The sequence below is a fragment of the Amblyomma mixtum genome, chromosome 2 (genome assembly GCF_055824585.1).
Source record: "Amblyomma mixtum isolate Tamu chromosome 2, ASM5582458v1, whole genome shotgun sequence".
Classification (NCBI taxonomy): Eukaryota; Metazoa; Arthropoda; class Arachnida; order Ixodida; family Ixodidae; genus Amblyomma; species Amblyomma mixtum.
Genome location: NC_143013.1, coordinates 201431404 through 201503492, shown reverse-complemented (window position 1 = coordinate 201503492; position 72089 = coordinate 201431404). Strand labels below are relative to the sequence as shown.

General features: G+C 46.2%; 1 protein-coding gene, 1 long non-coding RNA gene and 1 pseudogene across 2 annotated transcripts; 2 read left to right on the top strand and 1 right to left on the bottom strand.

Moving 5' to 3' along the window:
* The first annotated feature begins 6959 nt into the window (after nucleotides 1-6959).
* Nucleotides 6960-14633, top strand: LOC149362231 (uncharacterized). The gene is made up of 3 exons (XR_016288984.1): nucleotides 6960-7539; nucleotides 8800-8907; nucleotides 14507-14633. It is a non-coding gene; the product is annotated as an uncharacterized LOC149362231 (long non-coding RNA).
* Nucleotides 14634-28789: 14156 nt separating this feature from the next.
* On the bottom strand, nucleotides 28790-35541 carry LOC149362230 (uncharacterized). The gene is made up of 5 exons (XM_089569668.1): nucleotides 34584-35541; nucleotides 34309-34446; nucleotides 31738-31857; nucleotides 31090-31350; nucleotides 28790-29571 (listed from the first exon to the last, which is right to left on the bottom strand). Exons 1-5 carry the CDS (start codon nucleotides 35401-35403, stop codon nucleotides 28790-28792), a joined length of 2121 nt encoding a protein of 706 aa, XP_089425794.1. The 5' UTR covers nucleotides 35404-35541.
* Nucleotides 35542-39400: 3859 nt separating this feature from the next.
* Nucleotides 39401-56000, top strand: LOC149362229 (uncharacterized; annotated as a pseudogene).
* Nucleotides 56001-72089: the final 16089 nt, after the last annotated feature.

Here is a 72089-nt window from a genome sequence, read left to right as displayed (position 1 = left end):
TTAACAATGAACAACACTTGTGTTGCGTGTTCTTTCTTTCGGCTGTCCTGTCTTCCCGGACTGTTTAATAATAGAGAGTTTTAGTATAGCGTTAGCATGATAGCGGACCTAAGGGAAATTACGTTAGCGTGCCCCAAGCAACTTATCCCCACAAACAGTTTTAGTATAGTGTTTTGAAAATGTTAAACGCCATCTGCTTGACAGGGATGCGAACGGTCCTTCTAAAATGGTCGACACTGCCGCTAACTTGCCAAGGTATAATATTTCCAAGTTTTTTAAACGAATTATTACTGCAGCGCTTATTTTCGTCTACAAAATGAACCCGAAATTGAAATAAATTGAAATAAAAACGCACAATACCACGCACAATATCTGACTGGAACACTCTGCCTTCACATATCGCAACCACCACTGATCCTGATAAATATTTTAAACTTATATCTTCAATAACTACTGCTTAACTCTTCGCATACATTGTTATTCTATTTGTTCATGGCTTCCTTTTTTGCAGGGTTTGTTACTAAAAAGATTCATTGTATTAGTGTTCTGTTTGTATAATTTTAATAATGCAGTAATCTTCGTTCTTTGCCGCGCTGCCATTCTTTTGATTCTTTTGCTTACTTATATGTCATGCAAAGTGTCTTATTTGTGCTTTTGATTGATTCTTTTGCTTACTTATTTCATCCAGTGTGTCTTATTTGTGCTTTTGTTGTTTGTTTTATATTTGTGTTTTTTTTTATTCTGTTCAATTGCCTGTGCCCCCCCCCCCCCTACGTAATACCCTCTCGAGGGCCTTTAGGGGTATTCTGTATAAATAAATAAATAAACATTGTGTCGCCATCTAGTAAAGGCAGTGTTAACTACAAGCCGTTGGAGCAGGAATATTTGCCATCACATGACGTCTAATGTTCAAGAACTTGAGGAAAATTTAATATAAACACTCTTTACATAATTCAAGTCCATAAAACACCGCGAAAAACCTCCAAATCTATTTTTGTCTCGTTTTAGACGTTTTTGCTAGGTTTCTGCTGCGTTTCGGGCCGTTGCAGACGGTAGCAGTGCAGCTTGAGGTCCCATTAGGCTTGAGTGCTACTGAATCGAGAGCGTATCTCAAAAACTGCGCTGAATTGCAGCTTAAACTTTATCGTCGAAGCAAGGTAAGTCATAGCGAAAAGCAAGAACACCAGTAGTTGCCAGTAAACATGCCGACCGGAATCGCAAGAGCTGCTGAATCGGCTGAAGCGGGCGGCTGTCGCTTGAAAGGACGCGGCCATGTTTCCACGCTAAGGGCGCAAAAGCCTCAACTGCCGCAACGCTAAATTCTGAAAATTGCGTGGGTACGCTAACGCTATTTCCCCGTTAGCGTTCTGCGCATGCGCACTCTGGACCCGCTATTCCGCTATGTACGCAATTACGCAAAGCCCGCAATACTAAAACTCTCTATAATGAGCAACACCTGTGTACCGTGTTCTTGCAGCTTCCCTGTCCTTCCGGACTGTTTAATAATGAACAACACTTGTGTTGCGAGTTCTGTCTAGTGGCTGCTGTGTCTTCCCGGACTATTTAACAATGAACAACACTTGTGTTACGTGCTTTTTGTTTCAGCTGTCCTGTCTTCCCGAGTGTTTAACAATGAACAAAAGGACTTAGATGCCCTACCGCCAAAAACCCTGTATTATCAACAATGAACAACACCTGTGTTGGGTGTTCTTCCTTTCGGCTGTCCTGTCTTCCTGGGCTGTATAACAATGAACAGCACTTCTGTTGCGTGTTCTTTTTTTCGGCAGTCCTGCCAGAGGTCAAAATAAGGGTATTTTATTATGAGCAGTGATTGAACTCTGATAAAACTGCCCACTGCTGCCCAACCGCGAGGAAATCGAGTTGTTTAGATTTATTTCTAGTTGACCGTCTGTTCTTAACAATTTTAAATGGGATATCAATGACAACCCGTATGGCAGCCCTCACCTCTCTCTACTAATAAGGTTGACATCTGCACCAGAATTCATCCCGACAAAACCGCGACGTTGGAAACCTCATTTAGCACAGAGGAAGCATAGCGCCATGACTACAGAGGACGAGGAGAGGACAGGGCATTTAGCAGACTGGCAGCTTTTTTGAGCAAAAGCTGCTTTAGAAAAAATGGTTTTAGAAAATCTTAATGTAGAGATAAATGAGAAGTTCACGAATTCTGTCACAACAGACGCACTCTTTGCTATTCCTCATTCTCCTGGCGTGGTGCGCCAAAACCACAAAGTCTGGTGGACACACGAATGCAAGGAAGAAAAAAAGGACAAAATAAAGCTTGGGGCATATTTCGCAGGTACCGCACTAAGGAAAACCTCGTAAATTTTAAAACGGGAAGAGCTAAAGCTTGCAAAGTCCATCGTAGAGCCGAGAAAGCTTCATGACAGAGTTATGTCTCATCTATACGCAGCCAAATAGCGTGGAAAAAAAATGTGAGAGCTGGTTCTGGAATTAAATGACAGCTTTTTACCACTTACGATTCCTCTTTTGACGACACCGTGTACAGAGATAAGCATAGAGGAACCCTTCGATGCAGTTTCGAGTGGTTCTCACTACACAGTGTTTTCTTTTTAAATACGGAAATACAGCCGAGAAAGAAAGACTTCCAACAAGTGGAGGTGCCAATGATAAATAGAATAGTTTAATTACTCCCCACGAAATCAGTACTGTACTGTCCGCCGGCAAAAAAACTGCTCTAGGACACGACCAAATGCATCACGAAATGCTTCCCCATCTTTCACAGCCTTCCATCGGGGCACCTTTGAATTCCGTGAACAAAATTTTCGCAGAAGTAAAATGCCTAAGAAGTAGAAAATCGCCGTTATAGTAGCATTCCTGAAATCTTGAAAGCAGCCTACCTCCCTTAGTAGTTATAGGAAAATAGTCCGTACAAGCTGTCTCGCGAAATCTTTTGAAAGTGTCCAGAATATGATATTAACTTTTCTCCTTGCACCCCGCGAACTTGTGGACATCCGTCAATGTGGTTTTTAAAAGGCATGCTCAACAACCGACCATCTCGTTCGCCTAGAAGAAACAGTCCGAGAAGCTTTTATGCACAACACTGTCCTGCTGTCCTTTTTACCTGGAGAAGGCATACGACAGAACGTGGACGTTTGGGATTCTTGGGGAACTAGGAGAGGTTGGTATCCTCGGCAGGATGTTGAACTGCCTTAAGGATTTCCTCTCGAATCGTTCTTTTCATGCATGCCTAGGCGCAACCCTTTCGAGGAAATTCATTCAACACAGCGGGGCTAATTATGCAACAGAGCAGAAGACAAGGCACAAAACGAAGAAAAGGCGACATGAGCGCTGACTTTCAACTGAATTCTATTAACGCTTGTATACATTTAAAGCCCTCCTGCCGAAACAAATTTGAAAAGAACCTAGCTTAGCAGCACAGATTACTGCCTATGTTTCCGCTAGGACACCCTCCCAATTCACGGCTATCAAGTGACAATGATGGTTGGCTGATGCAATAGGAACCGCCGTTTGCATTATGATAAGCCTAAACCACCTCCCTTACTGTCTGGTCGCTATGTGCGAAAATGACTGACGTTTGATTGAAGAATCAAACAAATTAGGTTCTTGTTAATTTTGTCTCGGCAGGAGGGGCTTAAATGTGTACAAGCGTGTAATAAAATTCAGTTTGAAGTCAGCGCTCGTGTCATCTTTTTTTCGCTTTGTGCCTTGTCTTCTATGCTGCTCTGTAATGGATCGTAACCAACTTGTCCAGATTTCTGTTCTTCTAAGCATCATTTCTAGTTCCCTTCATGTATCCCCTATAATGATCCTGCCATCTAAGTGTTCCTCATTTCAATTCACAAATGCAATGCCAGGACCTTCTCTTGGCATGCTAGTCACCAATCGTGCTCTTCAGAAGTTCAACGCTTGTGTGGGTGGTCGCAGCCCTCGCCGGGACAGTCTAGAAGGATTTGCCGCATCGCCGCGTCTGAATGGTAGAGACAAGTGCGACTTTACATGGACAGGCTGCGGGTACATTGTGTAGGTGGACCGAATTGAACTGAGCGAAGACATCTCAGTTTGTTTGATCACTACCCTATTGAAAAAACTCTGCGTGAGTTTGCACGAGAACAGTGATTTTTGTACGATCACGTTCATTTTGCACACGAATGCGCAGAAATTGTGCGTTACCTGTACGCATTCTGTGCGTCCTGTGTGTACATGATCGCGTACTGTGAGCTGAAAGACGTACACGCACACTCTTTGTGTGTAAGAAATCGTGGACTCTCGTGGACAACTCTCTGTGCGTGGACATCTGCGTGCTGAGAGGGGGCTTGCCGAAGCTGTGCGTGCTTATGTGCAAACTGAGCAAGCTCAGTGAGGCTGCGTGTGGCCATGTGTGCGTTTGCTTGCTTAGTAGCAACTTGTCGAGACTGTAAAGGCCCATTTAGGGTGAAAGCAAACAAAGTTCGAGCATTCAGTTAATGATTACTTCTCAATAATGAGCAATAAGCTCACGTTTTGCTGTTTTATAATTTTCGTCTTGGCGTAAGTACCCATTAATCATTTTCAACTTCAGCAAACAAATAACCAAAAAATTATCTTTTAGTGCAAAATGGTTCCCTTCGATACTCCAGGGACCTGTACATGACAACATGCACACTGAGCAAGAACTTGTCAACATTGCAAGTTCATTGTAAAATAATGTAAAAAACAAGCTTCTAATGACTCTTACAGCATCCTTCAGTTCTTCCTTTAACCAATTCTGAAAGTTACAGATATCTTATAGATGCATGATGAAAGCCATCCAGAGCATTTATGTTGTCGCCCGTCATGCAGACAGCCATATTTCGAAATCAGAAGGAACACAACCATTTGTTGCTTGCACTCGAAAGGAGTCAATCAATGGAATAACTCTGAAAGGGCAACAGTATTTGTTAGGTGCAACAAACAAGCTTGGGGATAAAATCAGGTTCAATCAAACATGACGTGCAGAAAGCGAATTGTGAGCTGTAACAGGAATGTTACGAGGCAATTTCTAAAACCATTTCCAAAGCAATTTCCAGTCATTAGCATAAATTTACATACACGTAAAAAAGCCATGTAAGCCTACATGAAAAGACAGTTTTGAAGTCACAGTTGGTGTCAAAAGTTCAGAAATTAGTGCCCTCTCTCAATTTCAGTGACAAATCACAGATCGATTAATTAATTCCCAGTATGGCTCCAGAACAAATCCAATGAATCTCAAATGTGCGAAGTATAAATACCACACATGTTGCCTGATTAGCACCAGCATTGCATGATGCATGACGAAGTATCACACTCTTCATTCTTCTTCAATCTGTTTTGAAATTTGCACTACCACAAAGACCATCTGGATGGACTATGATTCCATCATATTGCTGAGAGTCACATTTGGAGACCAAGAGCAACACAACAGTGTGCTGCACATGAGTGGATATAATGCACTGGGACAACTGTGCACAGTAAGGAACGTTTGTAAGGCGTCAGGTATTTGCTTGGGGAATGTAATCAGGTTCAGTCATGTTTCATGTGTAGAAAGGAAGATAAAAGTTGTAGCAGAACTATGAAATCCAACATCCAATACTGAACTTCCCCAGGTGATCTACACACACATAAAAAGCACGAAAGGATAAGCTCAGCGGTACTGTTAAGTTTGATGCCCTTTGAGGTTTGACTTGCGCATCTGTATGCAACCATCAGATACCATCTTGAAGTTACCAGAATGCCCAAAACAACTTTGTTGAACTGTTCTACTCTAAACTGAAATACTTTTCCTTAAAACATTTTTTTTTGCAACATGCTGTGTAGCTAATTATAAAATAAAGAAAAGAAGCTGATAAAATTTTCTCATCTCAAGCGTACTGATAAGTACACAAATCTGAGTGCTTTCAAGAGAGGTGACGCACCCGGTATTCAGTGTCCAGAAGCATACATAATGCTGCAGAATCCTATAGCAGGAAAATTTCTTTTAGTTGACAGATGGCTATGTCTGGTCACAAAGTCAATACCAAGTAAGGCGCATATCCTAACCTGCAATTACATGAAGCTGCACGTGCTTCATAGGCTGTAACTCCGCCAATAACTGCTACATATTTCCCACCTCTAGCACGAGTGCGGAATCAATATACAGCATGGAAACAGCAGTTTTGTTGCTTTAGCTTCTTTACTATGCTGTTTAGGCAAGAGACGAGTTGAAATATTTGCATGGGCAGTTCTCGATTGAAGTAACGTAAAAAACATCCGCACTCCTTTCTGCTGAAGCGACTGGTGGACCACTTTTGCATGTCGCATCTCGTATGACTTGCTAAGGGTCCAGACTGACACACGCACTTCGTCAAACCTTCACAGAAAACACTCTTCGCTTTTGCTATAAGCTCCGGCCACAGGCAGTAAGTGTCCCGTCACCGTTCACATCGCAAAAGAAGGCAGCGCTCGCAGGCGGTCAGTTTGAGCTGACAGCGACAGGCGTTGCAGGCACACCGCCGACTAAGTTTCCAAGGAAGCCACACTGTAGAAGGGCGCCGTCTTGTAATCGAAACACACCACAGAAACAATGGCCACTGTCGCTGCTTATGAGCCAAGCATTTTTGCAACGAAGTTAGCAGAGCAATAGGCCGAAAGGTTCGACTCATCAAACGACGGCACCGCACTGCTGACCTCATTATCGTTGTCGACCAGACATCCATAACACATGTGCCTCGACGGATCGCTTCATTGGGAGCTGCTACTACTCTTGGATGAGAGGGCGCCCACCGGCAGCACACACCGGTAATCCTTCTTCTTTTGCGATTCCAGCACAGTAACAGCGGCGCACAAGACCGCCCAGCAGCAGCACGAGAAAACAAGCGAAGCTCACGGCGGTGATCTCAGAAACCATGCAGCATGTCGGATAGGCTTTGGATTTGACGCGCTAGACCATGCCCACTCACGCACGCACGCACGCACGCATGTACCGACACGCATATTAATGCGTCCACGCGTCACAAATTTCTCAAGTTTTTAATGCTAATATGTGCACAAGAACTTAATTATTTTTGTAACGAAAGTTTCATTTGGTTTTAATCCTTTGCTATCGCACTGCCCAAAAGCATAGAGCCCGAAAGAGACGACCTGGAGGAATGCCTGGAGGCGATGCCTTTCTAAACGGGCCGAAGGAAGCCGGAACTGGCCGAAGCGCTAGCCAACGAACGCAGCGTCTGGGAAGGGACAGCATGGCGGACAGCGTTGCTACGTTTGTCGTCGTCCTCCTTTGTGGTGCCGAGGGCGTGAACCATCGCTGGCATGCGCATTTGTCACTCTTCCGATATGTGATGTGCCGACAGCAGTGAAATTCGCTGGTGCGATGTACGAAAACGTGGTAAGGTGCTGAGTAAACCTGTGTTTATAGCGTGCGTCAGCGTGCTCGACGGATAGCGCGTCGTCCTTTGCGCGCCTTCACTGGAAACGCTATGCTGACGGCGGGGCTCATTTCCTCCATGGCGGAGCAGCTGGTGGGACACCACTACCCGGGTGACATCTCGCATCTTGGGGGTAAGTTAATTTTCTTCGAACCTGTTCATTATTTCAAAGCCTTTGCGCACAACTGGCCACGTCAACACAGCTAGTACAGAGACACGAAGACGCAGTGCCTATCGCGGCAGCACGCAGCGCTGAAAGGTTGTTTGCTGGCGGCACACGGGCATGAATGCGCGTGTAGTGTCAGTGGTCACACGGTCATGGTCAGTATGCCATGCAAATATGCACAGCTGATCCGATCGCGGGGTGCACGATATCGGCGCCGTACTGCCGCCGTACTGCCATTCATCTCTCGCCGAGAATGGAATATGTGCCCGCGAATAGATCTTCGGCCCGGGCTTTACATTCTCGCCGCATGTTACGCTGTAATTGAAGTAACAGCGCTCGAGCAGTATAACTACGTAGACTGCGATTCAGCTGTATGCGTTAGGATTGAGCTTCCTCCTCTTTCACTTGTATTTCACTTGTACTTTTATAAATTGTGTATTTAAGGTACGAAGCTCCGTATGATCCAGCTGCGTTCGCACTTATAGCCGAGCCAGTGTAGTCGAGCCTTGAATAGCAGAACGGTGAGATAAAAACAAATTGCTCTGAAGTTTTTCGCCTCTATTTTGGCATTCGCTTTTTCATACTTTGGCTCAGAGCTGAAATGGTACAAACAACTGCAAAATGCACACAGGTGCCCTAGCTTCATTTGGCCTAAATCCCGAAGTTGCAGTGAAATTTAAGGGTAATTGAGCCTTTAATATGTACGAAGAATAAACTTAATTGTTTCATGATTATAACCAATGGCGCAAATAAATCTGACTTTGACTTAAATATGCTGAGGTACCTCTCCAATACCTTATTTGATGTTAAAGGAAAAAGTGTGGTTTTTCTGCAATTGGCACTATTAATTCATCATACCTGTGAGAATGTGAAATCAGTGCTAATCATGCCAGATTTCAAATTGAGGGACGCATGCAGAATTTGAAGCAAACCAGCCTTCTACTGAAAATATCGTTCTGCTGTGGTCTGTTCTTTTGAATGGTGGCATGTATTGTAGAAACGATGCTGGATATCGATATGCAAGTGATGTCTCGTCTGAGGCTAGCTTGTGAATGACTGCCGTGGTTATGAATTTCTTGTTGCCTGGCCCACTTCGAAATGTGGTTAAACAGTCGTGTTCCATTCTGCGACCGGCTCCTTTTTGTGCTTTGCATTTTGCCTTACATGCTTGAGTCTAGTCCATTTTTTGCACTGTGCTGCTGTTAAATGTGTCTTTTTACCTTGCAGCAAGCTCCACATAGCTTTACCAGCAATGCCTCTTCCAAGCTCTCCAGTATAGCTGTGCCAGCCTTTCACTTGGTGCTAGGATGCCCAGCAAGCAAGCAGGCTTTTGAGGTAAGCACTGAAGACATCTTCCGACACAAGTAGCTTTTATTTTCCTAGTCCACTGCTACTAGTGTGACCCCTCGTTATGTTGATTTTTGCAAGTTAGGTTGCCTATTAAGGGCTCTCTCTTGTTTTTCACCTGCTGCTGTGGCCTACTGCATTGGTGTTCGGCTACTGAGCCCAAAGACGCGGGATTGAATTGTGGTGGCTTCGTTTCGACAAGGCGAAATGCATATTTGCTCGTGTGTTATGCAATGTCAGTGCATGTTAAAGAATCTTTGGTGGTCGAAATTTATGCACAGCCCTCCTCTATGAATGGAGCTATTGTTCAACTTTGAGGCATTAAAGGGACACTGATGGCAAGCTGAAGTTGACCTGTGATGATGAAGTTCCGCATCCTAACCACAAAGACGACACTTTTTCTGAAAGTGGAGCTTTATAAGCCAGAGAAAGCAAAACATACAATTGTCATCAGCACCGGCTGATATCGGAAGTAAATTGTGATGCGCTGACTCCGTTTTTTTTGGCACAGATTCCAGAGGCTAGGCTGAACTGCCATTCACCTCAGAACGGTTATCATGGAGTCCTTTGTGTAGACTTCATGAGTTCAAATCGAGTGTCGGGAAAATTTTTAAATGTAATTTTTGCGCCAATCATTGTGTTGATGGCCTTTGCGCTGCTGTTAAAACCCGGGATAGCAGTATGGTATCCCATAAAACTAGGTTCAGGACTTGCAGGAAGTGGTTTATCACATTCCGCTAGCTTGTGCAAGAAACTACTTCAGGGATATGTGCAGGTGTCTTTAATGTGTTCCTGAGTGAGCACTAACTCGTTAGGGGGAAGGCAGCTTCTAATCTGGCACTACAGTGCCAATGTCGTGAGTGTAAATCATAAGATGACCCATCAGTGTGTACGCCTGATTTCTGTGACACTTCAGTGGTGTATAGAAGTGGTAAACAAATCTGTAAGGTATTTGATGCATATCTCCAAGGCAACGGCTGTATGAGTAGCGAAGCCATTAGTCAATCTTCAACGGAAAGAATTTTCTCTTTTTGATGACGTGCTTGTATATCAGTGACAGTTATTTGTTGTCCTGCCTTTCGCTGGTGTGGGTCATGTGTGGCGCATCTTCATGCGAGCCTTCTTTTCCTTCACAAAAAATTCAATTGATAGTCCAACCTGTTTTCTTCTCTTTTCCTGTGTTGCATCTTTTGGCTGGTTTTAAATCTGTAACTGAGCTCAGACCGTGATAATTACAGCCGGAAAACAGGGCTACTGAATGTGAGCTTGGCATACATGCGTACTGTATGTGTGAAAGTGCAGTTTACAATATTCAGAAATGCTTGATAGCCTTACAAGAATCTAAAATTTTGTTGGAATTCCTATTTCTTCTCTGTTCAAGTGTCGAGAGTTTTTCCGCTTCATCGTGTGATTAGAGCCACTTTGGTACTTAAGCTGAAATCTTTTCTTTAGCCTGCATGTTTCTCACTTTTGGGACAGAAATGTGGAGGCTAATTAAAAGAGTTCAGCTTAAAAGAGTATAGACACCTAATCTTGGTGGCATGTTTTCTTCTCTATAATGCTGCGGAAGACACTACTATGCATGAATCACCATCTGGTATTCACGTGAGACCGCTAAATAATTTATAATCAACTTTTTCTGCCATCCTGTTTCGGTGAACAATTTGACTATGGCTATGACATCAAAGAGAGGTTATAGGTCACGTGAGGCGTGGAAAAACTGCACTTATAATCGCTGCTTCATCATTTTAATTCGCTACAGCGCTGACGCCAGTATTCCTTAAGAGCCAGAAGTACCAATTGTATTACAGTTTTCCATGCCTCACGTGACCAATAACCTCGCTTTGACGTCACAGCCATCATTCAGCTGTCGAAACCGAAACAAATACAGCAGGAGAAAGAAATTTGATTATAAATTATTTAGCGGTCATAGGAGGATGCCATGTGGTAATTCATGTATAATACTTTATGCCTTATTACAAAGAAAAAAACACGTGCCAAACGATAAGGACAGCAAAGTGAGCTATGGAAAGAAAAATGATAAGTCTAACATTAAGAGACCAAAAGGGGGCGGAGTGGGTGAGGGAACAAACGCGGGTTAATGACATGCTACTTGAAATTAAGAGGAAGAAATGGGCCTGGGCGGGGCTTGTAATGGGAAGACAACATAACCGCTGGTCCTTAAGGGTAATGGAGTGGATTCCAAAAGAATGCAAGCATAGCAGGGGGCGGCAGAAACTTAGATGGGCGGATGAGGTTAAGAAGTGTACGGGGATATGGTGGCCACACCTAGCAAAGGACAGGGTTAATGTGGAGACATGGGTGAGTCCTTTGCCCTGCAGTGGGCCTAGTCAGGCTGATGATGATGGTTTGTGTCGCACCTGCTGCTTCGTGCTATCAGCTGGCCCATGCTTGGCCGACCAGACTAGCCAAATTTGTGATGTGGGTTTTCTATTGCACCCGCATTTGTGTACACAGAGGACTTGAATGGTAGCAGGCGATGCTGTGCATGTGTTCACGCCACAGCACACATGACCCACACTGAAAGCTTCTCTGCCTTTAGTAAGACAGCTGCATCAGTCTGGGGCATAACGTATCCCAGTGCTAGAGTATGAGTAAATTGCTCTCGAATTTTAATCTGGTATCAGGTAGCATAGCGCAAAAGAAGGCTAGCGTGGTTGCCTAATATTCTCTTGGGCAGCTGTGTTGGATTTTCAGTGCCTGTTAGTGTAATCCGTGAAAGTTCACTGTAAACCATTCGTTTCGATGTAAATTAGGAAGTCCTTAGAGCCCTGTACTTTTTAATGATAATAACAAGGTAATGCAGTAATTCAATTGTACCTGTTCTCTTTCAACACAGTAAAGTGCTGCTGGGTCGAGTTCACAGTTTTACTTTGTAGGTGTGCTCAGGCTGTCATCATCATCAGCAGCAGCAGCAGCAGCAGCCTGACTACACGCACTGCAGGGCAAAACCTCTCCCATGTCTCTCCAATTAACCCTGTCCTCTGCCAATTGTGGCCACCGTATCCCCGCAAACTTCTTAATCTCATCCGCCCACCTAATTTTCTGCCGCCCCCTGCTACATTTACCTTCTCATGGAATCCACTCTGTTACCCTCAAGGACCAGCGGTTGTCTTGCCTTCGCCTTACATTCCCTGCCCGAGCCCATTTCTTCCTTTTGATTTCAAATAGGATTTCATTAACCCGCGTTTTTTCCCTCATCCACTCCGCCCGCTTCCGGTCTCTTAACGTTACACCTATCATTTTTCTTTCCATAGCTCGCTGCGTTGTCCTTGAATTAAGCTGAACCCTCATTGTTAGCCTCCAGATTTCTGTCCCATAGGTGAGTACCGGTAGGATACAGCTTTTGTATATTTTTCTCTTCAGGGATATTGGTAAGCTACCGTTCATGATCTGAGAGAACCTGCCATATGCGCTCCACCCCATTCTTATTCTTCTAGTTATTTCCCTCTCATGATCCGGATCAGCGGTCACTACCTGCACTAAGTATACATATCCTCTTACTACTTCTAGCACCTCGCTACCAATTGTGAACTGCTGTTCCCTTGCTAGACTGTTGAGCATTACTTTGGTTTTCTGCGTGTTCATTTCTAGCCCCACAATTCTGCTCTGCCTGTCTAACTCATTCATCATGCTTTGCAGTTCATATCCTGAGTGGCTTAGCCAGGCAATGCCATCAGGGAATCTCAAATTACTTCGGTATTCTCCAGTAACTCTTCTCCCCAACTGTTCCCATTTCAGGCCCCGGAATACCTCCTGTAAACAGGCAGTGAATAGCATTGGTGAAATCGTGTCTCCCTGCCTGACACCTTGCCTTATTGGAATTTTATTGCTGACCTTATGGAGAACTATGGTAGCTGTGCAGTCGTTATAAATATCTTCCAATATTTTCACATAACACTCTTTACACCCTGATTCCACAATGCCTGCATGACAGCTGTGGTTCCACCGAGTCAATTGCTGTCTGGTAGTCAATGAAGGCTATATATTGGGGTTGGTTGTATTCTGCCCATTTCTCTATCACCTGATTGATTGCATGAATGTGGTCTCTTGTTGAGTATCCTTTATGAAAGCCTGCCTGATCATTTGATTGATTGAATTCGAAGGTTGTCCTGAGTCTATTAGTGATTACCTTAGTAAATACCTTGTAGACAATGGATAGTAAGCTGATCGGTCTGTAAATCTTCAAGTCCTTGACATCTTCTTTCTTATGAATTAAAATAATGTTCGCATTCTTTCAAGCTCCTGATATGCTCGTGGTCACGAGGCAAGCGTATGCAGAGTGGCTAGTTTCTCTAGCATAATCTCTCCTCCATCCTTCAACAAATCTGCTGTTACCTGATCCTCACCAGCTGCTTTACCCCTTTGCATTGCTCCTGAGGCTTTCTTTACTTCCTCCCTCGTTACTGGCGGGTGTCCCATTGCTGTGCTCTACTGCCTCTCTCTGTAACGTTCTGATTACATTCACTACTGTAGAGATTTGTGTAGAACTCTTCGGCTACTTTAACTATCTTATCCATATTGCTTATGACATTGCCCTCTTTGTCTTTTAGCGCATACATCTGGTTTTTACCAGTGATTAGTTTTCTCTTCACTGATTTTAGGCTACCTCCATGCTTTAGAGCATGCTAGGTTTTCTCCATGTTAAACTTTCTTATGTTGGCTACCTTGCACTTATAATTAACTTCGATAGCTCTCCTAGTCCTATTCTATCTCTGAAGTTAGACGTCGTCATGCTTTGGCGTTTCTTCATCAGATCTTTCGTCTCCTGAGATAGCTTGCAGGTATCCTCTCGAATGATCTGACCACATACTTCTGCAGCATGCTGCAATGAATTTAAATATGTATTTAAAGATAACAGTTAAGGTGGGAGATTGAGCTTTGAGATTTGCACTTCAACTCGGGAGTTATGCCGCTGCTACACAGAATACTTGATCGCCGTAGAGATATTTCTCGCACCAAACTGCTGTGGAGCCACTGTCACAGTTGATAATTTTGCTGGGAAGCTGTTGTAGCACTCACGCAGTTTTGAAAAGGTGGTATTCATTGTTTTTGTGCTATTGGCAACAGTGATAATACGCTTGCTGCAGTGTTTTGTGGCCAGCCTTCTTTTTTTTCAGTGAAATAAGTTGTACATTTCATGTTGAGTATTCTTTCAGCGATTAAATTGCTTTGATTTTATTCCTTAGTGTAAGTTGCGAGTGCTCCATGTCTGAGTGCAAATTTCTACCACTGAAAAGCCTTCAAAATCTTGATAGATGTCCACACTGTTCTAGGGACTCTGTGGCTATTGGAAATGCCCATTTAGCTGCATTCAAGTGCCACTGAGTTGATGGCCATTTGAAAGCCTTCAAAATGCCTGTGTGACACGGTTATTAGATTTTGTGCAGGTTTGATGCTGAGCAGCCTGCGTGCTTGAGTCGGGTTTTCCAATGTCTATTTCAAACCTGATACTTTTCGAAATCATCATTAGTTCATTAATAGAAGAACTACTTGTGCCCTTTTCTGGAATTTCCAGAAAACAAATTAACTGAATTTTTTTGCATATACTGCTACCTTTTTGCAGGTGCTGCATAGTGAGAACCTGGATCAAGACGCCAACCTGCTGGACTTGGAGAAGCTGAAGAAATTGTTTAGCCACTGTGTGGCACCCGTCATGAGGGATGTGGCATTAATAAAGCCAGTTAAGGTGACCTTATCTATGTCCTTTTGCAAGCATGCTACACACATGAGAGCCATCCCACGAAGCACCATTGCTGCAAAGCTTGTTATCTCACAACATGCATGCTGAATGAGGCAGTGACAGACAGATGAGGAGGCCTTTAGGTAGGGCATTGGCGTAACGTGTTGAGCAGTGATGTAGGAGCCTTGCAGCCATGCAAGGTATTATCGGTATCATGATGGTAACTCCATTTGACACTGTCTAGTGCTCTGTGAGCCAGACAAGGCTCTTGAACATTCTGGGACTCACCCTTGGCTCTCGGACATTCTGGAAGCCCCACCCGGCTTGCGCATATCACGCGAGGATGTCTCCTGCTGTACGAGCCTTACGCGGCTTGTGCACTTTATGTGACAGATGTCTCGCATTTGCGAGCTTGCTCGGCTTGCGCAAATTGTGTGAAATATGTCTCGCGTTCTGCGACCTCGCTCAATCGTCACAATGTGCGTGGCAATAAACACGCAAAGATAGGCACGCAGAATCCACGTTCAGTATTTTCAATAGGGTAGTGCAGGACGGCTGACCTTCGCACTGAGTTCCTCTGGAACAAGATTCGCCGCACGTTGGTTGCTGATAAGGGGCACACGTCTGCACATGCTAAAGGACGGTTACTAATCCTGGACGACGCAGTTGTGGAGCCACGTCATCGCGAGATGTTAGAACTGAGCCCAAAATTCTACTTTGAACCACAGCTGTCGCCTATGGAAGGGCTGGCCTTATCAAGAACTCTGTCTCGCCAGGTTTCGGGGGGGGGGGGGGGGGGGGCAACGTCAACAATGAATCTCGGATTGCTTCGCCGCAGTTAGCGATGCTCTTGACACGCGAAGGCTACCTAAAAGGCACGGTTCTTTAGTAAGCTACCTAGTTGCAAATGGCTTGAGACCGGTCATAGCTGGCAAAGAAGGCTTCTTTGTCATAATGACCGTGAGCAAGTTCTCTGACAAGGCGATGTCTGCGATTTCCAAGAATTTCCGGCAAGTGCAAGAAAGTGGTGCTAAGGCTAAGATACGGGCTATAGCTCTCTCTTGATCGTCTGTCTGGTTAAGTGAAAAGAGCGGAACGCAATACCCTTGAACTGTTTTTTTACGCTTATGTCGCACAAGGCAGGTTTAGCGTTTCGCTCCACAGTTTCAGATCGGGGGACGTGGCAGCTCGTTATTTCTTCCTGTCTGTCGAAGTCGCCTGCTTCTTTGGCCATTGAAGACCCCTTCCGTGCACGAAATTTCGAAGTTGTTCAGGACTACCTTCGGTCACCGAACACTGGGAACTGCCATGTTTTCAGCGCCGATGTTGTGGATTTATATTACTCCAATCCTCATGAATGTTCGTTACTTTATGTTAGACACTGCATAACAGAAGATAATGACGAGTTGCGTTTCCGCAATATATGTGGTGTGTCGGTTGAAGCCTTCATGGACGTTTTGTGCATGTACCTTAAATCGACTGTTGTTGCCTGGGAGGATGGTGTATATGTGCAGAGGCCTGGAATATGCATAGGTTTCAATGTAGCACCTTTGCTCAGCGACTTGTTTCTCAGCTATGTGGATCGGTCAATAGCGGCTGAGGTACAAGTTGGTTTACTAAAAGTACACAGATATGTAGATGATTACCTAATTAATGCCGAGAACGAAGCCCGCACCCAGAGTATTGTAGACACGCTCGCCAGGTGTGGCCAAGCCCTCGCTTTTTCCATGCAGTCCACTAACAAAAGAACAGTTCCTAGAATTAGAATATTCTCTCCAACCCCGTCATGTATGCTGGAAGTATTGCCCTCGTTCGGTGAAGCCTCTGCTCAGCTATCATTCCGGTCATTCGAAGTTGATTACTTTAAGTAGTTCGTGTCTACAAGATTGTGAGAAAGACTGATTATCAAGAGTAGGTGTGAAAAAAAACCACGTGCTCAGGAACCTGATTCACAAAATTTGTAAAAATGTAGCCGTCATTCCATACGTACACTCGCCGTCAAAAGTAAATGGAACGTGACTTTGTCAAAAAAATTTAATTTCTTTAAATGTAAAGCATAATGGTCCATGCTTGTTGGTGCACAGGGCAATTCGCACAATCACAATTAGTCTGCACATATGTATTCAAGGATGCATGAATTGGGGGGCCAGTGATGAAATTTTTTCGTGAATATTGCCTTCCATTTACTTTTCACAGCACCTGTACATCCTTTGTCGCACAGAATGAGAAAAGTGGGTCGGATGTACAACGTTGAAGTGGTCTTTTTTCTTCACGCCGGAAACTGGCTAATATCTGCCCAGCGATCCGGCCAAGGCGGCAGCCGGATGCAAGGAGAGAGCAGAACACCTGTTTTGTCTGATGGTTGATTCTGCAATAGGCGTTGTCTACTAGATACCGCTTTCCTCTAATGGCTACAATGTGGGTCAGACATCCGCCTCATGGAACACAACAATTCGCTGAGCAGCGGCACGGGATCTAATCTTCCTATTTATTGTCGGCGAAAAATCGCACGTGCTACCCATTGTTGAATCAAACGTCAGTCATTTTCGCATATAGCGACCAGACAGTAAGGAAGGTGGTAGAGGCTTATCATATTGCCAAGTGTCGTTCCTCTTGCATCAGCCAACTGGCATTATTACTTCGCAGCCCTTAACTGGGGTTTTTAGAGGGTGCCTTTGGGGAAACATAGGTAGTAATCTTGTTGCTAAAGTTATGTTCTTTTTAACTTTGTTTTGGCAGGAGGGGTTTAAATGCACAGAAGCGTGTAATAAAATTCAGCTGCAAGTCAGCGCATGCGTCGCCATTTCTTCGTTTTGTGCCTTGTCTTCTGCGCTGTTGCAGAATCGATCGTAACAAACTTACCTAGCTTTCTGTCCTTTAAACAATGGTGTTTTTCAGGGAGAATTTTAGGAACAGTATGCTGTAAAGATGAAATACGTTAGCAAAATAATCCTGAAGTCCATTACTCATTCAGTCTATGTGGACGATCTTCAAATAGCCTGGACATCCTCCAACGAATAACATACGAGAGACACAGCTGAAAACAAACAAACTAGCGACGTGGTCAGATAAAAATGAATCCCAGTCGTCTACACAGAGTAGGTGGTATCATCATCATCCTCATCATCAGCTTGACTACGCCCACCGCAAGGCAAAGAACTCTCCCATGCCTCTCCGATTAACCCCCTTCTTTGCCAGCTGCGGCTACCCTATCTCCGCAAACTTCTTAATCTAATCGGCCTGTCTAACTTTCTGCCGCTCTCTTAATTCTCTCGAAATCCGCTCCGTTACTCTTAAGGACCGACGGTTATCTTACATTCGCATTGCATGCCCTGGTCAAGCCCATTTCTTCCTCCTCTTGATTTCGACTAGGATGTCATTAACCCCCCTATCGGAAAACCCAGCATGATTTATGCTGGCATTCGTAGCGGGCATGCTGTCAGCAATACCGGGCATGCTGTCAGTAATACCGGGTAAGGCGGGAATAATGACGGTCATTCTGGGACGTGCTGGCGGTGCCGGACATTTGCTGGGAGGCTTAGCGGGCATGCCGGACATATGATAGTGGGAACAAAAAATACTGGGAAGTTTGTTGGGCACAGAAGAAACGATACTGGGCATGCAGCAACCCATAGCGGGGATAATGGCAGCAGTGGGTGGAAGTAAACGGTGATGGGCAGGTGGTGGTGGTCAAAGCCGTCATGATGAATGCATAATACGTACATGATTACTTATTTCTGATTTAGTTTGGAACTGCAGCTGGGGCGTGTACAAATCACGCCTCGCTCGCATGAAATCGCTGCAACTAGGATTTGGGCCAACTGTACAAGGCGGCGACGGCTAATTATTCCGAACGTGTTGCGTAGCAACATCCATAGGCGACGCGTCCTTGCATCTGCAGTTGCAGCAAAGCTTTATAAACGGTGCGTTGGTTTGAATTCAGAAGAAGCGTCTATAAACAAACGCGTTCAGGTAGGCAGAATGCGACTGTGTGAGTCATTGGCATCAAATCGAAAGCTGCAGCTGCGCGCATGTACTGGGACCGAACAAGCAATGCAGGTCGGACTCCCGATACTACTTGGACATGTGCCGTGTCTCCATACGTCTCGACTTGCAACTGCATACCGACTAAATAATTTTGAAGCGACAGCTTGTTTTGATTACTATATATGCTTGCAGATGCGACTACGACGCTGTGGATTGCGTCAACTCTTTCGATATATACCACGCCAGTACGCGCATCGACCAGCGCGGCGATCGACGGATTCGAAGCGCGATTTGAGTGCTACAAGGCCGCCAAGGATTTTTGCTCTCTCTAGTTTAATCTAAGAACTGCACTTTCGTTTCTTGCATAGCTTGTATTTTTCCCGCGAGGCGGAAATTATTGAAACGCCATTGAAGATGATCGAGGATCCGGCGTAGTGCACTTAATTGCGGGACAGCGTCAGCTGCAGAGATGGCGCACGCTCGAAAAAATCTCGCTTCGCGCAGTTCTGCTGCATCTGCAACAGATTTTTTCGGTGCTTCAAGCAGCAGCTGACTCTGACAATGAAATTTTTGTCTTCGGAATTTGATTGTGACGAGGAAAATGCAGCAACGTATACAAAGTCACCGTATTGTTTTCCGCTTTTTTTCGCTCATGGAACCGGTTAATGCATCGCTCTGATGTCATGAATGATGTGTCTGGGTTTTGTAGTGTCTTGACACTGTATGGACGAGCTTTATTTCCATTTGCCCAAAAAAGAATCGACGTCAAGCCCAGCGCAAGGCAGATGCATGCGACTTCGGATTGACGCTTCGCAAAAGTTCTTCGCGAAGGCTGTAGATGTCTTCCGACTGGTCGTGAATCGTCCGAAACGTCTTCCGATATATTTTCTTGTAGCATGAAATCATTGCAGAGCATTTCAAGCAATTCGCAGTCAAACCTCGAGCGTTTATAACGTACACGGATATTACGAATTCTTTGCTTTGCCAAACTGTTCCTAAATATTTTGAACAGACATGTACATGCATTTCTTACTTTATTTATCGAACGCGGTTTCCCATAAAACGGATATTTCGAACTGCTAGTCAAAAGAGCTGTGCCCTCGGATTGCAGGCGGCAGGCTTTGCCTCACTACTTGACTAGTGGTGGTGCAGCAACAAGCGTTAGTGCCCCAGTTCACGCTTTATCTCGCTTTTGCCATCAGTACCACAGAAAATACAAGGGCGAGAACAACTGGTAGCGAGGTGGTTAGCACCTATTTGGGCCTCTCGAACCCGTACAATAGAGCCTTATGGTCGGTTGTAGCTGAATTTCCAGAAGCGGAGGTGATGACAACGGCTACAGCCATCATCCTGGCGTCCGACACTGCTGTACTGCGGGGAACCCACCCTAGCCGGCGTTTGATCTGCCGCTGCGGTTTCTTTTTGCGACTAAGGTTGTATGGTCCATTTACTGTGCGTGTAAACTGTAGCTGCCACTTAAGAAGAATGCATCGGTTTCCTTGCCTGTTACTTCACATCACTGAATAAAGTTGCAGACTGTTTTGAAACATTGGCACGTTACTTAAAAGCCTAGTACTCAAGAATTAAGCTATTCGAAGATCAACATTGCTGATTGAAAAGTCAGGCAATGATGAAAACAGATTTAGTTTAATGGGGTGAAAAATGCAGTAGAATGCTGGACAGATCGAAGTTCACCATTTGCAATTAGTCGAATGGCCAAAATCTACAATGATTTCGTCCTGAACAAGATCCTGAAAGGACCGTGTCACACTTGACATTGCTAAATCAGGCTAAATTGCCCGGATTAGCCTATAGGCTCCTTGAGTTCAGTGTTCACTGCAATCTGATAAAAAGATATGGCTGCTTTATGCATGCATAAGAAATGTATATATCTTACCCTTAGACATTATATACGTACATATGAACCATTGCAAATACTGCACAACTGGAAGTTCAGCACTTGTGCTCATCTGCTCTTGCATTCTTTATTATGCATTTTTGTGCTGCAGTCACCAACACAACTCTTGTCCAGTCTGGTAATATGACTGCTGGATTATCTAACATCTCAAAAGTGCTAAGTCAAAAGAAGGCTGAAGCAATCCTTAATTAGCATTCTTATAAACAAAATGTAATTTTTTTATTCATCATTTGTTTGACATACCACAAAACAAGCACACAAAAAACATGAAACCTCATGACACATGAACTATGAATGACTAATAACAAGAAAGGCTGCACACACAATAACTTATTCCCTAGCTAATGGCATGGTCCGGGTGTCTACCAAGATATGTAGGACAGTTAATGTGTCATTTACTTTCACCAAAACCAATTTTTTCAGTGCATTGAGTAAGTACTGCTTTCAGTTTTACATTATAATGCATGGAGTAGCTTCTGCTGATAAGTCAGCGAAACAGAAGGCACAATAAGCATGGTTCAAAAAATTCCATAAAAACTCAGATATGACACCACATTTTGCACAGGTGGAAAAGAATAAAGAGCATACATATTAAGCAAAAAGAACATTTGAGCTATGAGGCTTGACGACTACAGCAGTGCACAAAGAAATTTTGACTATGCTATCAAGAAAACTGAGCAAAAGGCAGTCCTCTGGAAAAGTCTTTCTTATAATAGATTATAGGCTATCATCACAGGCTTGATTTAAGTCTGCATGTTGATGCACTCACATCCTGAGGATGTGTGGTTAGAAAATTTACTCTGCAATTCACCTGATGTAAGCCATAGAGCTCCAGTTCACCTTGACAGAAATTTCAGGAAGGGAAAGCTACCAAAGCCCATCACAAGAATGAAAAAATTGCTAGAAGCTACAAGAACTCTTAATGAGTGCACTGACAGGATTCTGGCTGCGTCTATTTCAAGCTATTGATACAAAAATTGCTGCGAAACCAACATCTAGACCTTTTGATTCAATAATGCCATCACACGTGCTGTTTTCAATGTTATGCGGCTCAAGCAAAAACCACTGATCTGACTACCAGTAATAAACACCCTTGCAGTCTGAAGAAAAAGGTCATACAGTTTTTCTGGGATCCAAATTCTTTGAATGTACTGATGCCTTGTGAGTATGGAAACTCACTGTACGGAAAATGCACAGGATGAAAATGCACAGTGCCTATTGGGACCCCTGTATTTCTGTGTGTTGATAGTCTTCAGTACCCCAACCAAACAAACATTTTCTCTATGGTGTTTTGAATTCAATAGTGATGCCTGAGTGGTGATCCTTTTTTTTTGTGCTTTTATGTTTACAGGGTGCTCAGTGGGCGTGCCTTACTGTTTCCCTCAGGGCATAAATTGATGTGAAGAAAACTCGCTTTGCAGCGTGTGTTATGTTGTTAGCGTACTAGTGGTTAATGTGATGTGAACAGTCATAGCAAAAGATACATCATCAAGCCATGAGATGCCATCGTGCTGCTGATGCACCGCTAGGCACTTCAATTGCACTGCATTATTTAAAGATAATGGCAAGCAAAATAATGTAGTTGGAGCTCACAAGATCTCATCTCGTTTCCACTTCACTGGCCACCACTACACACAGAAGCAGACTAATTGAAATGTGGTTGTGAAATTTTTTGACGATTCATTATCACGGATGACTCACTTTATGAACAATTTCACCCCAGAACCAATGTGTCCATATCAACGAGGCACGGCTGTACATCATTTGTACACTTGCTTGTGCCATAGATCACACAACCGTGATGAACACAATTATCAACAGTAAAGCAAAACCAACATAATTCTGAAATTGAACAGACTTAATTACTCTACTGGCCAACTGTTTCCACTTTAAACTTGAGCTGTGCATTGCTTCCATTGACAGAGAAGATATTGCCCTGTACCCATATAGCTAAAAAAGTAACTAGACCGTTCCAGCACATGAAGCTGACAAGGATATCAATTGAAGTACAAAACAGCAACAAGGAGATCATGGCAATTTCTCACATGCACTGCATTGGCTTCCTCCATACAGGCACTTACAGAAAACATAGTTATAGAGCCAGCTTTGTGAATTCGCATGCATTTCATACGAGTTTACAACCAATAAGGCACACAGGCTTGCCGAAATAAGCAAAACTAGTTGAACCCTATCTCCAAAGAAAGCAAAAATGACCTTTCCTTTTGAATGCGCATTTTGTAGATTAAACAGCATAGCACACTCTAGCCATTTAGTCATGCACTGCAGCTATTGACTGTCCATAAAATGTAGGAGCAAACACTTGGCAGCTCATTGGCTGCAATGTTCGTTGCTACCTGTGACAACTATGTTGCATGGCATTTTGAACCAGCTGCCAAAGCCATTTAGCTAGACATGGATAAGCAGAGGTCAGCACCCAGCCTCATTGCTATGCTCAGCAGCAGTATACCGATGTGTAATGATGCAATCGTCGCCTCTAGCCACACTAAAGAAAAAAAATAAATGTGGTACAAAATAGCGAACACATTCTGCAAACCTAGGACTCCATGCCGTTTTTAAGACAAAATGAATGTTGCTAATGTTCCTTTCATTATATATAGTGTGAAACAAAACAACACTGCACGACAATTGAAGACAACATGCATCTACTCTAGCGGTATGCTTTCAAATGCCAGTTATAGCACACACTGCTTTGCATTTTCGTTAGCATGTACAGTTTATATTCGATTTCACTATGATGGATGCGACTTAGCTGGAGCTGCATTGATTTGTGCAATGTTTGCTGTACTTTCCTTCCTGTGCATGCAGTGTACATGTGATGCAAGAACAGCGAAGTAGCAGGCATAGGCCAGGTCAATAGACACCCAGCACTGCTTTTTCATTTTTCCCTTCCAAAGGCGAAGAGAGAGTGGTGAAGAGGGCTATAGTAGGATACAACTTCAAAAACAGCAGTTGCTAACAGTGGGCCGAGGTCCACGGCGTCTTGTATTACTTCGCTGGCCAGTCGCAGCAGTAAATGAAATCAGCTTTTTAATGTTTGACGATATTGTTGCGGGGAAATACTAAGGCCGGTGATAGAGGAGCAGTGTGGTAGGGCTTGAGGCGCATAACGTGAACAATGTCGGTGGGTGGTGTACATGAAGAGGATGCAGGTGTATGAGGAGCAACTTCATACGTGACATCGGTGACCTGACGCACAACACGATAAGGACCATGGTAGGGAGACAAAAGTTTTTCAGAGAGACCGACGCGACGGGAAGGGGACCACAGAAGAACGAGCGACCCCGGTTCGTAGGTGACATGGCGATGGCGATTATCGTACAATGACTTCTGCGCTTGTTGGGACGCTTGGAGCCGACTTCGGGCGATTTGGCGAGCGTCTTCAGCTTGAGCAATGGCGTCCCGGGCGAAGGCGGTGACGGGACGGTCAGCGGATGGCACGAGTGTGTCCAATGGCAGGACGGCGTGTCTGCCGTATAAGAGATAGAACGGAGAGTAACCAGTTCTGTCATGCCTGGAGGTGTTGTAAGCGAACGTCACATAGGGCAAGGCGAGATCCCAGTCTTTGTGGTCAGGGGAGACGTACATAGACAACATGTCTGTTAATGTTCGATTCAAACGCTCGGTTAGCCCGTTTGTCTGTGGGTGGTATGCTGTGGCAATCTTATGCTTGGTAGAACATGAACGCAGGATGTCGTCGACAACTCTGGACAGGAAATAGCGTCCGCGGTCTGTGAGTAATTGACGAGGGGCACCATGTTGTAGAATAAGACTGTGCAAAAGAAAGTCAGCGACATCGGTCGCGCAGCTCGTAGGCAGCACACGGGTGATCGCATACCGAGTGGCATAGTCTGTGGCGACTGTGATCCGCCTATTTCCGGAATCCGAGGTCGGGAATGGTCCGAGGAGATCGAGCCCTACACGGTGGAACGGCTCCACAGGCACGTCTATAGGATGCAGAAGACCAGGAGGTGGTGCCGAAGGCTTCTTTCTGCGCTGACAAAGGTCGCAATTGGTGACGTAATGTCGGACTGTACGGTATAATCCAGGCCAAAAGAAACGGCGCCGTATGCGGTCGTAAGTTCGTGCCACACCAAGGTGGCCAGCTGCAGGCAGGTCATGGAGTTCTGCAATTATAGAAGACCGCAGCTGCTGGGGAATGACTAGAAGGAGTGAGGGCCCGTCAGGACGGAAGTTGCGGCGATAGAGAATGTCATTTTTTGTAATGAAGAGCTGCAGGGAGCGCTTCAAGCTTCCAGAGCTGAGGCCCTCGATGATGGTTTGCAAATATCGGTCTTTGCGCTGCTCCTCGGCGATGTTGTGTAGATCAGAAATGCCAAACAGGGAAGGGATATCGTCAGTGTCACTGAGAGCAGGTGGCTCGACAGGGTACCGAGACAGGCAATCAGCGTCTTGATGGAGACGTCCAGACTTGTACACGACAGTGTACGAATATTCCTGAAGGCGTAGCGCCCAGCGGCCAAGACGCCCAGAAGGGTCTTTCAGCGAGGACAGCCAGCATAGGGCGTGGTGGTCCGTGATAACAGAAAAAACACGCCCGAACAAGTATGGCCGGAATTTAGCTACAGCCCAAACCAGAGCGAGGCACTCACGTTCCGTAATGGAGTAATTTCGCTCGGCAGGTGAAAGCAGGCGGCTAGCATACGCAACCACGTGGTGTGGGCCCCGGGAGCGTTGAGCCAGCACGGCTCCGATCCCGTAGCCACAGGCGTCCGTGCGGAGTTCAGTAGGGGCCGCGGGATCAAAATGGGCCAGAATCGGGGATGATGCCAGCAGGCGGACAAGCGTGGAAAACGCATTTTGTTGATCAGAGCCCCAGGTAAAGTCTGTGTCCGTCTTCAGGAGGTCAGTGAGTGGACGAGCGATAAGGGCAAAATCTTAAATAAAACGGCGAAAGTAGGAGCACAGCCCAAGAAAACTGCGCACGTCTTTCTGAGAATTTGGGCGAGGGAACTGTTGCACCGCTGCAATTTTAGCTGCATCAGGACGTACACCAGAGGCATCGACGAGATGTCCTAGAATGGTGAGTTGCCGGCGGCCGAATTGGCATTTGGACGAGTTGAGCTGGAGCCCAGCCGTACGAAAGAAAGTCAGGATACTCGTGAGACATTCAAGGTGTGAGGCAAATGTGGGCGAGAAGACAACAACATCGTCAAGGTAGCAGACACGTAGTCCACTTAAATCCGTGAAGGAGTGAGTCCATCATCCGTTCGAAAGTAGCTGGTGCATTACAAAGTCCGAACGGCATCACTTTGAACTGGTATAAACCGTCAGGTATGACGAAAGCTGTCTTTTCGCAGTCTTGCTCGTCAACGGCGATTTGCCAATAACCAGAACGAAGGTCAATGGAAGAAAAGTATTGAGATCCGTGGAGACAGTCGAGAGCGTCATCGATCCTAGGGAGTGGGTAGACGTCTCTTCTTGTGATGAGGTTCAGGTGGCGGTAGTCGACGCAGAAACGCCAACTGCCGTCTTTCTTTTTAACAAGGACAACTGGAGAGGCCCAAGGACTGGACGACGGTTCGATTATGTCCTTAGCGAGCATCTTTTCGACTTCCTGTTGTATCACTTGGCGTTCGGAGCTGGACACCCTATAAGGCCGGCGGTGCAGAGGAGTGGCGTCACCAGTGTTGATACGATGCTTCACAATAGTCGTACGAGCTAAAGGGCGGTCATTGAAGTCAAATATGTCCTGAAAAGATGCCAGAAGATGGGTAAGCGCCTCGGCTTGGTCGGCAGAGAGATCTGAAGCAATCATATTGGCAAAGTGGTCAGGTCTCGAAACAGCTGTGACATGATCGTCCGGAGAGGACGATACACAATTTGTGACTGCAGAGATCACATATTCATCGGTAGGGGACAGCGTGGCGAGGCACATGCCTTGAGGAAGCGTCTGGACGTGCATACTGAAGTTGAGAACAGGTAACCACGCGCTGTTTGCCGAGACTGCGACAACCGTATGGGCAAGGGCAACATTCTTTGTGACGGGCAAATCAAGGACAGGGGTGATGATATACTGGCCGTTAGGAAGAGGTGGAACAGATTTAAACAATACGTAAGTAGCGGCTTTAGGTGGTAAGCGGGTGAACTCGGCAGTACAGAGATGGTGCACAACTGGGGCAGGTGGTTCTGAGAGGTGCGGTAGGTCCAACTCAGCAACACTTGTAGCACAGTCAATAAGGGCTGCGTGCTCACTAAGGAAATCAAGGCCGAGTATGATGTCATGAGGGCACTGATTCAGAACGGTAAAGAGCACGATGGTTTGGCGGTCAGATATCGTCACACGAGCAGCACACAGGCCGAGGACTGGGGACGTTGTGCCATCGGCAACTCGAACAACGGCTGTAGGAGCAGGCGTCAGTACTTTGCGGAGGCGGCGTCGTAGGTCGGAACTCATCACAGAAATGTGGGCGCCCGTGTCAACCAGAGCAGAGACGGCAACGCCATCGACTTGTATGGTCAGTAAATTGCGCGGGGCACAAAGAACTAAACGAGGATTTTGGAGCCGGGTCGTATCTGCAGCATCACCTCTGGACGCTGCAGAAATTAGTTTTCCGCCTGTGATCGTCCATAGGGGCCGGGAGAGGAAGCGCGCGGTCGTTGCGGCGAACGGGACTGGCGGCGCTGTGGAGATGGTGAGCGGCTGAAGCGGGGCGGCAGGACGTCGGTGGTGGGTCTTGACGTGTCCAAGGGTTGCGAGAAAGAGCTTGAGTCTGCAGCATTGGGGCGATAAGGTGGGGTCGAGTAACGAGTCCGCTGGGAGGAGTACCATCGACTACGGCAATGACGGGCGATGTGGCCGACACGGGAACAGTTGAAACAGATAGGCCTGTCGTCGGGTGTACACCACTCGGAGGGGTTGCGCGGTCGAGGAGCGGCGTAAACAGGCCGGACAGGGTATAGAGGAGGGACTTCGGGTACTTGGGAGGGATGAAGAGCAGCGACAGACGTCAAACCCAAGTTAGCAATTTCCTGGCGCACGACGGCTTGAATAAGTAGAAGGTACAGGGGCTGTTTGGCTGCAGGTGTTGCTAAGGAGGCCAGAGCAATGGCTTCAAGCTCACGGCGTACGATACGGGTCACGTTCTCTGGTGAGGTAGGCTGGTTCCGTGGACAAAGATCTTGGCAGGACGAAGACGCAGCCGTGTTGGGCAGGCGTGCGATATGCTGGGTGATCCGTCGGCTTTTGGCGTCCTCGAAGTGGCAGCATTCTTTTACGATGTCTGCAATCTGGTCGCAGTTCTTGTAAACGAGCAGATTGAAGGCATCGTCTGCAATGCCCTTCAGCACATGTCTGACTTTGTCAGCCTCGCTCATCTCCTTATCGACCGTGTAGCACAAAGTCAACACATCCTGAATATAGGACACGTAGGACTCCGTGGATGACTGGGCGCGACTGGCAAGATCTCTTTTAGCGGCAAGCTGCCGGCCGAGTGGTTTGCCGAAAAGGTCAATAAGTTTTTGCTTACAGTCATCCCAACTGGTTAATGGCTCTTCGTTACTATCATACCACTTCAGCGCCGTGCCCTTAAGGTAAAAAACGACGTTTGCAAGCATGAAAGTTTGGTCCCACCGGTTGTTAGCGCTGCATCGTTCATACTTGCGAAGCCAGGTCTCAACGTCAGCGTCGTCGTCCCCAGAGGAGGGTCCAGGATCCCGAGGGTGAGTGAGGACCACCGAGGACACTGATGCTGCCGAATCTGGAGGAGCGGCTTCCGTCATTGTAAGCCGTGGAAGGTAGCGGCGGCGTGAAAGGGACGTCGGGGGTGGAAGGTAGCGTCCGCTGCGTAGTTCTGTCTTACCCAGCACCTCCACCAAGATGTTGCGGGGAAATACTATTTGCATTTATTTACAAGAGGTAGGTGAATAGTTCCTAGCGGCGAGCAGCAGGAAGCACCAACGCCAGCAGGAAGCACCAACAACCTCTTCTTCTTCGTGCGACCCTTTCACGCGGGAGGCCACTTCGACTTCCACTTCCTCTTCGTCGTAGCAATATCAAACAACCCGCATATCAAAATTCTAGAGCTCATAATTTTCTTCTTGTGATAAGCTTCTTGTTTAGGTAACAAGAAACGTTTAATCAGTGGACTACTTCTTCGTCGTGGAGGAACTCTGTGCTGGGAGGCTGCATGTGGGAGGAGCTTCACTGCAGACTTAAGTTGCATCCGACTGTAGTACTGACTGGCCCAATTCTGCATGTTAATGTCGCTTCAGAGTTTGTTTCAATCCCTTTCAATTTTGTTTGGAAGGTCACAAATGTATGTTTTTTCTTCATTGGCGAAATTTATGAAGACACAGGTGTCAGCCACCTCTCTTGGTAACACCACATCAAAAACTGTGTCATGTGACAGGAAGCACTCTCTAATATGTGGAGGAACAGCCAGGTTGTCAGAAATGATCACAGGCCTGCAGAGAAGAATGCAGCTGTTCACTTCCTTCAAGAACACTATTTTCTCAATGCGTTTGTAGTCCCCACTGTCCGTCCGCAGAAAAGTCGTGTCTGATTTTGATGGTCTCTCATATGCAGTGCTGTGGTATACCTGTTTGCCCTTTATGAACCGCTCATATTGCATGCCGCGTGTCACAGAAACTCCACAGGAAAGCTGAATTTTGTCCTGCTCAGCGGTGCTCAGGACTGTGTCTTTGCCTTTCCCTAAGAGACAAAGGTCATGCACACGCAAGGCACTTTTTACAGGTGTGTAGCCTATCAGGCCCTTGCAGACCTGCTTTTCTTCTTCTGTAAGAAGGTCGCCTTCAATAAGCCAGTGGAGCTTCTGCAGCATGATTACTCTTTCAGTAATTTGCTGTGGTAGACCATTTGCTGCAGACACGAGCCGCACAATGCTTCCATTGCCACCCTCAAATACGAACGCTGAATGAGCCCAAAGTGGCCCAAGTGAACGGGCGCAGTTTGCAAGGTGTTGCAAAACATGAACGTTGAACGTCATGAATGCCATCCCATACAGTGTCTGGCAGCGGCAAGCAAAGGTGTTCAGAAGAGTCTCTGAAATGAAAAGCGATAAATTACTTCAAGTGACCCTAAGAACTAATTTTAATAGAATAAATTTCAAACTGTTAAAGAGTGACCTTTTTTTTGCTATTACTCACATCTATCCAGTGTTAGACAATGCAAGTATTCTTACAAATTATGTCCCAACATGTGATAAGGCAGTTAGAACTTATGAACCAATGATAGTGTCATCACATCACATATGCAATCCACCACACTGCAATGCAAAGATTAATTTTTGTTACAACATGCAAATTTTGCTGCTAAGTTTGAGGAGTTGGAGTTCACGGTTTAAAATGACAAAAAAAAAGAATGATGAACATAGGCTGAACTCATTTTTGTGAAATTTGGTTTAATCAAAAAATAATATAGCATCCTTCAGATGTATGCTTTACCTTGCTGGCTGTTTATACGTGTTGCAATCAGTCACAACATAGAACTAATAAAATGTGGCAACCAGGAGAGCAGTACAACAGTGGGATAATTTGAGTAAGTAGAGCAGTTGTGTGTTTTCAGGTACTGATCATCTACCTAAGACAACTGAACACCGAGTGCACACCGAGAGGCTCCATTAACTTGTTGAGCTTCATCTTGTAGCATAGCACACTGCGACCACAGCCTGTCATCTCTTTAGCTATTACTTGGTTAAGGAGTTTTTGCACGCTACATATGCACGGTGACGTGTGCAACTGTAACAAGCCACTTTAAACTCAAAACAACGCACAAGTGTCACGAAATAGTGTCATGTTCCGGCTTCTACAAAGGTTCAGGGGAACTTCTATCGCTGTCGTCATAATGCGAACTTTGAGGTTGGAGACTTGTCTGGCTTCTGAACTTTGGCTGCAGTTACATATTCATTCTCAGTCCAAAACTTAGTCCTTATGAAGCGTTTTCTGCTTTCACAAATTGTTTCATGATTGAAGAAGGGAGCAGTGTGCCACCAGATAAAGCTATTCCGACATGGTTACTAGACAGAAAGGCCCAGTTCTATTTGCCTAAGTGGGGCTAGTATATGTGTGTGTTGCTCCTCTGATGTTTTCACTTATTTTTTCTCCCATTTATTTCGGTTCTTGCACAACCAAGTTTTTATAAATGGACTTCTATTTATGCCTTTCTCTTATGCCTTCATCACTTAACTTCCGTGCTGTTACTGGATTTTTATTGTAGTAGTATTTCAAATTGTAATCACTTCTACAAACACACCCATTTCTGCATTAATTACTTGCACATGCATAAACTGCCCTTGGTAACAAACAAGCCAAGATAAACTATATGTGACCGTTGAGTGCGCACAGGGATGCTGTATAAATCGTCAAAAACTGTTAATTTTTCCACCAGAAATAATATTTGCAAAAAATAAAAAAAAATGAAAATTATATTCTGAAACAACCTCTGAAAAAGTCTGCCAAATTCCGCATAAAATATAGATTAAAAAATTCCAGCCCTGGCTACAAGACTCTAGCACCTGCCATGCAGAGTTAACCAGTACTCTTGGTAAATGCAGAAAATTACCTGCTCTATCAATTTCAGTTGGGGACAGCTCCTCACGAAGGAGAATGTGGATGGCTTCTGAAAGCTTTGCCAGATGCTTCCAGTACTCCGGTCGAAGGATGCCTTCAAGGCATGGGAGGGCATAAAACAAAAGCCACTGCCTCCATTCAGAGGCTTTCCAATAGCCTCGTTCTCTGAGTGGTCGTGGTAGCCTTGTGATGCAATGGGGAGGCTTTATTGCAAGAAGCCGTGTGTCAATGCGTGCCACAGTGGAAGGTGCACCTGTGCAAAACATTCACAATGGTGATTAAGCCTCTTTCATGAGTTCAAACTAATGAATGAGACATACAATATTCATTATGCAAGATCAAAACAAATAAGCTGCAAGAAAAAGGTGCAGTTCAGTCAGCTTGAAATCTGTGTCAACTTAGGATAGAAAATGGCAACTTCATTTTAAGCAATTACTAAGGAAACTATAACACAAAAATCAACCTTATCAGCAACAATCACAGCAATAATTGTGAACTATCAGTAATATTATAGTCACAAAATTATGCACTCAATTCTTAGTCAAAATTCATGCAGTGTAATGATATATTTAAACTTACATGCTCTCACAGAAATAGCACCTAAATAAGCTATGTACATTAAGTGATAATGATACATTACCAATATAGAAGCGCTGGTCAGAGTTCGAAGATGACAGGATAGTTTCAGTCAGCTGCTTTGTGACCCCCTGGAGAACACAGTGCATGTACTCAACGCTCTGACCGTTGACGAGGTCCAGGCCTAAACAAAAAAGCATGGCATGCAAAGCATTAGTAAAGACAGTTTGTAACAGTAAAACACAACTATTGCATTGCCTCACAATAAAAACTGGGACCATAAACATCCAGGAGTATGCAGCTATTTTGTCACAGAGCTCAAACTGCCACCTCTGCTGTGCTACAGCTGACAATGCTATTCTCAGGGGCAAATGACAGCATATGGTAATGCATGAAGATCAACGCGTAGTAGTATGACTTCTCCCCTAAAAGAATGTTTTCAAGGCTACTGCCTGCCATGATGATATATGTGTGCTGTGGCCCCATTCATTTAGGTGCAATGCCTTACTGTAGGTCACTCATACTTTCCTAGCCTGGCAAAAGAATATACAGTTATGCACCGTTGGTATGACCACCATTTATATGCACAGTTTGAATAATAGACAGTTCATCTGTGGACCAAACATTTTTAATGCATTTATGACTCAATAATATGGAAACTCACTGTCAGACTGTCAGGGCAATCAACAAAGAGGCAATGCCGGGAGCACACTGGGGCCCATCTATTTTTGTTCAGTTAATACGCACAGTGATGAAAACAAACTTCCAAATGCCCCTAAAAGATGTTTTTCTGCTTGTATTTTGAGTGCAGGACACCTGCAAAAGCATTGCGCAGGTGTAAATGCCGTAGTGATGCCGTTTGTGTGTGTGTATGTGGTTTCATGCTTTACAGTGCCGAGGTGCCCAGTCGACAAGCCTTGCCATTTGTCACATTGCTTGAATTGTTGTGAAAAAAAATTATCTTCTTGTAGCCTGTGCTATGTTGAAAACAAAATTCAGCAGCTGTCAGTCAAATGAGTAGAGCTTTTGGGATGTGAACAGTCATTGTAGGAAAAACTTCATCTTACCATGAGGCGTCAATGTGTGCCTCATATGGGTCTCTAGGCTAATGATATGCGCTTCAACCTGCACTGTGTTATTTCAAAGGTAAAGACGACCAGAATAATACACTTGGAAGTTCCAAAATTGCCCAACTTCCACTATGCACAGAAGCAAACTGTAATTTTTCTTAATTCGTTATTACTGACGACACCCTTTACGGACTATTTTGGTGAGCAACCAGTGTTCAAATTAACGAGGAATATGACTGTGCACCTCTGAAGCAGAATGCACAGACATAAACACACCTTTCTGAAAGTGCTCTGCAGAACAAATAAATTAAGATTTCAGCACAGCTCCTTTGTTAAGGGCCCAGTACAAGTGCCCTTGTTTTTTGTGCACCTAAGCAGTGGTGCCTGGACGCAAGCACTGTTCGTGACAGTCAGTACTTCTCTAATTCCTCTCCTTGCACTGCAAAGTACTGCTCGAGTACTCCCTACTCAAATAAAAGGAAGAGTTAGAACCAACTAGATTTCCAAATGCACCAACTGAGTTTCAGCCAGTGGCAATTGGAATAGTGTTCCAAATGGACAGCATTACATCGCATATCGCACAGCACACGGGCACCTTTTGCAATTCACGTCCATCGAAACGCGGCCGCCGCGGTCGGGTTCGAACCTGGGTACTCTGGCTCGGTAGACGAGCGCCTTAACCTCTGAGCCACCGCGGCGGGTGTACGCATAGATCAATTTCATCCTCTCGCTCCTCTATCCTATAGGTCTCCCTGTCGGTTTTATTTCGGCCAGCCGCAGCTCGAGTGCTGAAGAAAATAGCAACTGCCGCGGCCGGCACCACCCTTTTCTTCCTTTTTGTATTGTTTTGTAATTATTAAACCACTATTTCATATGTGCGTTCCACGCACTGTCGTCGTAGGCTAGCGCGAATATCCGGGCGTGTACGGTGAGGCGGTGGCAGGAAAAAGAGCGGTGACCGGGTGGCGCATGTGGGATCAAAGATTACAAATCTCGTACGGTATGCCCCGTTGAGGTCCGTGCTAAATATTTGAGTGCGGCGCGAGGCATACGGTGTTACGAGGGGAGCGTATGTGCAGGTGTGGCTGGTGTGGCGGCGCTATGGAGGCGCTGAGCCAGCAGACGGAAGCAAATGAAACGGCTCAGCGGCGCGGATGCGGGGAAAAAAAAAGGGGTGGGGGGTAAGAGAACACCAGCTACGCGCCAATCAGCGTCTCAAACGATGGTAAGCTGGGTTACGTTGGCTGACTGATGCCCAGCCGCTGCTGCTGCAAGCTAACGGAAAGCACACACACACACACACACACACACACAAAAAAAACGAAACTGAAACTGCGAGCGACTCCGCAGCAGGTAACCAGTTTTCATCATTCGACCATCTCTTGCCAGGCAAGTCACGCCGCCTCCCCTGGGAGCCCGTTCAAATTAACCGATGCGCGAATTAGCGAGCATAAGTTAATTGGCCTGGACTTAGCCAGCATGAAGCAGGTGTCGAATTAACGAGTTTCTACTGTAACCAATTAACATTGTTCGACAAAGTGTTTAACCGAAACAAGCATTCATACCTTTCAGGCTGAGTAATGCAGACGGTCCTTTTGCACCGTTGACGTTATCCTTGAAGCGAACTGCCAGCTTCATATCTGAGGCAAGCGTTTGTGATGTCCGTGCTTCGACTGGTTCCGCAGTCACATACCGCATGCTCCCTGGAAGTGAGTGAGAGATCATGCGGTAAAGCAACATTTGCTCCCTGCCCTCTCTATTCTTTACATCACCTCTCTATACAAAACTAGTTCATTAGAAAGTTGTGAATTTTTTGGCAGGACTTAAAGATTTTGCTTACCTTCAACGTGCACACCTCGAATAAGGCACCACGGGCAGCCAAAGTAGCCATTGAATAGGGTCATGTTTAGTACTGACGCCCTTGCCGGTGCATCTACAGAGCAGCAAAGCACGTAGGGCTTGGATGAATGTTTCAACTTGCATGTCCAGTTCACTGGCTTTACACTGTTCACTTCGCAAGCAAACTTGCTAAGGAAAATTTGCATGTTTGGATGCGACTTTCCAAACCAAAGTCCAGCAAGGATTGAATGCTTGAACCGCAAGTCTGGAGGAAGCTCATTAACTATAAACTGAAGTGGCCACACAGATGTTTTGGATGACTTGAAGACTGGACTCCCGTCAGTGTTTATAGTTAATGTCAAGTCATCTCTTCCCAGATTTCTTGACTTTTGCAGTCTGCCATAACAACCAGCATTTGTGATGTCAGTGATGATTGCTGGTGCGATGTCATTTGATGGCGCAGGCTGTCGCAGTTTAGCCAGATTTGCTTCCAGTTCATCTTTTGTCTGCTCAATTAAAAAGCTGAGCTGCTTGTGCATATTCATAATGATAAAAAATGCACCACGTTCTCTCAAAGCCTTCAGGCTGTTTGTGCACTTACATACCGGGCATTTTGCTGAATTGTCATTTGGCGCCATTACTATGTTGCATGTTTGACAGACATAGTGGTACTGTAGCACTTGTTCTGTTTCTTTTGCCCACAGTTTCCGGAACAAGTACTCACTCTGTGGCAAGACATTAGAGCCGAAAAGAAAGTTAATCAATTTAGTGAGGTCGCCTAGGGCTGTCCATGTAAGGCCATGAGCAATGGCATATGCCATGACGGCTGCAACTGCGCCAGCTTTCGTGACCTGGGAGTGGGGCAATTTTTCATCACCGTAAGCGAAAGAAGGCACATAACTGTCTTCGTTCTCGAGGTATGCATCCTCCGGGCCGTCGCCGTTGCTGGAGCTGCCGTCCGATGAAGCACCATCAGTCCAGAAATCTGCACAACTGGATGCAGAATCAGAGCCGTTCCAGCTGTCTTCCCCATCCTCCGCAACAGATGGCTGTTGGACGCCACTGTCCTCGGTATCCGAATCGGATCCAGTTGTTTCACTTACAGTACTGTCGCAGTCATCCGAGTCGTCGTCTTCTGGAAATGACAATTGCGCGCCACTCTCTTCGGTTTCCGGGCGATCAGCTTTTTCACAGCGACTTGCTTCTGTGGTTGACGAGGTCGAACACATAGCAGCATAGGCGGCGTGTGCCTCCTGTCGCCTGGTAAAGCTTGTTGCTGGTACCTCGAAGTATTTGTCGCGATCCAAATACTGTTTGCGTCGCTTTGCGGGCCGAGTCTCCGACATTGTCTAACCACGGCATGCAGTGCACACGAAGATCAGACGATACAGCACGACCAACCGCACTGAAGAATTTATTTTCGGGAAAGCATGGACTGGTTTCTTGCAATCCAAAAAGCAGCTGCGGAGCCTCACGAGTGGCTCTCAAGACTAGAGCCGTTGTGTATGTTGCGGGAATTTTAAGCTGACGAAGCCAGTCTCGTGCTGGCTGACCACGACAGTGTCGTATGTATATAGCGTTATGTGTATTTTTGTTGTGCAATGTCATGAGCCAAAGCCAGGCAAGAGAAAAAAAAAAATGAAAGGCGAGAAAACGATAAAGCGGCGTAGGCAAAACTGAAACCGAAACAGAGTTGGTTCCGGATTCTCTTTGCATCACCGTTACAAGTAGGTTTTTGGGTGCCCCCGCATCGAAACAGAACTATAGTGCCTGGAATATATATCCTAGGCATATATTCTAGGCACTATAACAGAACAGGAAGCAGTGGAAATTTGGGCCGTGGTTTTAGGAACGGAACAAATGGCGCTGCACTGTAAATATTTGTGCTGCGGTTGTTTGATGGGAATATATTTTAACGAGAGTATATGCTAGCTTGCTATTAGCGTCTTTTCGACGCCTGCAGGCGAATCTTGGCTTCTGATCTCGAAAAAAGCCGTTGTCTGAGTGTCTGAGTGCGCGGCTCTCGCGCGCTGTGTATTGCACGTCGTCGACTTCATCAATTAACTTCTGTCCGGATGTATCCAGAGCATACCACTGTCGCAGCTGCAGCTAGTGCCCTTTTAAAGTGCGCGTTACGTGGTTCTAAAATTTTACAGTGCGTTACCACTGAGGCCCTAATTCACTGATTTCGCCGATAAAAGCATAGCCTCGACCTGACAGCGAAATGAAACGTGACTTGCTATCGCACATCGTTTAGCCAATTATTATTGGAACTTGGATCGACAGCAATTTTTTTTGCTTTCCCTCTCATCGGTGATGAAGGCTTGATCAAGCCCATGACGGGAAGTGTTCCGAGAAATATTGTTCAGTATTTCAGTCGGTGTTGCAGGTACGCGGCCGGGTGGTACAGATCTAGAAATAAGCATATATTTCTAGACACTACAGCACGTCTGTTGTCATTGATGTACATATTCCGCGAATTCGAACTTTATGCCTCAGCAGCATGTGGCATATATATTGAATTCAAAAGGAATTGGGAGCGCTGATTGTCGCGTGTGTGCGTGTGCGTGTGTGCGCGTGTGTGTGTGTGTGTAATATGCACACACTTATGAGAGCACTCAGGCAGGCCCGTATGCACGCCACACCTCGCTTATTGGCAATATGGTTTAAATTGCCAAATTGGTTTCTTGAGGAAGGGAATGGCGCAGTATATGTCTCACTTTATCTCGGTGGACACCTGAACCGCGCCGTAAGGGAAGGGAGGAAGTTGGGAGTGAAAGACGAAAGAGAGAAAGAGGTGCCGTAGTGGAGGTCTCTGGAATAATTTCGGCCACCTGGGGATCTTTAACGTCCACTGCCATAACGCATAGCACATGGGCGCCTTTTGCGCTAGCCTCCATCGAAACGCGGCCCGCCGCGGTCGGGTTCGAACTCGGGTACTCCTGATCGGTAGACGAGCGCTTTAACCACTCAGCCACCGCGGCGGCTTGATAAGATTCAAGTAGGAGATTTTGGGGCATGCCTCGAGCTCATAGCCAGGACCTGCATGGCGCCCAGTGATTTTTGCTCCTTTGTTCATCCGAATATATAACAGCCAAATAAATAACGAACAATCGACTGCACGTGCATATATCCGCCAAATATATATTTCTTTCTGATAAACGCGCGGATTCCAGAAAAATAAATCGGTGTTCGTGTGAATCCATCTTTTACAAGAGAGCACTTCTAATTGAACTGTCAGCATCAACTAAATTGTCTTCGAATGTGTTTGAATACGAAAAGGTGTCACATGTAGTGACGAAGCGTTCTTACATGGGCCTCTACTGCCAATAACACTGCGGTTTTTAAATGAGAAGGGAGACCCACTAGAAATACAAGACACTATGATAGACCATGTGAGAACTTATAAGTATCTAGGTGTATGGCTAAGTGAAGGAAAAAAATATCTGGAAGAGCACGAGAGGATTCTGAAAGATAAAGGAAAAAGGAATTCAGACATTATGAAGCATAGAGCACTATGGAACTATAATAGGTATGAGGTGGTTAGAGGCCTGGGGTATGGAAGGGAATCATAGTACCGGACCTCACATTTGGAAATGCAGTCCTGTGCATGAAATCAGAAGTACAGTCAGGACTAGAGGTCAGACAAAGAAGTGTAGGAAGGCTAGCCTTGGGAGCCCATGGGAACACGAACGAGGGAGTCCAGGGAGATATGGGTTGGGCGTCGTTCAAGGTTCGGGAGGCCATCAGCAAACTGAAATATGATCAGAGACTAACTCAAATGGAGGAAACAAGGTGGGCAAAAAAGGTGTACAAGTATCTGTACATGAAAAGTATTAACACAAAATGGACTAATAGAACCCGAAAGCTAAGAACGAAGTATTTATACGGGTGAGGGATGGGACGCAACAAAAGACTAACGTGAAAGCGGAGGTAAAGGAGACGGAAAGAAAGATGTGGAAAGAAAGAATGCAGGAAAAATGGGCGCTAGGCATATATATATAGGACACGAAAACAGGACATCAAAAAAGAGCGATTATTCGATAATTTGCGGGGCAGTTCACTGCTTTTTGAGGCTAGGACAGGGACTCTGAGAACAAAAACGTATAGGTCCAAATTTGAAGAAGTGGATATTTTGTGCTCTGCTTGTAAAACGGAAACGGAGACCATAGAACACTTGGTTCTGAGGTGCGCAGAACTCCGCCCAGCCCTCCCAGAAGGGGCAGCAACGGCCATAGAGATAGCGCTGGGATTTACTGGGGAGGACGGGCGAGTGGATGGGAAAAGCGTGACATTGACGAAGGGGAGGTTGGAGGATTGGTGGCGGAAATCAAGGGAGGCGTGAATTTCGAGGGGAAAAGGATAGACAGATTAGATATTGTAAGAGCGAAAGGGAAAAGAAAATTAAATTAACAATGGGGGAAGTATAGGCTAGGTAGCGAAAGCTAACGCCCGGTACAAAGGGTAAATCCATTATTATTTATCCATCTATCTATCCATCCATCCATCCATTCATCCATCCATACGAGCGTCGTTTGGTACCAAGGAGGATATTCGTATTCGTCTCGGACGATCACACCAAAACCGAAACAACATCAATTATTTAGCGGTCTCATACATTTTAATGTCTTATGCATTATTACAAAGAAAACAACATGCAAACAAATGCATATGTGTACCGTCCTTTTAATAAAACAACATCAGCACTAGCACGCAAGAAGAGAACTCCACGACAGCGACAAGCATGGCGCCATGCTACGCCGCACGGCAGCCGTCTCGCGACAAAGCTGTAGCCGAATCGCAATCCAGGCGGGAAAGTGGTCAAAGTGGTCATTGCGTTGGCGTCTGCGAACGTGTTGCTCGGTGCTACGATGCTAGCATACGTGAAGTATGAGGACAAATTTCGGGCCGTATTGCCCGTTAATTTGATTAAAGTTTTCGAACCGATTAATGTTGAGGATTTTGATCCCAGCAAAAAAGTGGAGGCTTTCTGGTGCTCAGAAGACCGGAGCGTTCAAGGGTATTACCCGGCCTTTGTTCACGCCCTGGCAGGTAAGTTGCGGTAAAAACATTTCTCTTTTGGCAGTTTTCATTCTGCCGGCAGTCGGGATAATTTCTGGGCTGAAGTTCTCCCGGCACTCGCCTCTGACTGGTTACGAGAGGCGCTGTGAGTACGTTTTATTCACTTTTCAAAGTTCCGATCCTCCCACCAGCACAGCACATTTTAGCTAACGCTGCCAGCAGAAATACGGACTGACACGGCTCTTGCCATTGATCTATTACAGCTTGACAGTAGTCCCTTTGTTATATCTTGCGTCTCTTCTTGGCTACTGAATACATTTGGGTGCTGTGGTACTGAAGTGAAAACGAGAATACCGCGGGCTCTGTCTCTGTCTGCTCGCGCGCCAACAGTGCTGAGCATAAAAGATCAGTGCTGCTCGAAACAACCGAAATCGGGCGTAATGAATAATGGTTAGCTCCAAGGGCGACAAAAAGTAGAGCTAAGCTTCATAGAGTTCCGCACCTCCAGCGCAGGTGCAGGTCTGACGCTCGCTAACTGAACCCTCTAAATTACGGTTTCGCGTAACCATGGTGAACGTTGCCCGTGTGCAAGGGTCAAATGGTACACATTATTGTCCTCCATCTTTTAGTCTTTTTGCTTTTATTATTATTATTTCCTTGAGTACGCACTCGGTAAACTGCGCTTCTTTCGACTTTCAGTGCGCTAGAATTCCTCTCCGCGAATGCTGGTTATTATCCGGCTCACATGGTCTGTCTCAAAAAGCAAAGATACGTGGCTGCCTGCAGGCGCTCGAGACCCAAGAAGCAATGAAGTCTCTTTCGCTGAAAATTAGCTGTTGTGACGCAAGACCTACCTGTCTAGAGCGCTTTCTTTCCTGAACGACGACCGCGAAAGTGTCAAGTATCTGTTTTCGTGGTGAAGGGTCTCCCGGTTCCCTGTACCCAATCAGAGGTGAGCGCGGGGACAATTTCAGAAGGTGAATTGTCCAGGCTGCTGGTAGAATAGATACTTCCTTTCCTTTAAGCTTACATACGTGGGACCTTAAGCAACTGAGGGGGCCTGGTACACTTTTTATTTAAAGCGCTCCTGCTGCATGCACCACAGTGTTAGCGCTAAACGTGAATGCTGCTTAGATACCATGCGACTGGAAGCAACGGACGTATCTGGGTGATAGTTTTGAGGTAACCCACATTTATGTGTGCCAGATATGATCTAGCGCACCGGGGCGATGACTTCGTGGCATTTGATTTTGGCCCATCAAAAATGAACTAAGCGCACTCCATTGCGAGGTTAGCAAGCGTAAGAAGACTAAAGGAGCAGAAGAAAAGCATTGTAGGCGGGTTCACCAGGAATCGAACTCAACACTTGACAGCAGGTCGGTGTGGTCAGCACATCACTATGGAGCTTATCATTTTCTGCCATCTTAACAGAGCTTGGCTTACCCTTTTTTGCTGCCCTTGGCCCAAACTATCATTCATTGCTTCCGCTTTTGGCTGTGTCCGGCAGCTTGGATTCAGATATTTTGCTTTGGACTCTGGTGTTGTTGCTAGCTGAGAGGGGGCCACATAAAATAACAAAGGGACTGCTATCAAGCTTACAGTGCTTAAGCTGTATCAAAAGTAAGTACTTGACTTTGATGGGGACAAAATGAACAGTACCAGGAGGATTGGTGCCAGGAAAAAATGGTAAAATTCATCTTGTGTCACCCTAAGTACCCATTCAGAGGTGAGTGACAGGGGAATTTCACCCTGGAACCGTGAAAATTCTGCCAGCTGCTGGTAGAATAAACGCTGCCATTCATTTATGGAGTTCAGAAAACTTGAGCATGGAGTCATGTTATGATGGCAGGTTTATTAATGTGCAGTGATATACATGGGTTGTTTTCTGCTATAGGACTTGCTATTTAATGCACTCATTGTGTTGCTGTTTTCTATCATGTTCATTTCTGCTAATGCAAAGTGCCGTGTTTTGTGGTTGTCCTCCAGATGATCTGCAACTCATGCATGTAAAGCTAAAGAACATGCGGGAGCCATTTCCGACACTAATTGATGTTGATTTAGAGCGCGGCAGCAAGTGTGTCGGCAAGAGAGGGGTGAGTTGTTTCACATATGGTTTAGCATTGTAGTTGATTATGGTTTTTAAAAGTACTTTGGCATGATAAGCGGCATAATAATGGCTTGGAAGATATTACATGTGAATTCATTCTTTTTTCCTTCGCAGAAAGTGCGTAATGACAAAGAGGCAAAACGATGCAAAGCTATGGCTGTGGATCTCATAAATGAGGAGATTATAGAGCACAGCGAATTGGAGGTATGAGTCTTTTGAATGAGTATCGCTGTGCTTTGAGGGGGTATTCGCATGGGGGAGCTCATTGGGGAGGGATTTGAAATACGTAGCTGGCCGTCCTCCTCCCCTTCGGTGTCAGAGCCAAGAGGGGACCAGATGACTGTGGCTTGGTGCACTCACGGAGACTGCTGCAGCTGAGTTGTATTAGCTTGTGCACCCAGTTTCTTGGTTTGCCTTTTCTGCCAGCCAAAACACACTAGGAAATACTGCTTAGATGAAGGCTGTCTGCCAAAGTAATGAGCATTTGTGCTGGCCGAGCAAAAGCTGTACACTCCTGGGGAGGTTGGTGTTGCCGTACTTCCACCCAAAGTCATCACGTTTTTGTGATACAGTGCGCTCCTGTGGCAGTGGCGTGGGGTTCTCCCCGCTCTCAATACCCTATTATTGCTGAGCTTATGCCTATCCTATAGTAAATGTGTCCTTTCGACTGAACTCATTGCCTATTATGTATTTTATGCTTAGGGTCACGGATATGGTGAACAGAGGATAGAGAAATTGCAAAGAAAACTTTCATTGGAAAACCAGACATAAAACACATGCGCACCTTTGCATGCATGAGCAGTTGAGGCAGACTGGGCTTTTTGAAAACAGTGCATAAAGCTGCCTTTGCAGGGCACAGTGGTTGTGCAGGGTACCTTTCTTGTGTAGAAGGTTTTCATGAGCTTGCAAGCCTTGCAGTGAAGAGCAAAATTTGCACTGCTACCTTCACGTTTTCAGTGTGCTTCCAGTCTATTGTTCATGTAACATCTTATCCGGCTTTTGTGCAATTCGCTGCATGTGTAGAGAATTCACAAACCAGTTTGTTTGTTTCTTCAGGCATCTAGGTGATATGTGAGGACACAGCTGTGCAAGCTTGCTCGGTGCTGAAAGAACTGCATATTATTCTGATTAGTCACCTTTTTGAAGTTACCCACTACGGTGGCTTTGGTGTTTTATCCCAAGATCGCTAGTTTGATGCTGCAGTGACTGTATTATTGATATTTTGATGGAGGTGAAATACAAAAATAACTATTTTGCTATGTCAGTGCACATTAAAGAACCCCAGATGGTCTAAATTAATCTGGAACCCTCCACTACAGTGTCCCTCATAGCCCATTTGTTGCTTTGGGACGTTAACCCCCGCGACTTAGTTTTGTTTTGCCTTTCTGATGCTTTGGGTAATGCTGTGAATATGCAGCTCTAGCCTGGCATTACCCTTTACAGTCCTTGCTGCTTTGTTGCTTGTGCCAATGTTTCCCTCCATGAGACGGATGCTCTTGTGTGTTGATAGGCGATTGATCTGGCTATCTGCAGCTAGTTTCTGTGAATTTGCCATGGCAGAAGCACATGTTAAGCCAAAGACAGATACGGGCAATAAAGCGGTAAAGGCTGTGAAAGAATCAAGTTAATTAGAATCAAGGTATATATTAGAATCAAGTTGATAATTAATTAGAATCAAGTTAAGGTCTGATCGAGGTTAAGCTGATCTGATGTGTTCGTTCCGAAGGTGTAAGCTGATAAAGACGACGGTGTACAATGCACGCAGCGCAATAGTGTGTTACATTTTAGTTTTTTCCTGTTTGGGTCTGCACGCAACCCTGGCCAATTTCCCACCGTGGTTATGTGCGATCGTTTTTGAGGCAACAATAACAAGAACACGAGGCGTGATCGGCGGCTGCGATAACACGGTGCTCTCGTGCAGTGGCCAGCGAAGCTGATCCGATTGCGCTGCCGGGGGTTTGAAATTTCCAGTCGCGGCAATATTTATTTTATTTCGGCACCTTTAAATTCAGGGACGCCACAAGATTCTTGGCTAGGTTTGACCCCGTGGAGTGGTGCGAAAGCACCAGCACCACTCCACGCTGTTTGAAACAGCCTGGGTACAGCTGTTTGAAACGCAACATCGTCACAGACTCGTGCCCAAGTACGCTGGTAGGCATTTGAATATCCGTAGGACAGCGCCTGGCCTGACTTTCAGCTTCTCGTGTTGCGGCGACACTGCTTCTCCGTTGATCACAAACTCGTGAGACCAGAGCCGTAGGGAAAAATGCCTCTCGCCGACACGGACATGCTTGGAGTCGAAGCTAAATCCACCGCTTTCCTGTCGGGGTATAGCCTGCTTCCATATTTTACGCTGCTTGACGTCGCTCGGCAGACAGAATAGCGAGGCCTTTTCCTGCGTACCTCCATAGCCAGAGCGGCAACCTGTCATGCAGCAAGTATTCGGCATCACAGGCTTGCGCGTTACGTGCACTGTACTTATTTTGCAAACGAAGGCAAAGTGAGAAGAGAAAATTGTTGCCGCACCGCCGGTGTCCCATTCCACCCGTAGACTTCCGGCTGTAGAGGTGCTCGTTTCCTCACGCCGTTGCCTCCACATGACTCTTAGCGCCGCCTCGTGGAAGGCGCGGTTAACATATGAAGCTCTCCCATAGCGTTACGGAGAAGTTTCATGACCCTAAAAGCATTGAAGGACTATGGTATACCGTACCAGTTCTCCCAGCCTGAAGCAAGCGTGCAGAGCTGTGCCCTCATGTCTTTTGAAGAAACAAAAGCTGAGATGCCTGAAGACACATGCTAAGTGGTTTTGTAATTGTGTTGTGCATGTCATGCATGAAATTTTATAAAACTGAAGCTATAATTGCAGAAGGCCAGATTGGACGCTATGTTGATGACCAACTGGGAAGCGCACGGAAGGCAGCAGTGCAAATTTTGCTGTGGTCATCCTGGGCATAAAAATGGACCAGGCAGGTATCAAGCTCATAGAGGCCTTTTACACTAAGGTGGTGGTCAACTGCATAAATGATAAATTGTGCTTTCTGGTGCAGAAATGCGGGTCTGTTTGCATCCGTTTCAATAGGTGCTATTTTTTTAGGCTTCTGGATGCCATGTAAAGCTGCGGAAATGCTAGTGTGCGTTCATGACCTTTCTTTCTGGCTTTCTAATAAACAGTTAAGAGAAGCATTTGTGTCACCTCCTTTTGATTGCCTGTATTGTTGTGCTATAACTATAGTCCTAAATGCATGGTGTTTCAGCAGAATGAGGCGGTACAACAAAATAAGGGGGGTGAACTTCAAGAGGCTTTAAGCCGCAAAGAAAAGGAAGTGAAAAGGCTGCGGAAGGAGCTCCGAGAAGCCAACGCATTAAACCAGCGCCTTACAAGAGCCCTTCTGGATAAGATCGGTGAGCATGCACTCGTTTATTTTTTTTTTATGTACAAGTAGCATAGTAATATTTGCTCGGCTCAGATTTTAGACATCAAGTGCAGATTACTGAGCCTGATACACTGGTTGTACCACGTAACTTTACTCAAAGATCAAAAATATCCAATGCAAATAATGCAACCTGGACTGCGGGAAAATGTTTTTGCCATTCTATGCCACTTTTGCCAAGCTACTGAGGCTATGAGGGACGCCGTAGTGAAGGGCTCTGGAAATTTTCTCTTGGTGGTCTAAACTTGTAGCTCTGAAGTGAATGGTGCATTGTACTGTTCACGAAGCGACCTGCAGTATCTTTCTGAGTGCAGTCCACGCCCCCACATAGGGAAAAAAATTAAGCTTCTTTGTTCCCGTGTTTTGAAAACTTCTGTGAGAACATACACATTTAGTGCAGGTTGCATTCTGTTTATTCTCCCGTCTGACACTACAGCACTGGCTCGATGAGTCAACCGAAATACAAAAGACAAAGACGAATTTGATTTGCCATGGCCATTGCTTTTTGCGAGGCAGTAGTTTGCAGCAGCGCAAACAGCTTGTAGCAAAAGAACTCGTATTTTTTCTGGGCAGGTGAAGCATCTGTGTTTTGATTAGCTGTGGTACTTGAGAATAAATTCCTAGCAGTGAAGTGTACTGCAGATTTGCACTGGTGGCGACAGAATGTATACTAAACTGCGCCTTCACCACCCACTCTTACTTCTACTGCGTATCTGTCGGTTCATAATTGGAGAATTTTCGGCTGTACACGGCTCGATTGGTATGCTGAGGCACCAACGCATTCTTCTCCATGTCTCTAGGGAGAAAAGAGAATGAGCACATGCAGCTGACCTAGCGAGAAGCACCCTTATGCTGCCGTCTGGTTGCCTGCAGTACCCTCTTTCTGGCACCTCGTGCTCTCACCGCCAGGTGGTGATACAATCTACAGACATTGCGAAAAGTTACAGCAGTGGCTTAGTAGTGTCGAAATCTTTTTCATGCCCAAGCATGTTTAATGTCTGTGCATTGGGGTGAAAGCACTTGGGATTTTACTATTGTGTGCACTAATGTCTTGACTTAAGTAATAATGGTGTTCATTTCTGACTTTCTTAAAGAGGTTGCACGAGATACAACTCAACAAGGAGGCACTATCGTTGCTGAAGTTGTTATGGCTTCTTCTTTGGATGCGGGTAAGGCTTTTATGCCTCTGCATTTGTTCATGTTGAAATACAGTGGTAATATAGCTTATTATGGCTTGCTTGCAGGTAGTGGCCTTCCACAGGAAATGGTGCCAGGTGTACCCAGTAACACAGGTATGTTCCTGAATGGAACTTTGAGACGGGGGCTTCTTGCACACCTGGAACCTGGTTGAGCTATATTAGCTGTCTTTCTTGGAACAGTGAATAGCAAGGTGTTTGTGATGGGCAGAAGATTAGTCACAGATTAAATTGCTCACATGTCTGCTGTCCTTGCAGGGAGTAACGCCACATCATGGCACAGTGGGTTGAGTACCATTGCCAGAGATGTGGAGGGGGCTCAACATAGCGGTAAGTGTGAAGCATGCTTTTGGGTGCTGTGAGGCTGCTTGCTGCTGAACATGACAGTACGTATGAAAGACGTTCTCGATTGTTCTGTATTACTTGAGGCTGCTGGCTGCTGAATATAACAGTGTGCATGGAGCATGCTTTTGGATGCTTTGAGGCTGCCTGCTGCTGAACATGACAGTACGTATGAAAGACGTTCTCGATTGTTCTGTATTGCTTGAGGCTGCTGGCTGCTGAATATAACAGTGTGCATGGAGCATGCTTTTGGATGCTTTGAGGCTGCCTGCTGCTGTAATTGCTTTTCTCCTACGTCATACTGAAAACTTTGTTGAGCTCTACTCTGACCTAGCGGTAGGGTTTCATACCACAGTCAGTGTCAAAGTGTAAAGTGCTTGAGGGCAGGCAGTAGAAAGTGAAATCGCACAACAGCTTATTGTTTTCAAGTAGGTATGTCTAGCTGTACTCCTTTCACGCACGAGGTACAAAAACACCTCTGCGACAGGATGAAGAAGGAAGGAGAAGTGCTACTAAGAACTGAAAGATTATTGGAAAAGGAATTTTACAACCAGCAGCGCATTCAAAGATATATCAGCTAGCCCAACTTTCGATTTGATACATGATGTAGAACGCTATAAAATGTACGGAAGCGGGCCACTTGAAAAGTAGGTTTTACTCTGCGCTCTTTTTGTGGTTGAGTGGTCAGGGGCATAACATTAGAGGAGGCAACAGCGTAACTTTGAAGAAAGCAACAGCGCATTTGGAGTTCGTAGGTTTGAATCTGCCTTGCAATAATTTTTTTTTGCATTTTTTCGGCATTTTTATTTATTGTCATTTCATTTTAAAATCGCTTTGTTCAAAGAAGAGTTGATTGTAACAGTATGCAGAAGTGAACTGCATGTATTAGTTTCTTTCACGCATATTGTATCCATATGTCTAAATTGAAGCGCTGCATATGTACTTTGAATGTACTTTCTATGTCGTAGAGAGGCAGAATCGCCCTTAACTGCATGCTGTGCCCTGTGATACGCAAGTAAAAACGTCCCTCTCATAACGCAGTGTTAAGGATTATCACAATCACACTGCAGGTGCTGTAACAGAACAAAAAAAGCCTATTTTATAACCTTATAACTTTTTTAAATGCTACCTCTACGTAGAAGGTAGCAATTCTTTTCATTATATATGGAATTTAGTGCTTAAATGCTAAACACTACCTCCACATACATTTAAAAAGAAAGCTGCTACAGAAACCTTTTTGAAGGTTGAGCTGCTGCAGGCGTGGCTTTCAGACAGGGAAGATGTGATACTAAATAAGCAAGACTTCCTTTAACCCTTTGCAATAGCTTAGGACGAGGAAAATGTACCGTATCATATATGGTACACTATGCATTCAGTTGTCAAGGAAGCATGTGTGAATCTTTGCTCTTAAACATTAAGTAGTACTTTGGTCTGTTTTCACTTACCGATATTGCATGGATTGCCTAGTAATCTGCATGTAGATTTCTCTCAGATCTTGAAAGATTGCTTGTCTTGTATCACAGCCTGGAGTATGTGTCATTTGTTGTGAATCTTCTGGAATTATGATTATTTCTCACTGTGGTGTCCTAGTGAACACATTCTACTAGAATAGCATGTTCTTGAGCTATGAAATATGACAACAGCCCAGCACAACAGAAAGCTGGGCTGGTTGGAGGCTGTTCACGATGTATTTTATGGGTGCAAACTTTACAAAGATGCAGAGGGAAGGAAGGAAGGCACTGTGAGTCCTGTGTCTTCCTTCTGTGTCTTTGTAAAGTATGCACCTACAAATACATCATGATTTCAATTCTTGTCTGAGTGTGCGCACTTTGCAGAGGACAGCCATGGAACCGAGACTGCTGGACCGTCTCTTGATGAAGGCAATAGGGAGGTGATTGAGAAGCCTGTGGCCTTGTTTGAAGCTGTGGATGGCCAGGTGACGTAGGACAGTACTTTATTTAGTGGTATGGTACATGGGCCGTAATGTCTCGAGGTGACACAATCTGTGAGATGCGTAGTGGAGAACTCCAGATAAACTTAGACCGCCTGGAACGCTATGTGCACTGGTGATGCATAACACAGTTGCTTTTGCATTTCACTGCCATTGAAATGTGGCCCCACCTGCCAGGATTCAGTCACGCATCGTTCTGCTCGTCATCTGGATGTCATAGCCACCATAGCTGCTGGTGTTTTATAAAGCTTGTGCGTGTTGCAAACAATTTTAACAAGTGCCACTGTTGAGCACATAGTAGTCTGCATTTCACAGCTGTTGATGAACTTCGGAACATGAAAATTGTGGCAGGTATCTTCCTGGTTGGGGGAAAATGACAGAGGAAACACTGTGACATGCTCTGACCAGTCTCATGAGAGAGCCGATGCTTCAGTGCCAACGTGCCATCTTCAGGGTTGACTGGGTGAAAGCAAGAGAGACACTTTTAATCTTTGGCCCACTGCCATCACCACTGTGTGATTTGACCTGGGGTACAAACAAGCCGTGTTCGTGGGGCGATGGGGTGTGGATTATGTGGCGTTGCGAAGGCCATGCACATATGCTGGTGTAATGGAGCCTTGGGGAAGATTTATGCTTCTGGGGGTGCCTTTTATATGTGCAAGGATTCTATAAGCTGCCGCTTGAGTAAGTTGGGTTCAGTGTCAGCTACTCTGGTGTGCTCGGCTGATGTGATGGTTCAATTGCTCGTTATGCTCTACGATTGGACTGCACTTTCGTTCGAAGTTTCACACAGCATTCTTCTGCTAGTGAAGCCTTTGTGTAAAATTCTTCCTTTTGCCGATGTAGCTGGTGGAACAGTAAGTTCAGGGATTTAGTAGATGATGCGGGATGCTCGTTCGATGCGCAATCTTTCAGCAGAAGCGGGAAATGTCCAATGGTTGGTGATGCACCTGTTCCCTGGTTGCGACACAGGCAGGCTGATGTTTTATTTGTGCCTTTGCCATTCAGGATGGTGGTACGGGTTGTTGTGGCTTTGGCAATTTTTTATTTTGATTTGTGGTCAAGCTGTTGCGCGAGCTGTCAGAAGAAGTTCTTGTAGCCGTTGTGGTGGAGAGCAGTCTTAACGCTGTCCTGCTGCAGCTTGTGGTCGATGTCTGAGAAGCAGATTGTCTTGGCAGTCGTAAAGACCATGGTTGCTTTGTGGGTGGTAGGGTGATTTGAAGTGAAATTTAAGCAGCAACCAGTGCAGGTAAGTTTTCTGTTGACAGAAAGTTGTAGTTTAGGTCCTTTTCACTTCACTAGCGCGATGAGAAACAGGAGGCTGTTGCTTGTCTCACATTGCAGGGTAAACTTGAGGGCCGGCTCATCAGGCTTGAAGTGTACCAGAAACTCTTCCACCATGGACTTCTTCGGGATGGTAAAAGAGTCATCCACGCATTGAAGGGATACCTTGGGTGTGTTCGTGAACGAACACAATCAGCTCCATCACCAGGTTTGCAGGCATCACCGTGATTGGCACTCTCACTGCAGCACTGCTGGTTTGCCTGAAGAATTTTTTAGAAGTATGTGCCACCCCATGCAAAACTCCAGCAATGTGCACTATTCTGCACTGAAGCAAGTCCTTTGGGCAAATCGGCGGACTGACTTGCCTTAGCATTAGCCGAGTTATGCCAACTCCTGGAGATTTGTTTGGGTGGCATGTACTTCTCTTTTACAGGAGAATTCTTCAGGCGATCCAGCAGAACGGCAATCAGAGCACCACTCACGATGGCAGCTGCGAACCTGGCATTAGAGGTGACTGAGCAACAAGCACTGCAGTATCCATGAATGGCTCCAAGGTATTCCTTTCAAACATGGACAATTGTTTTACCATCCTGAAGAAGTCCACGGCAGCAGAATTTCTGGTGTACTTCTACCTTACTGGACCGGCCATCAAGTTCAACGTGGAATGCAAAACAAGCAAAAGCCTCTTGTTTCTTGACGGGCTATTGATGTGAAAAAGACTCCACAAAAAACCATCCTCAAGGGACTGCTTAAATTTCTTTTCAAATGAGCCTACAACTCACAAAGCAACCATGGGCTCCACTCTCCTGTCTAAAGCCAAGACAATCTGCTCCTTATACATCGAGCACAAGCTGGAGGAGGGAAGCATCATGAATGATCTCCACCCCAATGGCTGCACGAAACAGTTTTTCCAACGGGTAGTCTCACGAGAAACCGAAATGACAGAAGGCAACCGAAGCCACCAAGCAGCCCACATCGCCATCCCGCATGTGAAAGGTACAAGTGAAATGCTGGCCCACCTGTTTTGTAAGCAGGGAATAGGTGTGTCACCAACCACCACCAACCAGTGGGCACTTCATGCCTCAGCCAAAAGACTGCACATTGAAGGAATTTGCACAGCATTGCTTACAAAACCCCCGTACTGGTTGTACCACCAACCACATTAGCAAAAGGAAGAATTTTGCACAAAAGGTTCACGAGCTCAAGAATGGTGTCTGAAACTTTGACCAAGAGCGCAGTGCAATTGCAGAGCATTCTTAGGACTTGGTTTATGTATAGACTGATCATGCCAGAGTAGTTGACACTGAACCCTACCCAACCTATTCAAGCAACAGCTTATAGAATTCTGCCATACACAAAACACACCTAGAAATATTTACCAGTCCCAAGGCTCCTTTCCTCAGCGTACATACATGGCCTTCGCGATGTCATAAGGTCCGCACCCCACAAACACATTGTTCTTGCATTAGCTAATGTCACTCACACTGTGGTGATGGCATTAGGCCAAAAGGTTAGAAGCACATCCCTTGCTCCCACCCATTTCACCCCGAGGAAAGTACCGAGTCTGCGTAGAAATGTTGGTTCTCTCCATGAACTGAATTGCATGAGTGAAGTACACAGAATAAGCTAGCATTCTTTTTACTCCATATCTTTATGTAGCCTGCTGCAAAAATCTGTAAAGTGAGAACAGCTGATGATAGCAGGAGTGCCATTTCAGGGGGCAGTGGCTCCTCTTGTCCTCGTCACTGCAGTTTTTTGGTAACGCAGTGAGGCACTTTTTTTTCTCTATTTTTTTACAAGTCTAGAAGAGTGTGGTGAGGGGCTAGTTGGTATGACATTATGAGAACAAAAAGTAACTGCGCAAAAGGACGGGACAAGAGAAAGAGAACCACACGGGACAAACGCAGACTGACAACTGATTTATTCCACCAACTCCTCTTTCCTTCAGCAGCAAAGCGCATGCGCACCAACCCCCAAAAACAAAAGCCATGCTCATCTCGTGGAATCAAGGAACTCGAACTCCTTGTGGTACAGGTGTACTTAAGCATCGCTAACACACTTGTCAGGCCCTAATCTCGCGATTTCCAAGGCCTCGATAGTTTTCCCTTCTTTCTTATCCCTCGAGCGTCCGATAATCTTAGTCCTATTGAAAAGCGGATTACAATTTTTGTCATCATGCTTGCAAGTGTGACAATGCTTTGGCAGATGCTGCCCCCTTGAATCATCTACGGAATTTGCGTGCTCTAATAATCTAATGTTGACGCAGCGGCCAGTTTGCCCTGTGTAGAACCTACCACAACTCAGGGGAATCTGATAAATTACATTGCATGTACACTGTACGAACTTATTCCTGTGGTTGATGCCACACACAACCTTCTTTTGCTTATCTTTTCTCGCCAAATTGCACAAACGCGACAACTTGCAAGGTGCAGAAAAAATGACCTCAACGCCGAATTTTCCGGCGACCCTCTTCAGGCCGTGCGAGACCCTCTAAACATAGGGCATAACTTCATACTTCCGCCTCTCCTGTGCATCCGCCCCCCGAGGTTTTGAGTTTGGGCGGAAGGACTTCAACAGGGACTCAGAGACAGCCTGAAGAAGGGCCAGCGGAAAACCAGCAGACCTAAGGCGATCAACTTGAGCCTCAAAGCTAACCTGAACCTTATGTGGACAGGACTTGGCTAATGAAGCCCTGAGGCAAGTTGATACAATACCCCTCTTGACCAGCTTCGAATGGCACGAGTTAAAGGGCAGAAGTGCCTTTTTCGACCTAGGCATGTGTGTGTCAGCCTCTTGAAGTGTGTCAGTCTGCGTTTGTCCCGTGTGGTTCTCTTTCTCTTGTCCCGTCCTTTTGCGCAGTTACTTTTTGTTTTCATAATGTTTACAAGTACCTGAAACAGTTTAGCCCATGCCTGTTTTTGTTTTTATTTGATGTGAGGGGCATTGCGATGAGACGTAATGGCTACCCAAAGTATAAACCACCTTCTCCCTCATCATGAATGATCTCCACCGCAATGTAAGTTCATTGATGAGTGCTAAGCTTTTCCTACAGTTCTCGAAATTAGGAAGTGTGCTGTTGACAAATCGGATCTTATCATTTGCCAGATTACGTCCACTGGAGAACAAAGGCCTTTCCTAATGCTTTTCATCCCAGTTTTCTGGGATTACCTCTCCACGTGGCTTTTGGATGCCTCTGGCTGCATTTCCTTTCATGGAGTTTGCTGTATTACCCCCGTGAGCATTGCTTATCTGTTCCATGCATTTCAAGTTCTCCCCCAGTCCATCTTTTCTGTTGTGCTTGGTCAATAATTGCCGTGGTGGCTCAATGGTTATGGTGCTCGACTGCTGGCCTGAATCAAGCGGGTGTGATCCTGGCCACGATGGTGGCATTTCGATGGAGGCGAAATGCTAGAGGCCCCTGTACTGTGCGATGTCAGTGCACGTTAAAGAGCCTTAGGTGGTCGAAATTTCTGGAGCTCTCCACTGTGGCGACCCTCATAGCCTGAGTTGCTCTGGGACATTAAATCCTGTGAACCCAACCTTGGTCCCAAATTGTGCTCGCAGTGCTATTGGTACTTTTATCGAATGGTGCAGGTGCTAATAGGGCCACAGCTGTGGATGCCCACCGAAAAGTGGGCGTATGTAATGAAAAACACCAGCGACGCAAGGTGTTGCTTGGAGCTGTCACGGCATTTGTGGTCACCGATTGAAGCTGCCGAGCGCAGCCTTACTGGGCAGCAGTGCCGCTCCATGGCTACTGCAGGCAGAAAGCTTCCAGCCACTCCGGAGAAGGTGGAGGTGATAAAGAGTAAGTAAATCGAGGCTGCTCACTACTATTTTTTCACTTACAAGTTGCCCTATATTTCACCCAGTAGTTGTGGGATGCTGCATTGTTGTGTTAAACCTGGTACACGCTGCTACAAATTGGTGGTTTTTGATGAAATTGCGCTAAGGCTGCACCAAAGTACTTTTCGAGCAACTAAGAGCTGTGACAAATGCGAAGACGTGGAGGCTACCGCCTGTGTAGACAAACATGACCCTGGCTGCTTCTACCAACATGCAACGTGAAAGGTGGCCTGCAGAATCCAGTGCTGTCCCATTTTGTTTCCTAGCCCTTAACTGCCTACTATTTATATGCACATGGTATGCTCACGTTTTGCACATCTGTTTCGGTGGTCTTGCCAACACTGTCCAAAGTGAAGATGGCGAATGAACATGCAAAGAAAGAATTGCTTTGAGAAGGCTCAAGCAATGCCAAATTTGGATCCTGCTAGATTTCTCTAGCTTTTGTGGAGCACTGTTGTGTGTATGTTAACTGTAGGACTGTATGAAACGTTTGCGAACGGATGACTCTACGGACCTCATTTATGCTCGCTGTTACAGCATCGTAGGCATCCGAGCTTCTGGTTTGTTTTTATAGTGGAACCGCATTCCAAATTTCAGCATTAGAAAGTTGGTTCATATAAATAGGAATTCTAACTAAACTGAGCCACTGCTAATGATAGGGTGGCATTCTCCGTGGGTTAGCATACGATGACCAGATCACTGTGATCTCGCATGCCCATATGCTTGCTTGATCACTAGCTTGTGTTTTCTGCCACGTGAGCTTGAATTGTTACGGTGCGAGGAAGGTCGAGCACAGTTTCTTCATCAGAGACTTCAGGAATCATAGACGTATGTTGGAAGCACACGGCAACACCGGACCCCTCAGTGGAGAAAAATAGTAGTGCTCCTTGAGAAGACGGCTTCAAGGAACCTAGGCTATGCCACGATACAGAGACAGTGCAGTCACACTCCTGGTGCAGCATTATCTCTCTTAAAGGAGCATGGACACCCATCTTTCAATTGATGTGTTATACATTACAATATTGGTTCACCTCATGGTATTCACCTTCGACTGCTAAATACCGAAGGGGCTTTGATTTGAATTTTTACAGCTTTTCGGGACGTGCATGACTCTCATATTTTGCAGAGGTTATCTTTGATGCGTCATCTGTGCAGCGGGTTTGTTTGTCTAAAATGTCCAGACCCCTGGTCAGTGGCCCTTGAAGAGCTGGAATGACAGCAAACGACATATCAGTGGTTATATTGCAGTTTTTTCATACCTCACGTGGACTAAACACTTTAAATGCATCACAGCCATTGTTCGGTTAATGAAACTGAAGCAGCAGTGGTCCTAGGCAAATACAACGGGGTGAAATTTGTATTCTTATGTCTGATGCATCGTTTGAAAGAAGAAAACATGCAACTAAATTTAATATCTGTGGTCCTTCAATGAAGTAGTGAGCGCTCTAATCCGGGAACTACCTCTGTAACCAGTGGTCTGTTTATTCATCCTTGCTTTCTTTCCTATACTGACCCTTCAATCGGTGTGCATTTGAGAACATTGAAATGAATGAGTGCGGTCACACGCTAATACTTAAATCCCTCCCTGTCCTAGGTTTAAAAAGAAACCATGCAAGCTAAAGTGGTATTGAAGAGGCTGAAGCGATAGTGAAGAAGACAACTAAATCTGTTTGAAGACATTCCCTGCTACTTTTGCTGAAAAAATTTATGCTTTTGGGTGCATTTAAAAAAGTGTATGCACACCTGCCCAATACGACGTCTATCCTGCACTGTTCAAATCTGTGCAACATGTCATTTTTTAAACCATGCTACAAGTTTGGTTGAAATTCCCTCTCCTGTGTATTCGAACTTTTACCTTCCTTTAATTCTCACTGGTAGAAAGCATGAGGTAGTTGCTCCAGATTGAATGTTCACCTGCTAGAAATTTCCAAGTTGCAAAATCCTTTTGGCTATTCTCACCTGAGCACTGAGTGAAACTGATTAAATTCTCTTAATTTTTCAGATTGCCTGTCTCATTTTGTTGAGAAACACCCTCTGCCGGAACCGCCGAAGGACCATCGAGTGGCTGCCGTGCGGAAGCACCTGCGAAACTTCTTCACTGAGGCAGGCCGCCAAGGCAAGAGGGTGCGAGGTGCTGCTGCACAGAAGCCCCAGCCAAACCCAGCCGAACCAGCTGTTGCACAGGAACCCCAGCCGAACCAATCAACTGAGGCAGGCCGCCAAGCAGAGTGTAACTTAGAATAAACACTCTGCTACCATTCAACCTGAGGTTTTAGGCATTTACTGCAAACATGGCATTATAGTGCCAGTTTGCCATGATGCATTCATACTGCACGTACTACATGCCGTAATTCTGCTGTGGGCTCCAGTCATAAATTAGCTTTCGATTGCAGACACATCAGTCATGTCCAAGTGGTTATGCCTTTGCCTAATTTTGTTGTAACCTGTGCATGATTTATACTCTATACTGGGCGTGCATGCTCATCATTAAGCAAGCCCGCTACCCTGCACACCTGTTACCCTGCATGCCCACCACCCTGCATGCCCACTACCCAGCATGCCCAATACCCTGCATGCCCACTGCCCGGCATGCCCACTACCCGGCATGCCCACTGCCCAGCATGCCCACTACCCGGCATGCCCACTACCCGGAATGCCCACTACCCGGCATGCCCACCACCCGGCATGCCCACTGCCTGGCATGCCCACTACCCGGCATGCCCACTACCCGGCATGCCCACCACCCGGCATGCCCACCACCCGGCATGCCCACCACCCGGCATGCCCACCACCTGGCATGCCCACCACCCGCCATGCCCACTGCCCAGCATGCCAGTACCCAGCTTTCCCACCACCATAATCCACTATGATGCTGGATGCCGGGTTCCAGTATGCCCAGTATTGTCATTTTTCCAATAGGGCCGCATTTTTTCCCTCCCTCACTCCGCCCGCTTCCGATTTCTTAGCGTCCTTAACTTAAGCTGAACCCTCTTCCTAAGCCTCCATATTTCCGCCCCATAGGTGAGTACAGGTAAGGTACAGGTGAGGGATATTGGTAAACTGCCATTCACGATTGGAGAGAACCTGCCACATACGCTCCACCCCATTATTATCCAGATAGTTATTTCCCTCTCACGATCCGGACCAGCGGTCACTACCTGCCCCCTAAGTAGACATATTCCCTTACTACTTCCAGCACCTCCCTACCAATTTCGGACCGTTGTTCACTTACTAGACTGTTGGACATTACTGTGGTGTTCTCCGTGTGTTCTCCCGCAGCTAAGCCACCGTTTCTCCCCACTCGCTTTACTGTTTTCTTTGTCCTGTCGCTCTTTCTTGTCGGAACCTTTGGTACAGTATTGCTTTGTTGTTGTAACGTGGTTGTATAATTCTCGCCCTTCGGTTTTTCTCTTCCTGTTAATAATTGTTTGCGTTCTCATTCTGTGTTTGTTATTCGCGTCGTGCTTGTGTATTAAAGCTACGTTGTTGGGCTTGGTGAGGTAACTTTCTGTTGTTATCGTTTGCCCGAGTAAAGGGGTTTGGTAGAGAACTTGTCTACGCCTCATGCCTCTGGTCAAAGGCTATTAGGCGTGGCCCCTATCGCCGGTCACCAGCCGAACCTCATCTTTTGCACGGGGGGTGGATAAGTTTGTCGCTCCTTTCCCTCCGATCTTACGGAGAGTGCAGTGGTGGGCAGGTTGGCCCGATCAATCATAAATTCGGTGCCAACCAAACTATCAAGCCGCCCACAATATCATGACTCTGTCACGGTGTGCATCGGTTTTTACTGCGGAGTTTATACCATCTTCGCAGCTGTAGAACGAATTGTAAAAGAGAACATCAAAAAATAGATGATCTACACTGATTCTTTGAATGCGCTCACAGCACTGCACTCTACAAATGTTGCTGAACCATTAATAGGAAACATCATACATGATAAAGTTTGTTACAACACTAAAATGTAACATTGAATTCTACTGGGTCCGTTACCATGTCAGAATTCTTGGTAACGAAAAAGCCCTGCGCTGCATAAGCATGATATAGTTGAATGAAACACGTGAACATACCGCGCAGGGAGTGTTTAAAATTAATGTCAGTAAACTCAGAAATAAGTACCAGGCTGCATGTGAAGAGCAGGTAAACAACAAGCTGCATTCTGTGAAGACCATGGTAGGACAACGGGGATCATGCAGACATCAAGAACGTTTTCCAGAAGTTATTTTATGTCTATTCGGCATCGGGCGCACACGCCTCATACACAGCTTCTGAAAAAACAAGAGAAACCTCTCCGCGAAAGATGTGGTAATGAATTCGCAGTCAGCCGTATTTTTAAAAACTTGAAGAACTAAGGAAAAAGTATTTTACAATCTTTTAGAATAAATACATCCTACTGCACCCCATGTTGCTCTGAGGTAATCAGGCATTATTCGATTTCTTATGTATTTTTAAGTTTCTCAATGTGGCGAACACTTTAAAGTAACTGTAAGTATGAAAAGCTTCATCTTTAATACAAGACGCTGTAACCCTCTGTTCGGCGCATCATGGCCTTAGTTGCCCTTGCGCCATTGAACTCAATATAACTAACTGTAGGCATTAGTACCGTGCTTTGCAGGCGCAAGGGTTATTTGTACCAGATGCTGTACATAATATTGCACCAAGTCAGGACTATTTGCCACCATGGTACAGCCTCCACCCAGTATGTGACTTCACAATGACAGATTTACACAAAAAGCAAGCACCACGTGAGCACATACTACAAAAATTCTTCTCACATCATGCAAAATTTGACATCTACACTGGATTTTCTACTGATGGTTCAAAGAGAGAAAGAAATGCATGTCGGAAGTGCTCTAGTTGAAGAGAAAGAAGAAGAAAGTATACGGCCGCCAAAGTATGCACCGGTTTTTAGTGGCGAGTGTTATGCGGTCGCAAATAGAGCGCAAATGGAGCGCAAATAGTAGCGCAAATAGTTGTAGCGCAAATAGAGAGAATATCAAAAACAGCATCATTTACGCCGATTCCCTGAGTATGCCTACAGCAGTTTGCTTCTTTGCTCGAACGTTCTAAGTGATGATTTAACTTTTTACTTATTTGTTGTTGTGGAGCCTAGCTGTTGCTTGTGTGTGTATTGGGCTTTCTATGGTATCACCAGTGCTCAGCGCATTTTTTTTCTGTACACGCCATTGTTTTAAATCATACTTCTACCGCCCTGCTAAAATAACCGTGTGGTGATTGCAGTATCTACAAATAAACATTAAATAAAAGTTTTGCTTACATATGTTTCTACGGGCCGCACTACCGTTCCGTACCTCCAGCCGAGAATCATTGTCATGTGAAGGTGTTCTAAATATAGATTGCCGTCCAAATGACATTTCATACTTTGAGGCCCTGCTTTAGGATGACCTGGGCTGTTCTTCATGAAAGGACGACATCATAGGTGCACTGTGAAATCAGAAAACTGCTTTGAAAGCCTTTGCTTCATGTATTCTTGGGGCCATTAAGCCTACTTTCATTCCAAGTTCTTCCCCAGTCGTTCCAGCCGGCAACAGCAGCGCCACCGCATCTTACTTACGTTACAGATCTGTGTTGGTGTGTAGAAGAATGGTTAGAGCCATCTGCCGAGAAACGCTCCCGTTTGGGCACGGAAGGGGCTCCACACGCCGTACCCTGCCGGAGGGCCATATCCGGTTTCTGGCCGCATTTCCGGTTGTTAGAATTTGCACCTATTGGTCACAGAGCTCCATCGAAAAAAACGTCAGATTTAATCACGCAACTGGGCTCATTTTTGGTTGGTTGGTTTATGGGGTTTAACGTCCCAAAGCGACTGAGGCTATGAGAGACGCCGTAGTGGAGGGCTCCGGAAATTTCGACCACCTGGGGTTCTTTAACGTGCACTGACATCGCACAGTACACGGGCCTCGAATTTCTCCTCCAAAGAAATTCAACCGCCGCGGCCGGGATCGAACCCGCGTCTTTCGGGCCAGCGTCTTTCGGCTCATTTTTGTCGGGCAGTTCGAATGTGGAAGGGTTTCGGGACTTTCATTCGCGATTTTCTCCGCAACGTAGCCGCTTTTCCGCAAAGGGAACACGTCGGAAGGGATGCAGACAATAGTCTATCCCTCTTGCTTTGTTTATTAATTATTTTTAATGTGCCTTCGACCAGGAGCGCGGCCACTTCGTCGCCGCTTAACGGCTAACCACAGATGAGCCTAATTTCATGCAGTCCAATGCGATTCCACCTGCTTGCGCAGCGTCGTAATTTTTTAAAAACGAAGTGTGCGCCGCCGCTTCGCGGGGGAGACCCGCCAGGTGCGCATTCCAGTACCGTGACGTCATAGACCTGACAGACGAGCCGGTTCGCGTTCCAGAGGGTAGCAGGCGCGCTACGCCTTGGAGCTGCTCTCACGCTACGCATAACCTGGCATAGCGGAAATAAGCCACTGCCTATTTTTTTTTAATGTTTCTAAACTTAGCTGAAGCACAGTGCAGAAATTTTCATACATATCAATTGTCTGCATGCTGTTATCGTGTTTTTACCAATTCTTTCAAATGAGCGGTTCCCTGCGTTTTTCAGTGCCGCATATTTTTTTAAAATATACAAGGGATAGGAGCAAAACACAGGAATTGGTTAATATTATGTTCTGCCAGTACTTGCACGCTGAGTCAATACTCTTAACTCACCTCCGTGATCATTAGACAAGCGTACCAGGCTGTGGAATCCTGCGTTGATTCCATACAATCGCTACGATGCCGGTTCCTTATTCCCGCGTTGTGGAGTAAATGTCACGGGGAAATTTAATATACCATTTTAGGCACAGTTCAATAAGGAGCACCTTTAAAATATCCCGACATTGGGGGCGATAAATTTGTCCTTTTCTTTCATGACTTGGCCAAGCGCTGTTCTGTTTGTTCGTTTTTTTTTCATCCAGGGAGGTCCAGCGGCATGTCACTTTTAATTACAACCGCTCGAGCAACCCTACCGTTTCGTGCAGTGTAACTTGTTTTACTGGCATAATGAGGCCTTCCACATTTTTGGATTCTTCACCAATGCTTACTTGAACGCAGATCGAGGGTGAGGGGACAGTATCGTACGCCGAATTCTTGGAGAGCCTGAGGCGCTGCGCGGCGGGACTTCAGCGCCTGGGTCTAGGCCGCGGAGACCGGGTGTACATCCACATCGGGAACAGCATTGATGGCTTCGTCGCCATGTGCGCCATCGCTTGCACCGGAGCAGCTCTTGTCTTGTGCGACCCGGACGGTAAGTGCGAGTGCACAATGATGTCACTGGTGCATCAGCGTGTGAACGCACGCGCACCAACGCGGGGAAATGTGGTGGCCATGGTTGCTAGGCGACAAGTGCTTCGCACAAGTTGTGCCTGTAACGAGAAGAAAATGGCTTCAACCTTTAGAAATGGTGCGTTCATTGCCAGGTAAACACCCACCCCTCCCTCGACCCCACTTGCCCCTTCCTCCTCGCTAAACAACGCGAGTGTGCCAAAGCTGCGTACCTCCGACGCCTAGCTTTGCGCCGGGCCACGCAACCCACCACTTCCTCCTCCTCTAATCATGAACCTCTGTCAGCTCCGGTCACGTCACCAACAGGCTCCTACGCCGCCAAAGTTAAAGGATCCTCGGTTCCAGCGTCCCTTTCCAGCGTCTCTTCCACTACACCACCCTCTCCATCCCTGACTGATGTGAGCCGCTCCTTCGACCTCCGGCTCGCTATGCTGGAACGCCAGCAGCGAGAGCAGCAGCGCATTTCCCACGACCTACAACAATAGATCCACGCCTTGACCCAAACCCTCCAGACAACCACCTCCTCTCTTACCTCCCAGCTTGCCAAGCTAAATGAGCACCTTGCCACCCTCACCACTCCCTCCTCCACCGCCCAGGTCGCCCCTTTGGCTGATCTTCTCGAAACCACCACACAGGCACACCACACTCGCTTGGTTCAGCTAGAGACATCGGTTCTGCAGATTCTTAGCAGCCTCCAAGCACAATCCAAACAATTGGAATCCTTCACTTCTACGCTCCAATCCCTGCATGAGTCACTGCCCCCGGCCAAAAAGAAGGAACGTGTACCCTCACGAGCTTCTACCTCTACACTATCATAATGGCTTTTGGCGAGGACCTCGAGATTGTGCAGTGCAACTGCCGAAATCTGTGCCATAATAAGACCCCCCTCCACCAGTATCTACTCGCCCGCCCCTCCCTGCCCCATTTTCTCCTTCTCCAGGAGACCCGGACGGCCCACACTGTCCCAGGCTACCGCGCCTACCATGCCACTAGGCCACACCACTTGCGTCTATTTATGTACGGAGCGACGTGCTCGTGGAGCCGCTTGATATCCCCTCCGTCCTTCTTAAATATTTAGTTGGTGTGGTCTATTACCATCCTTCTCCCCGCGTCTCACTCGCCCTTTTGTCTTTCTACAACCCCCCTGTCACCTCCTCTTTATTTTCCGCCCTGGGGGCAAGTTCCTTCACTCTCTTCCTTCTAACTCCCATCTCCCCCCGCAGGGAGGCGTCTGCAGCATGCAGACGTTGGTGAGTGGCGACACCACGGGGTTAACCCGAGCATCCGCAGGGACATCCCCTCAGGGGGATGATGGTGAACAATGCGTCACCACGGACCCGAGCATCCGCGCTTAGCCGTGCGTGGCATCGCCGTGTCCGGGGAAAAGGGGATCCTGGTGGTTAAGCCGATGCCGAGCGTTTGGACCCTTAAGGCCCCTCGGCGGAGGCAACACACCACTTTGGCCCCAGCTTCCTGCAGACGGCACCTCCGGCCTGACCCAACCGGAGGAAATCGGCAGTCGCCTTTTCCTGTCCTCCCCTCTATCTTTCACTTTCCTATCCCATTTCTTACAACTTTCCTGTATCCTCCTCTCTTCTTCGTTTTTTCCTCTTTTTCCTGGCGGCGAGGGTTAACCGTGTGTGACCAACTACCCTGGGTTGAGTCATATTAGGTTATAGTTAAGGTGTACAGCTGGCGTAGGCAGGACTTTATTTCAAGTTCCTGTCGCGTCCCCTTGTTGGACTCCATGGTGGGTGGCTGGCACCATGACCGAAAAACATCGTTTTTTTATGGCTCCCCCCCTTTCCAAACTTGATCGCTCTCTCAAAAGAGTGCGGAACGAAGCAGCAGACTTTTTTTCGAAAAAGAAACCGACATTCACTAAGTTTCATGTGATACACAGCAACAGTGACGAAAAGCAAGCCCGAATCATATCCCCATTTCTTGTTACCAAATGCCTAACACATACCTTAGGGCCTGGCTACAAGGTATCCAAAATGTCAGGCGGCGACCTACTCCTCAAACTACGCGAGAGCATCCAGTGCTCGAAACTTGCAAACATCGATTCCATAGGGGACATCTCTGTCTCCGTGACTCCCCACCGATCCCTCAACTCAGTCAAAGGCGTTATCTCAGAGGCTGACTTTATCCACCTAACAGAAACTGAAATGCTTCAAGGAATATCCGAACAAAATGTAATAGACGTCCACAGGATCAAAATCCGCAAGGATAACAAGGAAATAGACACCAAACACATGGTCCTCACATTTAACACCAACAGCTTGCCCGAAACAACCGAAGTAGGATACCTGAAAGTCAACGTAAGGCACTACATACCCAATCCCCGTCGCTGTTTTAATTGCCAGAAGTTTGGTCATGGCTCACAGAGCTGCCGCGGCCGCAAAACCTGCGCGAAATGCGCATCAAAGAACCACCAGTCTGAGGAATGCGACGCAGCACTACGCTGCGCAAACTGCGAAGGCGACCACGCTGCATACTCCAGGGCGTGTCCGTCCTGGAAAAAGGAGAAAGAAATCATCACCATTAAGACCAAAGAAAACATTTCATTCAAAGAAGCCAGAAGGCGTTTTGCAATTAACAACACATTCTCCTTCACAGCGAAACCAAACTTCGCTGATGTGGTGCGCGGGGGCGTAGCACCACACAGCGCTCCGGCACCTGCCGCGGCCAGTTCTACTGCGCCTGTAGCACGGCCACCCACGCCCCAGGCAGGGACAGCGAAAGCTGCTCTGCCAACTCCAAGCCAGGGAGTGCCGGCCCATGGGTCAGCATCCCGCAGGACTTCCCCCCGTCGGGGGAGGACTGACACCAACACATCCGCGGCTTCCCCGCGGTCTTCCAGCACCTCCAGTGAGGTGATGGAGGTAACTTTCGATCCGCCCGCTTTGCAGCGGCGGAACAGCTCTCTTGAGCGGAAAAAAGGCAGGGCCACCATAACGGCCCCAGAACATAAGTAAACCCCCAATCGTTCATACCCCAAACATAAACATGGCTTTTCTAGTTCAGTGGAACTGCCGAGGAATATTGAGAAATTACGATGACATAAAAAATATTTTAGGGTCAATGTCACCCGTAGCCTTGTCTCCAGGAAACCAATCTAGGTCCACAACATATGAACATCCTGAAGCATTATAAAACTTTTAGACGCGATCGTGAGCAGGCAAATAGACTCTCGGGAGGCGTCGCGATTGTCATACAAAGCGGCGTCCCTGCTCAAGAGATCAGACTGAAAACAAAACTTGAGGCAGTTGCAGTCAGCACTGTCAGCTACAAAACAATTACAATCTGCTCTGTATATATTCCTCCACATCTCACACTAACAGTCCACGATCTACAAGGCCTCATTGATGAACTTCCAGAACCATATCTAGTAGTCGGGGATTTTAACGCTCACTCCCCTTTTTGGGGAAGAGAGCACTTTGACTCTAGGGGTCAAATAATCGAAGATTTTATCCTCACAAATAGTGTATGCCTTTTAAATACAGAAAAAGCCACATACTGCTCCCCTGCCTCAGGGAAAATGACCTGTTTAGATTTGTCTTTTAGTTCACCTTATGTTTTTAACGATTTTAACTGGGACGTCATTGACAACCCATATGGCAGTGACCACCTCCCTATACTAATCACTTTAACTTCCTCACCAGAAATAATACCAACAAAACCGCGGCGCTGGAAACTTCACCTCGCCGACTGGTCACTTTTTAGAACAAAGGCAACTTTAGAAGATATAGTTTTAGGAAATCTTAACGTTGACCAGATAAACGAAAAATTCACTAATTGTATCATAACTGCCGCACTCACAGCTATTCCTCAGTCGTCAGGAGTAGCGCCACAAAACCATAAAGTATGGTGGACAAAAGACTGTAAGGAGGCTAAAAAACAACAAAATAGAGCTTGGGGTAAATTCCGTAGGTATCCGACCTATGAGAATCTCTTGACTAAAAAAGCAAAAGCTAAAGCTCGGTACGTCCGTCGCAGTGCCGAGAAAGCTTCATGGCAGAATTATGTTTCATCTATCAACAGTCAGATCCCATCTAAAAAAATGTGGGAGCAGGTTCGAAAATTAAATGGCACCTTTTCACCATTCACAATTCCGCTTTTAACAACATCCGGCACACAAACAAGCATAGAGGAACAGGCAGACATATTGGGGGAACATTTCGCTGCAGTTTCAAGTTCATCTCACTATACACAGTCTTTTTTAAAATACAAAAACACAGCCGAAAAACAGAGGCTCCCAACAAGTGGAGGCGCAAATGAAAAATACAATAGTCTAATTACCCTCCAAGAAATCAATAAAGTACTATCTGTCGGCAAAAAAACTGCTCCAGGACCCGACGAAATACATTATGAAATGCTTGCACATCTTTCCCAGCCAGCCGTGGACGCACTTTTAAGATTCTTCAACACAATTTTCATAGCTGGGAAAATACCTGAGGTCTGGAAGAAAGCTATTATTGTACCGTTTCTTAAACCTAGTAAACCCCCAACCTCTCCTAGCAGTTATAGACCCATAACCCTGACCAGTTGCCTCGCCAAATCCTTCGAAAGTGTCCGAAATATAAGACTAACCTTTGTTCTGCAGTCTTGTGAACTTCTTGATATCCATCAGTGTGGATTTAAAAAGGGATGCTGCACTACAGACCACCTAGTCCGCCTTGAAAATACTGTCAGAGAAGCTTTTATACACAAGCAACACGGTCTTATAGTCGGATACAACTTAAGTCTTCAGTGAAGCTCCGCCCATATTCAGCCTTCGCGCACAGAATTCCTCCACGACGAAAAAGTAGTCCGCATGCTTAAACACTTCTTTTTACGTTAACAAGAAGCTTATGACAAGAAAAAAATTATGACCCCTAGAATTTTTATTCACGAATTGTTTGATATAGTGAAACAGTAAAAAGCTGATTTCGTTTACAGTTGCGATTGGCCAGCGGAGTAATACAAGACGCCGCGGACCGCGGCCCAGTGTTAGCAACTGCTGTTTTTTTAAGTTGTATCCTACTATAGTTTCTTTTTTGATTTAGAAAAAGCATATGATACTACTTGGAGGTTCGGTATTCTCCAGGACTTAGCTGAGCTTGGCATCCGTGGCAGAATACTGAACTCCATTAAAGACTTTTTATCTAACCGTTAATTTAATGTCCGTCTAGGCTCAACCCTTTCGAGGGATTTTATTCAGGAAAATGGAGTGCCTCAAGGGTGTATTTTAAGCACAACTCTTTTTATTGTAAAAATGAATTCTCTTAACAAAATAATACCAAGGTCCATAACATATTCAGTCTATGTTGACGATCTTCAGATAGCGTGCACATCTTCCAATATATCTACATGTGAAAGACAAGTACAACTTACAATCAACAAACTGGCAACATGGGCAGACAAGAATGGTTTCCAGTTCTCAACACAGAAAACAGTGGCCTTACTTTTTTCACTCAAACGAGGCTTGCACACAAATCAACATTACACCTCAACCAAACCGAGCTGCCTTTAAAAAAGGAACACCAATTTCTAGGCATCACTTTCGACAAAAAACTTACCTTCCTGCCTCACATAAACGCACTGAAAAAGAAGGCGTCGCTAGAACTGAACATACTGAAAGTCCTTTCACGCAAACACTGGGGTTCTGATCGGGTATGCCTTCTACAGATTTATCGCTCGGTAGTACGTTCCGTTTTAGATTATGGTTGCATAGTGTATGGATCAGCAAGGCCATCGTACTTGAAGCGACTGGATCCTGTGCACAATTTGGGATTGCGTCTTTCAACTGGTGCATACAGGACGTCACCCATAAATAGCCTGTACGTCGAAACCAATGAACCACCACTTGCAGACAGAAGAACAACGCTCACATGCACATACATTTTAAAGATCCGTTCCCAGCCTAGACACATCTGTTACCCGCTCGTTACAAAGTGCCCATCTCGAACACTGTTTACCTCTAGCAAAACCTCTAGCAATCAGACCACTTCTTCTCCGCTTTGAAGAGAAATGCCAAGAACTAGACATAATGAACATATTACCTAATATTGCCCGCAAACCTGATCCACTCCCTCCTTGGTACTGGCTACCATCTGTGTGCGACTTCACATTAACACAATTTCGGAAGAAACACACACCGCATGAGCAGATATTACAAGAATATTTAGCACTAAATGAAAAATACGGCAAATACGAAGCATTTTATACTGATGAATCAAAATCAGCACACTACGTCGGAAGTGCTGTCGTTCAGAAAAATTGGGAAAAAATAGTACGGCTACCTGAGTGTGCATCCATTTTCACCGCCGAGTGTTACGCAGTCTTGGTGGCTGTAGAAAAAATAATAAATGAGAACATTCAGAACAGCATCATTTACACTGATTCTCTGAGCATACTAACCTCACTTCACCATAGCAATGCAGTGACACCACTAATTGGTAATATCATACACAACATAACGAGCGCCACAATACAGGGACAAGACATAAAATTTTGCTGGGTTCCCAGCCACATTGGAATCGCTGGCAATGAGAAAGCAGATGAATGTGCTGGAAAAGCTCGGAACAAAGAAATAAAGAAAGTGAACATCCCCTACAATGATTGTATGAAGTTGGTACAGTGCAAGCTAAGAAGTAAATGGCAGTCGCAATGGAATATTGAAAGAAAAAATAAGCTACATTTAGTAAAACCCATCCTAGGCGAATTTAAATCATGCTCACACCAAAAACGATTCATCGAAGTTATTTTATGCCGTCTCCGTATTGGACACACACATCTCACACACAACTTCCTACTTACAAAAGAAGACAAACCTGTTTGTGAAAAGTGCGGAGATGAACTAACAGTAACCCACATATTATTCTCATGTACGGAACTTGAATCTATAAGGAAAAAACATTTTACTACGTTTTACAAAGAACAGATTCCTTTTCATCCAGCATTGATTTTAGGCGAAGATGCACTTGTCAGTATACCCTATGTTTTTAACTTTTTAAGGGAAGCCAGTATTCTTCATCAACTCTAATCTACTCACCCTGTGCTTCACTACATACAGTTATACACCTCAGCCACTTTCTCAGTCATGAGAGGGAGGCTGAGGTCTTTATCTGAGCTGTTGGGAGCCTCGAAATCTTTGCCGAGCCAAGGATGTCTGCGGAGGCGACCCAACCTTTAAAAGTTTCTGCTCTCAGACATTTTTAAAATTCTTGTCTTTCATCAGCTAGTTAGTAAAAATAACTTTTAGGCCCTTTACACCACCGTTTTTATCCACTTTGTTTTCGAACTCTGCTCAAGCCAATTTTTCCATACCTTGTTCTTGGCGCATGATAGCCTTAGCTGCGCGCCAATAAACCCAACACAACACAACACATAACTCCCATCTCCTCTTTGGTGGTGACTTTAATGCCCCTCACACACTCTGGGGCTACCCTAAAACCCGGCCGCCTCCTCCACTGTCTGGCCCAGGAACGCCACCTCACCCTTCTCAATACTCCTGGCTCCCCTACTCGAGCGGGCACTGCCTCACAGCGCCCCACGACACCCGATCTCACTTACTCTCGGGGTTCACTTTCATTTCACTGGCAAGTGACAGCCGAAACTCTTCTCAGTGACCACTATCTTGTCCACATTTCTACCTCTCGATGTCATCCGGTCACTCATACTGACTGGCACGCCTTCCGCGCTAATCTCGCCTCTGACTCCTTTCAATCCTACGACGACTGGACGTCGCGCATCACTGCAGCGCTCACGTCCAGTAGCCGTCGTGTTCGCTCTTGTCACCCAGTCGCAGACCCAGATCCTCACCTACTCCGTTTATGGCGTCGCCGTAAACGTCTTCAACGCTCCTTCCGCTGCCAACCCCACAATTCCCAACTTTCCTCCCGGATCACTGCTCTGCGGGCCGAGATCGTCGCCCACTGCGCCTCACTCGAGCACTCTCGTTGGAGTGCTCTTTGTGACCGTCTTGACTCTGCATTGCACTCGCGATCCATATGGTCTCTTTTCAAATCCCTCTTTGGCACTAAGCCTGCCCTTGCTCCCACTCTAGCTAAAGCCCTCACTCAAGGGACTCCCTCCGATGTTTTTGATCAGCTCGCCTATCTCTATCTCCCGCCCCCTCTGGCATCCTCCTACCCGGTGTACTGCGGTGGACCTAACCCCGATCTGGACCAGTCCTTCACTCTCCTGGAGCTTGAATCGGCTCTGGCTGCTAATGCTACACGCTCGGCGCCCGGTGAGGATGCCATTACATACACCACATTTCGCAACCTTCCTGACTGCGCCAAAGAATTCCTCCTTAAAACCTACAATAAGCAGCGGCTGCCTGCCCAGCTCCTGGACCTCCTCCCTCATTTCTATGATTCCAAAGCCGGGCAAGCCTCCCTCTCTCTCTAACCTCCGCCCAATCTCCCTGACATCATGTGTTGGTAAGACCTTTGAGCGAATGGCCCTGAATCACCTCTATAATTTTCTCGAGACGAGGGAGTTCTTCCCTCATTTTCTCATCCGCTTCCGACGCCGCGTCTGTGCACAGGACATGTTTTTGGTTCTCCAGCACACGTTTCTGTCACCTACCCCTACTCAAATTCACGCACTTGTGACCGTCGATGTTCGCAAGGCCTTCGACGGTGTTTGCCACGACCACATCCTTTCCCAACTCGCCTCCCTAGACTGTGGCTTCCGCATGTACTGTTATATCCGCTCATTCCTCTCTAAACGTGTCGCTCACTTTCGAGTCTACACCTATCTTTCCGACCCCCACTACCTCACCCGAGGAACTCCTCAAGGTGCTGTTCTCTCTCCTACCCTTTTCAATCTTGCTATGGCCCCTCTCGCCTCCCAGCTAGCTGAAATTCCCGACCTGCATCATATATTTTACGCCGATGACATCACTCTCTGGTGTTCGTCTGGCTCTCCCGGTCACGTACAGGACACCCTGCAACGTGGCCTAGATCTCATCGACTCCTTTCTCACCACTGCTGGCCTCTCTCCTGCTCCTGAAAAATCCGAGCTCCTTCTCCTCAACCATTCCTTATACCAGCGCTCACACAACCAATTCGTCTCTCTCCACCTTTCTGGCTCTCCCATTCCTGTCGTCACGCAGTGCAAAGTTCTTGGCTTTCCTTTGCATGCAGCCAAGAACGTGCAAGCCCTCCACCACGCTGTCACCACCTGGTCAGTTTTCACAACTTGCGAATTTTTTTCAAACCACCCCTCAGCCACCCTGTCGTCGTGAGAAGAGGGCTGAGGTCACTACTATTCTATCGGTTGGGATACTCGACATCCTTGCCCAGCCAAGGATGGACGCTGAGGCTACCTGACCTTTTTAATGTTTTTACCTCTAGCCATTCCTAAATCTCTTTTTCTCTGTTATTAGTAGGTAGGTAAACTTTTAGGCCCTTTACACCACTGATCACTTTTTACAATTTTATTAAATCACGCAGAAATTATTTCCTATACCTTGTTCTTGGCGCATGATGGCCTTAGTTGCCTATGTGCCATTAAACCCAACACAAGAACAACAACAACAAGGTATCGTGCCTGATGGCGATCGGCTGCTCGATGTCTCTCCCTCTGAGCTGAGCCGTCGCTTGGGTGGTCGCCCGCGTTGGTCGCTCCGTCCTCTTTCTCCTGTGAGTTTTGGCCTTGCTTTTTTCAATCTCTACCGGCACTCCTTGGATCAGGTCCGGTGTGCCCCGCCACAGATTATGCACTTGGGCGCGCACACGTGGTCGTCGGGCGGGTCTTTCACTCCGCACAGTCCGCGCACAATAATGTTCGGTGTGGGGCACACGTCGGAGCGGTGACCTTGCTGGAAGCAGACGTAACACACTTACCTAGTGGGGCGGTACTGATAGCAAGGTACTTCACCTCCGTAGTATATGACGAATTTCGCCAAGACTGGGTCGTCGAACGTGAGTACTGCCGTCTTGGATTTTCCGAGCATCCTTGCCTGAAGTATGGTCACTTCTTGAGTTCTGACTCGTAGGTGTGCTTTCAGTTCTTCGGGGGACGTACCTGGGTCTACACCGTGGATCACGCCGCCCAGGACGTCTTCCGGTCTGGCCACGTAAGCATTTACATCATAAGCCTTTCCGTCAAGTTTGAGACGGGTAATGTGCCGCACTAGCTGAGCCGTTTGCTTGTGCGGGGTGCTAACGATAATTATATTGAATCCGGTGCGAATCCTTGCAAGCAGGTCCTCGTCCCTGCATTGCTGGCCCCACGCCATGACAATGGCGCGCGCTACTTGGTTAGTGGTGAGGGACTTCACCATGAGTCCTTTCTTAGGTCGAATAATTATCTTGTAGTCACTTCTGGGGAGTAGAGACATTCTTCGCCTAGGCCTGCTCTGCTCCCTTGATCCATTCTTGTTGCAGCCGGTCGCATCACCCGCTAATTTTCCATCGTAAGGTTCGGCGCCGTGCCTTTGCATTCTTTTCGCCTTTGAAGTTTTCTCTGGCGCTTGGATTGTGCAAGCTCCCAGCTGGCATCGTTGTTGTACCCGGCTGATTTTGACGAGGAGTCGGACGGGATCCCGTCCTCACTTCCCAAGTCGGCGTCTCCGAATTCGTCTTCATCCATCTCTTACAGTTCGTTGAGAAAGACGTTTGGTGGTTGTAGTGGCGCACCGTTGGCTTGGCTGGGCCCCGCCATATGGTCCGTCTTCGAAGCGGCGTCGATGCTAGGGTTAGCGGGCCGGCGCCCGCTTTATAACTTTCAAGTCCGGTAGAAAGCCGAGAACTGGTGCTACCGCTTGAAATGTCTATCCTGGTGATCTAGCACTTGATATCTTTCCGTTCCGAATAAAATCCGGTGGCGAGATGATGTTGTCCGGTCGAATTCGGTCAAAATATGCGGAACCGATGCAACGCGCGTCCGCTTACTTGAACCGTCATGTAGCCTCCTCCCCTCCTTAGCAACCGGCCCGCCGGTGGGGGGCGCCGCTGTGCACAACAACCGTGACGTCACACTGTAGTGGTAGAACGAGCGCGCGCGCGCGTCGGCGGTGGCAGCTGCACCGACGCTG

Bases quoted from the DNA above. Each gene is read 5' to 3' on its own strand.
- LOC149362230 (XM_089569668.1), bottom strand. From the start codon at position 35,403: ATGGCATATGCCATTGCTCATGGCCTTACATGGACAGCCCTAGGCGAC. The intron at 31,351-31,737 runs GTAATGTATCAT...TGTTTTGCACAG, and splicing joins TGACCAGCGCTTCTATATTG to GTGCACCTTCCACTGTGGCA. The intron at 29,572-31,089 runs GTAATTTTCTGC...TTTTCATTTCAG, and splicing joins AACTGAAATTGATAGAGCAG to AGACTCTTCTGAACACCTTT.